At 49.1% G+C, this 70,123-nt stretch overlaps 1 protein-coding gene and 1 long non-coding RNA gene across 2 annotated transcripts; both read left to right on the top strand.

Annotated features, from left to right (window-relative positions):
- Positions 1 to 11,747: 11,747 nt before the first annotated feature.
- Positions 11,748 to 20,444, top strand: LOC132244687 (uncharacterized). Its single transcript, XR_009456418.1, has 3 exons — positions 11,748 to 12,336; positions 14,519 to 14,631; positions 17,494 to 20,444. It is a non-coding gene; the product is annotated as an uncharacterized LOC132244687 (long non-coding RNA).
- Positions 20,445 to 20,500: 56 nt separating this feature from the next.
- Positions 20,501 to 56,383, top strand: MICALL2 (MICAL like 2). The gene is made up of 17 exons (XM_014610799.3): positions 20,501 to 21,075; positions 29,400 to 29,448; positions 34,844 to 34,985; positions 38,936 to 39,126; positions 39,858 to 39,979; positions 40,590 to 41,237; positions 41,493 to 41,719; positions 42,882 to 42,957; positions 43,332 to 43,459; positions 47,913 to 48,062; positions 51,084 to 51,139; positions 51,910 to 52,033; positions 52,648 to 52,738; positions 53,189 to 53,262; positions 53,675 to 53,789; positions 54,634 to 54,680; positions 54,769 to 56,383. Exons 1-17 carry the CDS (start codon positions 20,759 to 20,761, stop codon positions 54,864 to 54,866), a joined length of 2,655 nt encoding a protein of 884 aa, XP_014466285.2. The 5' UTR covers positions 20,501 to 20,758; the 3' UTR covers positions 54,867 to 56,383.
- The last annotated feature ends 13,740 nt before the right edge of the window (positions 56,384 to 70,123 follow it).

The raw sequence follows: 70,123 nt of genomic DNA, 5'->3' as shown, positions 1-70,123 counted from the left end.
GAGCTACTTTTGGGAAGCAGAATACCCTCATTCCCTTGCTGCAGACTCCCAACAGAAAAGTTGAGGGCAGCTTGGGTCACCCGAGGGACAGAGCGATGGCAAAAGGAGAGTCCGTTCTTGGAGGGAAAGCTCAGGGCTCCAGCCGCTGTGAATATGATACGGTGTAAAGTGGTGGGAGCTTCAGAAGTCTCATTAGGCGCTGTTGGAAATCTGGTGGTGGTTCTTCCCATCTATGCAAACTCCTCCTGCAGGTGAGACAGCTTTTCCGGGTCAGCGCCAGAGATGCATTAGTGGGAATATTTACTTGGAAATTCAATCCCAGCTCATGCTTGCCTCTAATTGACTGAAGAGCTTCTTTGAAGTAAAGGAATCGGCTTAGTGTCTGAAAGGGCATGTGACTGCAGGGAAAGGGAGCTCCAGGTAAGGAGTCTCTTTATTTCCCACCTGCTGGAGGTGACTCGGTGATTGCCCACTCTTACTGCAGTTTGCCTCCTAGTCCGGGCAAATCCCGGTTAGCATTCAACTTTACTCCACGCGGCTGGAACAGCAGATGCCCTCTCACTTTCTAGATTGGTGGAAGACGTAGGGCGAGCCTGTCTCCCTTTGTGTCCTGGGCATGCCTGAGAGCACCTTGGATTCTCCACTTGAGCTGATCTCGCCTGTTAGCCAGTTCAGCAGCTCCCTGAATCTCTTGGTCCAGGTAAGATGGGGCAGACCCTGAGAAGGTGAAGGGGCTCTCGAAGAGGAGCGGGTGATCGGGTAGCATTCCCGCTATCCCTCTGCCCATTGCAGCACACCTTTCTCCCTAGCATTTAAGACATGGGATCATCTGGAGCAGAATCCAGTTTCCCTAGCCCCCAAATCCTTTTGTTCCTAGGGGCTGTTGCTGTTTTGGGTTTAATACAACCTGCTAAAAGGAGATGTTCTGTGTACTGCTAATCAGACAGAATCCTGTTAGTTCCAGAGTGGGACTCGATTCTCCTCTGTGATGTAAATATGCAATAGTACAACTGTACTGAGGAAGGAAGGGGTGAAATTAGCTCTGAGGCAGACGAGGGCAGGGAGTCTGTTTCTCCTTAAAGTGCAGATGAATGTGTTTCTCTTCCCCGCCTCCCTTGTCCTAGCTCTGTTAACATCTTCTCCCAGTATTTGTGTCTTCGTGGTTTGCCGGAGGTGGAATTTGGTCTCTCTTGTGGTCACAGTGTAGTGGCTGAGCCGATGCTGCGGGTTGCCTAGCAGACAGAAGATGCTCTATAAATAACAAACTGGTGTTTTCTTTAGGGATAGACAATGTGGTTTGGATTTAAAGGAGGAAAAAACTGTGCCATCCTGTCTTCCCCTCTCTCGTTGCTGGAAATCTTGAATCAGCCCCCAAATTCTGAAGCCCGCAGTATCACTGATGCACTTTCAAGTGTCATATGTGCTGGTTTAGGTCAGGCTCTGAAAGACCTGTGGTCTCCCTCTGGGTCTCTCAGCTGACTCCTAAGACCAGGATTATGCCTCCCCCCACATTCCAGGTCAGCAAAAGTTGAAGCATCTGTGGCTACCTCTAACCAGAGGTCTTTAAACTCTGATTGCTCCAATTAGTGAGAACCAGATGGGCTTCCCCAGCCAAAGCCACCCAGCTCAGCAGTGCTTTGCCATAGTCATGCTGCCATTTGAGTCCCTTGCTCTAGTCTTGAATGCTGTAATCCTCCGCTATCTGGCCTTGCAAATGCTCGCTGGCTTCTTCTGGTCTTTGGCGAGTAGGAGATTGGACGGTAGGTTTTGAAGTCTGCCCTTCCTGGACAAGTGACTTTGAACTCAGTTCTGCAGATGCTGGACCAGACAGTTTGTTGTCTGAGCCCGCACAGCAATTCCTGTAATCCGCGCTCATTCTCCTCCTGCCCTTTGGCTAACTGAGACCTGGACATCTCCCCAAAGTCTTCTGCGAGGTGTCCAGCCAGAAAGACTTATCCTGCTTATGTTTGTTCACCAGGTGACAAACCAGTAGGAATATCACACTGGTCCCAGAGTTTCACTTTCCTTCAAACTTGAGCATGCTCTTGAGTTCTCCATTCCTCCAAGAGGCAAAGCCAGTAGAATGGTACAGAGGTGCTGAAGGCCAGAGAAAAGAAAGCATGTCATAGTCCATCCCAGGCTGATACTGTTGCCATGAATATCTCCCTTGCCTTCCCATGGCAGATTTCATGAGCACCATCCGCCTTGGTGGAATTGGCATTTTCCAGGCCTTCTCTTGCTTTATTTTTCTTCTTGCATCACAAAGATCTGTCGCAGCTGATGGAAGTCAGTATTGTTTCCATTGTTGTTTCCGCCTGCTAAAAGAAAAGGTTTTGGGGAAGGCTGTTTTTGATGCCCCCTGCACACACATGCAATGATACCATGAGCAACAGCCTCAGGTAAACCCTCACCCCAAAGTGTACACAGGTCCCTCATTCCTGGGCCAAGGTATCTCATTACTGCCCAGCAGGGCTGGGCACAGACATGGGCAAACCAGGTGGCCACTCAGGATCTGGACAGAAAGGGGGCCTGAAAATGATTGTTGTTATCATCATCATCATCATCATCATCTCTGGCAAAGGGGGGCCCAATGCTAAAAGTTTGCCTGGGGCACCAGGAGTCTAGGTATGGTGCTGCTGCCCGGCTGCTTGAGATCAGTATGGTGGGACCTGCTGCTCGCTGTGAGCAGAGGTGGCCAGTCTTCAGCACAAGTGGCACAGACAGCCTCTGTGTGTGGCACCCAGCAGATCTGAACTGGGCAGGCAGCACAGCAGCAGATCAGGCAGAGAGCATAAAGCGGAGAGATCAGACAGGGAGTGCAGAGCAGGGAGCAGAAAGCAGAGCAGCAGATTGGCCAGGGGAAGGGGATCAGAGTGGCACTCAGGAAGGGCACGGGCTAATTTGTGGCATGCTTGCCAAAATGGTTGGCTGCCACTGATCTGTGGGAAGGAAGAGCCACATTTTTGGAAGCTGGGTCTAGTTGTTGCCATGAGAGCTCGTCCCCTTCTCTGGGCTGTTGCTGGGAGGCCAGTGCCCTGTTGTTGATGAATTATCCCTGGTTGCTGGAGGTATCTGTGACCCCCTTTTCCAGTGTTTAGGTCCCATTGCTCCAGCAGGGACCCTGGGGTCACAGGTGGATTTTTATACAAGCATGATGGACTCTGGTGTGACTTGAGTGCAGTCTCCCCAGCACTTTCCCTCTGATGGTTGCAGTTACAGTGGGTCAGAAGGGCAGGAATCTGTCTGTTGTCTTTCCTCTCCAGGTGCAGCAGCTCTGCCAGTGTCCCCAGGGCACAATGTTCAGCCCAGGATACGTGGTGCCTCTGCTGCCGGAAGCGGCTTGCTTTTGTGGCCCTACTTTCCCACCTCGGCTCCCATCTGCTCCCATCTGCAGCCTCTTCTTCCCAGCTCCTTTCTTCAGCAACCAGCTCTTCCAGCCTCACAGCCCTCCAGAGCCCCGCAAGCAAGCACTGCTGCCGGCAGGCCAAGACACGGGTTTGGGATTGGCGAGGGGATTCTCAGGTGAGCAAGACTGAGGGGACCCAGTAGAAAGGGGCAATTCCCTAGTTTCCAGAAAGTATCTTCCTCCCTCCCCGCCCCCACCAGAAAAAAAAAAGTCCTGTGATATAAGCACGTACAATATTGAGACATCACTGTGCAGAAAGGGTGACATCAGAGCCTTGTAAAATGTATTGGCTTTTTGTTCGTTCTTCTTTTTTTGGGACCATGCAATTGAATTCCAGCTCCCAAGGAACTGAGCCTGATGCAGGTAAAACAGAAACCTCCCTAACTGGTTTCTAAGACATGTCCCATGCAAAAAGTGTGATAGGGTGAAGTGGTGCAAAGATGCTGAAGTCCCTTGTCCAGGGTGACTTGCTGCACTTTCACATGGTCTTGCCATCTCTGAATTACTTGTCCCGCTCACTACCCACACAGTCAGGTTCAGTTTATATAGCAGATAGTACAAGGCAGTTCTGGTATGGCTGTCATAACATAATCAATAATAACGATAGAGCTTTTTTGCCATCTATCCCATATGAAAACCATGCAAAATCGCTAGGCATTCAGATATTACAGCTATGTGGGACCATACAGCATCATCTCTCTATATAAGCATGTGTTATATTCAGACACCTATGCATGCGCGCACACACGCGCGCGTTATTAATAGTCACCTCATATTTCTATATGAACATTTAACCCAAAGTCCTAGCAATCACTTCTGTCTGGACTGTGAAGTCAAATCCTGTTTGGTTTCACTAAGGAAGTGCTCAGATGGAATTAGCTCCTGACATATAGTTACAGGGGAGAGAAGCTGGCTTATTTTTTGTGTAATTTAAAACAAAATGAACAGAAGCCTCCAAAGGAGCTGGTTCACGTTTGATCTCTGAATAATCAGAGACAGATGGCTTGGAGAGGCAGTGCTTGGGAGGGTGTGTGACTGAGTAACGTATTGTCGGAGGGTGCTGGGAGCAAGGAGAGCAGATGGGGGGTGGCAGTGCGGTGCTAAGGGGAGGGTACCGAATGCCTCTTGTGCAGGGGATGCCTCGGCTGGCCTGGAGTGGCAAGAGCTTCTTTGGGGTTACCATTGCTCTTGTGTTCCTTCAGAGGAAGTTCGCCCGCTGAAGCAGAGACGAGCCCGAGCCAACTATAGCAGCTGGCAGCTGGAGGAGCTGGAATCGGCCTTTGAGACTACACAGTACCCAGACATCTTCATGCGAGAGGCCTTAGCCCTCCGGCTGGACCTGATGGAGGCCAGGGTGCAGGTAGCTCATGAAAGAGGGTGTGGAGCTCTGGACCAACCCTCAGTTATGGCACCAGGCCTGTCTGTAGTCCCTTCGCTCTGTAGTGTGCTGAGCCAGCAAAGAGCTAATCTTCCTTTCCCCTGGCAGTGAGGGGAACTTCTTGTCCTCCTCATCTGCTGTGGCCGTAGGCTAGGACTTGGCTGTATGTGCAGCTGTATCACTTCCCCCTTTGCTCAGATCTCTGTGCATATTGCCGGTCTTGTCCATTCAGCTGGAGCATCTACAGCGGTGACAAGGGACCTCAACTTGGGCTGGGGAAGGAGAAAGGTAGATATGAGGTTTTAGAAGGTGAGATTAGCTCTGCCTGACTCTTGGATCCAGTGATAGAAGAGCCGTATGGGAATATGCCAGCCACAGGTCAGGACAGGGAAATAGCTGGAGCAGCGATTGACTTCCCTCTCAGGACTAGAAAATCATTAAGGAGGAAGAGTTCCCATGGCAGTATCCGCCCAGCACATCCCCAGCTCTCTAGCCTGTGTTTCCCCTCTCTTCCCCCCAGCCTTGATAGGAGCCCTGTTAGCCGGAGAATAGAGGCAGTGAGCACCTCCTGTTTCTGCCAGGATGGGGTAATGACATTTGAGACACAGCTGGCTCTAGCAGAGAAGGAAAACATTTATTTTCCAAAATCGCAAGGTCTGATTTCCTGGGTGAAGGGTCAAAGGGGATTAATGATTTACCCTGTAGAATTGGCAGCGTGTTCAGGAATCTGCTGGAGAAGTTGCAGGTGTGTACACACGAACGCATGATTTCGGCAGTCAGATCTATCCTCCACTTGAATGCTTTTCTTTAGGAAAAAAATATATTTACCAGTTAATTTCCTGGATTCCTACAAGTGTCCCAAAGAAACCTGTCGAGAAAGATGCAGGGTGATGCTTTATACGCCCCAGGACATCTGGTTTGTGAGGAGTGTAGGAAGGCAAAGCCTGGCAAAATGGCTTACCAAGCCTTAGGAAATGATTTGTTTAATGCCCATTTCCCTTTGGGTTTCCCTAGGTTTGGTTTCAGAACCGTAGAGCAAAGATGAGGAGACAACTAAAGCTGCAGGGCCGAGCTCTGGACCAAACCCTTGCTGGGAGCACTTCTTCCTCGGGAGATGCGAAGCCCCAAGACGCTCTTGAAACTGAAGATTTAAGTGATAACTGTGGATTCAGAAAAACTGGGGCAGATCACCAGCCAGATGCTGATCCTGAAGTACAGGCTCCCCCTTGGCCTCCTCTCTGCAGAGCAGCTATGGAGATTGTGGGCCCAGGGTCAGAGGAAGCCATCAGCTTTGGGGCCAAGGTTGGAGAGGACAAACCTGAAATCTGCCCACCTGCAATTCAGAATCAGTCTGATTCAGCATGAGATTCGCCCATGAAAGTCCTCGCCTCTCACGTTTCCTTGACCATCACTGCTACACCATCACTCCATCTAAAGAGAGTTCCTTACTCTTTCCCTTCTCCCCCCAGCCCCAACCACATCCTCTCCACTTGCTAGGCCTGGACCTCTGCTCTTGGACAGAGATTGGAGTCATTTTTTCAGGTCTCTGTAGATGAGATGTGGAGCAAAAGAGACGGTAGTGGGGGTGGCTGCCTATCTCTGCCCATGCTTGGCCCTTTCCCCTCAGGTAGCCGATCCTGAACCCCTTTTCTTTCTCTGCTGGTACTTGCATTACTGGTCCCAGCACAGACCCATCCCTCTCCCGTCAGGTCTCTCTCAGGACAAGCATTAGCAAGGGACATTGCTTCTCCAGTTGGTATCATGGGCATTCCTACAGATTACCCTGTTTTTGACACCGATGATCAAACTAGCCTTGTCAGGTACTGATCTGGGGCCTTCTGGAGGGGGAGGCCTAGTGTGTAAAGAGACAAGGTTCTTTGGGTAAAACTGACATCTTTTATTAGACCAACTCAAATGGTCAAAACAATTCTTCTTTGCAAGCTTTTGGGTATAAATACCCTTTGTCAGGCTGAGGAAGCACCTGCAGTTGGTGTGTGCTCCTCCTGGATGGAATGAATATGTCCTTAGACCAACACAGCTACAACCTATGCTCCTGTAAGTGTGCAGTGAGAGTGTCGGAGTTTGGTGGCCCCATTCCCCACTGAAGCATTGCAACCTCCTGTAGGGGCTCATCATGCGATTGCATCCTTCCTCACACAACAACTCTTGAGGTCCTTTGAATTTCCTCCCTACTGCTCTGAGTCAGGGCCCTAGCATCCTTCAACAAAGGGCTTCTGGCTCCCTTGGTACTCCCCACACTGTATCCCTCAGCCGCTAGAGGGCATCATGGCTTTGCTTTGCAAAGTTCAACAGGCCACTAACTAACTATTAAGTGCCACTAACAGCCAAAAGGCAATCAGGACTCATAGTAGAGATGATATCTTTTCATAGACCAACAAGATTGCAAAAAAAAAAGTCTTTAATTTCATAGATTTCATAGACATTAGGGCTGGAAGGGACCTCAGGAGATCATCAAGTCCAGCCCCCTGCCCCAGGGGCAAGAAGTCAGCTAGGGTCAAAGGATCCCAGCAAGATAGGCATCCAAATGTTTCTTAAAAGAGTCCAGAGCAGGTGCTTGCAAGCTTTTGGGCACAAACACCCTTCATCAGGCACTGGAGAAAAGATGCATTACGAGGAAATCGCTATTCTTGGGTTTACTGATGTTTAGTCTGGCACTGTGTAATATGGTGAGTCCAGAGGTTGGGCTTGGTATGAGCTACTTTGCTTTGCAAAGGGCATCAGGTCTGCCCGGATATTGTCTATGGGGGTAGAGAGTGGATGGCATCTCCTAAAACAGGCGACCTTTCCACCTCAGGAAGTCTTTGTACCTTTGATCACCAGGCTCTGTTATGAATATAACAGGGGCAGTAAAGTGAGAGGAAAAGGGAAGGGCAGTAAACAGTCAGCTAAGCCTGGCACTCTTCCATAACTACAGCCTCTATCGCTTTCTTTCCGTTGGTGAATGCTGGGTGGAAAAAGGTATTGGAAATTCATTTGCATTGAGCATGATTTGCAGGCCCTCCCTGTTGGACAGGTATCAGGTAAGTCCCACTGGCTCCTTTAAATGCTTTATGTTCACAACAGGGATTGTGGAAATCCCCTGGTTCTCCCTAACTAAAAAGAAAGTGAAGACACTAGAGAGCTGGAGCCTGAGTCAGGCAAAGCCTGGGTGTCTTGCAGCCTTTTCTCAAGTTGCTCAATATAGAGCAAAAGGTCCTTTGCATTTCCAAAGGCAGGGCATGTGGGGAGAGAGGAAGGGATAGCTTTGAGCTGAACGTAGCAGAGCCATTAGTAACACCAGTCACAAAGTATGTAGGTTTTTTCAAGTTATGTGGGTGGCATTTAATGCTGAAGAGCCATAAAACAATCAGACGGGGCTGCTGAGTCACAGAATTGTTGCAATGGTGCCTCCTAGTACAGGGAAGAGGAAGGAGAAGTTTCTTTCCCCCTGTTCTCCGTTTCTGCAGGGGTGAACAAGAGATGGACTCCGCAGTCTTTTTGTACCAGGGAAGGATCCCTGCAGTAGCAGCCCACTTGTCGTTTCCCATTCTTCACTGCATCCCAGGTCAGAATCAGGGTATCTTTCCGCATATGCTTGTGCCATGGTAGCACCTATTAGTGAGACAGGAAGGATGTGTGGATGGTCCATTGGGTTATGTTGCCAACTTTCATTAATTTATTGTGAGGTTTATAATATTTTATGCCTTGCTTAAAGTTCCCACTCCCAGAGTTGTGTAATAATATCAGAATGCAGCATTGTCATCTCTTTGCTTGCAAGTCTTGGGATGTTTGATGTTTGGAAATCCTCGGTTCCTGGAATCATGATTCTCCTGAAGCAACTTGCGTTAAAAAAACAAGTTGCTAGCCCTCAGGATTGTGGGGAAAAGCCTGAAAACAAACCCTACAGGTAGATAAAATGCTCTCAAATAGATTTTGCCTCCCAAAGCATGTGATTTTTCTTGTCTGGTAGCAGTGCAAGGAAATACCATAGTATAGTACTTAGGGTTGGAAGGGACCTAAACAGAACATCAGGTCTGACCCCTTGCCCCAGGCAGGAACAGGTGCCAGGGTCATATCACCCCAGCCACATATCTGTCCAGCCTCCTCCTGAAGACCCCCAAGGTAGGAGAGAGCACCACCTCCCTTGGGAGCCCATTCCAGAGCCTGGCAGCCCTAACTGTAAAGTAATGTCTCCAGATGTCCAGCCTTAACCGTCTCTCTAACAATTTGTGGCCGTTATCCCTAGTAACCCCGGGTGGTGCCTGGGGGGAACAGAGCTTCCCCCAATTCCTGCTGGCCCCCCTGGTGAGTTTGTAAACCCCACCAGATCCCCTCTCAGCCTTCTCTTGTGGAGGCTCAATAGGTTCAGGCCCTTCAGCCTCTCTTCATAGGGCCTGCCCTGCAGCCCCTTGACCATGCGAGTGGCCCTCCTCTGGACCCTCTCGATCCTAGTCGCATCCTTCTTGAAGTGCGGCGCCCAGAACTGGACGCTATGCTCCAACTGCGGCCTGACCAGTGTCGCATAGAGGGGGAGGATCACCTCCCTGGACCTGCTTGTGATGCATCTGTAGATGTGCAACAATATCCCATCTACCAAACAGCCCTTTGGGATTGGCAGTTTTGGCATGGTGTACACTGTAGGATAGCTGTACTGCTTGTGTTTCTTGGCTTTGTGCAGTGTGATTTTTTTTTTCTTTTCTTTTTTTTTGGTGCATCTCTGAGCGCTGTGTGAGAGTATGACTCCTGTGTGCACCGGTGTACTGTGTGTGTTCTTCCTTGTGTTTGCACACTGCATATGTAGTAGGTAGATAGATGTTGGAGCAAGTGGCTCTTGCACACATCCCTGTTGTCTCCCTGTAGTGAAGTTTGGCTGTTTCACATGGTTCAGCAGCTCTTGGACTTTGGCCTTGGCCTGACTGCTCAGGGGAATGGCTGCCTGAGGTGCCAAAGCTTTTGCGGCGCCTTGGAGAGGCTTCAGTGTGTGAGCTACAGAGGAAGCAATGGTGTTGAACCCATGGCCAAGGAGTGACTAACTCACCAGCTCTGACTGTGCACTCATGACTCAGTAGCAGCTGCCTCAGGGGCATATGTCAACATGGGGAACAAGAATAGAGGAGACCTTCCCTGTCTCATCAACGTGCTGTCCATGATGCATGCAGCATCCTCTGTGGAAATGTGAGGAGCAAGAAGATCAACACTGCTCTTGAAAAGGGAGTCAGTGTTTGAAGGCAGCAATATTCTCATGCTAACCCTATGGAAGAGAAAATGCTGGTTTCCACGTGCCAAATTAAGGGGTGGGCGAACCCCTTTTTCACTTCCTTCCCCTCCTTCATCTGGCCATGTGCCTATCTACATCGAGAAATCTGTTTCCAGTGTCTCCATGCAACAAGGCTACTGTACTTCAGTACATTACTTCCCTGGACTTCAGCTAATGTAATTTGAGTCCTGTCTGACTGGGTTTAACTCCTATGTAAGGATATCCCAGTTTAACGCAGGGTGGCTAGTGCTTTAGCTGCCATTTCTTTTCTGTTGGCTAGAATTGTACAGCCTCTTGATAGTACTGAGTACATCAAAACCAGCCCAAGACCCCTCCATAGTTCCTGAGCCTTCTGACAGTAACATTTTCCTACGAGCACTGTGTCTGAAAGTGCAAACATGAGGATGGATGGGAAAGAAGAATTAATTTGGCTGTAAAGAGGCTAAATACAAAGGTTTTATTTTTCTTCCCCTTTTACTTTAAAAGATCATTAAAAAAATCATTCTGCTTCTTCTCTCCAGCTGCTTTTGTCTCCCCTTTATTCTCACCCCGCTCCTGTGAATGACTTCTCTAATGGAAAATGAGATTGGGCAAAAGAACCTCAAGACCCCCAGCAACAATTAAAAATTTCATTAAAATACAATAGGCCAGTTATTGCTGGGTAATTATTAAGCCATAGTAATTGCTAATTGTCTTATTAGCATTGAGCAATTATGCAAATAATGGAAAACATACCATAAAAGTAGTAAAATTACCATTTTTTACACCAATAAAGAGATTTAAAATCTAAAGTGATGAAGATTTTGTTCTCCAGGGTTTATTGGAAATGCCTTTGGAGTGGAGAGAGAACCTTGAATGATGCTCTCCACAAAGTGAAACAGGGGAAAGGGAGCAAAATGAATTTGTGCTCTTGGAACCAACCACAGAACCCCGACAGGCATCTGAGCTGCTCCCTCTTCCCATTGCCACGGGACTACCGGGTGAATGGCAAGCTCCTTGTAGTCTTTAGATGCTGTTTTTCATTTTGGAAGATCCAGCAGTTAAACTGCTCGCCTAATATTGGAAAGACCAAGCCTCACATCCCTGCGCTATCATAGATTTCCTGTAACCTCACTATGAAAAAAGACTCATAGTCTTAATCCAGCATTGCTAATTTGAGGCAATGTTCTAGTGAAGATGAGGCAGCCTGTAGTTTTCACAGAAGTTAACAACTAATATTAAAAATCTCATCCTCAATCCTTAATAGGTATCTAGGATTTTATACTTACCCTGGCAGGGGAAGTACCATGACCACCAAGGTGCTCTTCCTAATGGTAGGGGAAAACCACTTTTTTGGCAGGGGGTAGTACCCTGGCCGAGGTAATGCATAGGTAGTCTCCCACTTTCACTTCCAGTGGGAAGATCTCAGCTATATGCTGACTTTATGGAAATGGGAGATTCCTCCCTAGCTTGCTTCTGCATCCATACGGCTGAGTAAGTGAAATTCGGGGGCATCTGAACCCCAAGCCTCCAGGCTAGGGCCTGCACATAGGATGCCTGCCAAAGGAGTAGGAAGCATCTGAAGCCCCAGGTGGGGGTGGAGGATTTTTGCCGGTAGTAGGGCCACATATGGTTCTTGAATGACTCATGGATTTGGAAACAATTTGGTTTGACTTGAGACATGAAAAATTTTCCTTAAAAAAAAAAAAAAAAAAAGGATAAAATCTTAGATTTTTTTTTTGAGTCAGCTAACCTAAGTTAGGAGCATACCAAAAAAGGCCTAGCTTCAAATTATGGCACCACTTCTGCCATGCTATAGCAGTTCAAATGGTCTTTGTTCTCCCAAGGTAGAAAAGGAAGAGAATAGAAAATTCCTTCACCAACATCACCGGGACCGTGCAATTTATTGTGTTACTGCTCCATAAGCTTTGGTGATGCCGAGTCCTGTGCGGCAGCTGAGCATTATTGTTAATCACTAACACGCATTATTAGCAGTTTCTCAGACTTATAAGCTCTTCTCAGTTGATAACAGGCAGGAAAATTCAGAGAAAGGTGAAGCTGTGTCAGGGCAAACATAAAGCAGGGAAGGGCCGGCTCCCATGGAGATGCCACGATAAACAGAGGTCACTTCACCCCGCCTAAGGGAAGCAGAAAGCAGCCTGGGCTGTGGCAAACTCTAGCTTCACTTTCACTTTCAGGGATCAGCAGCAGAGATACCATCTTCTGAGCCTTGAATGCACTCAGCTGGAGTTGGATTAGAGCAGGGGTCGGCAACCTTTTACAGCAGAGTGCCAAAAACACCCGCGACCTCGACTTGTAAGATGTTGGTGTGCCAGGGGCAAGCAGTGGGGGAGGCACGAGCGGCTTAGGTTTGGAGTCTGCAAATGTCTCCAGCTGTGAGGCTCTTGGCTATGCAATTGATGGCAACGGGGGATTGCTCTCAGACTTTCCCTCTAGTTTGCTCGTTCGGCTTTTTGGCTAGGACAAGGGTGGGCAATTATTTTGGGCAGAGGGCCGCTTACTGAGTTTCGGTGCGCCATCGAGGGCTGCATGACAGGCAGCCCAGGGCGATTAATATTAATTTTCTAAATTTTTATGGGCCCCGTGGGCCGGGTAGAATGGCCTGGTGGGCTGCACCTGGCCCCCAAGCCGCATTTTGCCCACCCCTGGGCTAGGGGCAAGTGAGACCAGAGGTCACCTGAACTCCAGGGCCCCCGTGGTTGGGGCTTGCATGTAGGATGCCTGCGATGGATTTGGGAGTATCTGAAGCCCCAGGCTGATGAATTGGGGAGGTAGGATACTTGCTGGTGGTTGTGCCACACAGGCTTGAACAACTGAGTTCTGCTCAGTTGAAATTTGGAATTTAAACTTGGAACTGATTTGGCCTTGGAAACTGAATTTAATCATAGTTTTAAAAAGATCCTGAATGCTAATGCCTAAGATATTATTATTATTATTATTATTTTACAACAGTGCAAAGTTCCCCACCTGTTTATTCCAGTCAGAGAGGTGCCCTTTGCCCTGGGCTCCCACTGGGTCTTGTCACCTTTTAAAATAAATTGTCCTTCTGGCAGGGCATTGCACTGAATCATAATCCGTGACAGCTCTTGGATCCTTTAGTACTTTGCTTTCCTACCTTGCGGGACAGAGGGTATTTGGGGCTCTCCTAGCCTTTGAGAATCAGGATGGTCTTAACCTGTCCTGACCTTGCTACAACAGCTGCAATCTCTTCCACTTCTGAGGAAAGGAGGGATGCACTGAAAGGAATGGGGATAGATCAAGATCATTTCCCCATAGGGAAGATCTAAGGGAGATCTGAGTTGAGAGAGACACCCACCCATTTTGACATCCATTTCCTTCCTCCTGGCAGGGCTAGTCCAACCATTAGGCAAACCAGGCGGTCACCTAGGGCACCAAAATTTGGGGGGTGCCAAAATTACATGCAGAACAAAATAACAGGAACATGGTTCTAAATAACAGCCCTGGCCGGCTGTGGTTCCACCTAGGTCTAAGACCTTTGGTTTGGTAAGGGGAGAAAGACCTCTGAAAAGATCTCGGAGGAAAGATCATGAGAATCGCGACTCCTACCTTTTCCTCTGTATTGGAAGTGGTGGGGGTGCCGAGGTACACAGTTCGCCGGGGGGTGCCAATTACCTTTGGACTGGCCCTGCCTCCTGGTTATGACTTTGTTCGTTAGGTGGACCTTGCATCAGTGATGTTTGATGATCACAAGTCCATGGCTGGGCAGAAATGAATGTGTATTTTCAAACCTCCCTGATGCACCCAGTATGAGTATTGCAAGGCTACTCTGTCTCTGCCACTTTGTATTTCACTTTCAGCTTCTTCAATATCAGTTCATGTTTGAACTTGAATTTTATTTTAACTTTCAATACTTTGCAGGTAAAACTGCCAGCAGGCTTAACATATGTCCGTAGGGACTAACTGGATAGTATATTTGCAAGCATTGACATGGGGTATATATGTCTATAGAACTCTTCTGCCTTTACTGTCTCTGACTCATGCCTTTACCTTTCTGCGGAGTCAGCCTGTGAGGCCGAACTGATGCAGCATGACACAGAGAAGACCTGTATGAACATTTTTTTTCTTTCTCAGTTTGCTTCCTTTAATCTAAATCATGTGATTTAAATGGAAACTAATGTTCTATGTGCAGGAAAACTCTCCCCAAGTTAGCAGATGCAGGCTCACAGTTTGCACGTATTGCCAGCTGTGGGGATGTAAAGTAGAGAAATTTTATTATAGACCAAGTCATTTTGCAGCACAAGTACCAAAAGAGTTCCCTATGATATAACATCTCTTACCTGTTTGTTGCATTATCCACTTCAAAGTTCACTGCTCTTGAGGGGTATCCAGATAATACAACTGCTAACTCCAAGTGTCCAAAAAACAGGGAGTCATCCCCTGCCTCCCCCTGCAAGCCAGATCACTAGATTAACCAAAAAAGTTTTGCTTTATTTGCCTTGCACTTTAAATCTTTCAGAAACTCTCAAGTCACATGTCCAAGCATTCCTCTGACAGTGAGGACTGAAAGTTTCGGCTCTGTCTCAAGTGAAGCAGGAGCAGCGGCTGCAGGGCAATGCAGACACACCCACGGTAACTTTGAATTCGCTTTGCATAGCTAATCCCTGGGCATTGGGTTAGATGTGTAGCCAGAGAGCAGGCTGCCAAACCTATCTGACAAGCAGGGCATACTTGGGCAGCTATTTCAAACTGAGCACTTTGCTGCAGAAGTGTGACTGCTTCTGGTACTTGCCTGGTGCAGCGTCTACACTACAGGCGCGGGATGGCTCAGAGGGACTCTTGCTTTGTCCCCCACCAATGAAAGCCGAGATTTCCATGTAATCAGCAGATCCCAGAGCCAGAGTTTTAAATAAAGCCCCACCAGACACTCCAAGACTTATGAAAAATGCAGGAGACCTGGCAACACTAGAGATACAGCGTATGGAAGTGCAGGATGAGTGTAAGTAGTAACAGAGCTGACCCCTGTAGCAGCGGCATCCAGGCAAGGCTTGCTTGGGACATGCTCACTATGCTCTCACCATCTACAACGCTAATCAAAAAAGATGAGGAATATTTTGGGGAAAATCCAAGCTAGAAATGCTTCCAAGTCCTCCAAGCTGCTTACATGCAGGCATTGGGAGAGGTTGGACATAGGCAGGCTTTTACTGTGCTCATACAATGTCCTTTTCTATGCATGCATGTATGAAAACTCTTGTGTGCGCTTGCCTGACACCACAGACCTTCGTAGCAAGAAGAAACTAAGTTTACAAGGCATGGGGCAAAGTACATCCATACTCCATAAGGAGTGGAAGAGGATTTAGAGTAAGGCAGTCCCAAGGACATAACTGAGATAGCAAACTAATAGTGGCATTACTCTTGGCTCAATAACATCTACCATTTAAAAAGGAAAAGATCAGTATGGGATGTGAACCCAATGCCTGTGATGGACCAGTGGACGTGTTCTGAGGCTAAATTTTGCTCGGTGTGACCAGCAAGGAGACAGTAGTAGAGTCTCCATCTCTTGATGTCCTCAGTATTAGATGCTTTCTGGTAGGTATGGTTTAGTCGAAAACAAGTTAACTGGTCTCAGTGCAGCGAGAGCTGTAATGTAATGGCTTGTCATGAACGGAAAGCCAGGCTATATAATCTGACAGTCCTATCTGATCTCTGAAACTAGTGAATGTATGCCCCTTGCCATACAGCAGTATTCCTGCTCACAAGTCCCGGAGAAAGATAAGGGATGAGGCATGTTGATTCACTTGGGTTTGGGAAGGCAGCTACCTTAAAGGACAAACTATCAGGTTAAAAATAATGTATTTTTTATAAATCAAATGTCCTTCCCAGGGCTACTAATAATGTCCCATTTGAGTCATTACATTTTAAAGGTCACCTAAAGAAAATGTGTAGAATTTAAACGAAGCCGCTCTTTCTCGCCATTTGTACTGCTTACATTTTGCATAAATTCAACCCAGCATCAGGTTTTGTTCACAGTGCGGTAGTATTTAGATTGCAAACACTTCATGGGCATGCTTATCTCCAAACAGAGACTCTTTCCACTGAATTTAAAATACAAATCCTGTGAGTACATTTGTTGCCTGATTATTTTCTCCTCGTTTTTCCAGAACCTAGCATTGTAATCTACCTGCAGATAGAGAATTGAGTGTGCGCCCTTTGGTCCTGAGTAATTAGACTGTGGACTCTAACGAAGTCTGCAAGATATAAAGGTGTCATGAAAGTTTGATCTGAGAATGGATGGGCAAGATCTGATATAGACTCTGCTCTTTGTTTTGGAAGTTTCTAGCACTAGCCCAGAAACTGCATTTTTTGCCATGCACCTTTTCAATGGGGTGAAACCATCCTAACTTCATACAGCATTTCTTTTGATTGACCTCATCACCAGCCAATTCATTACTAGGGTAATCTGAACAGAAACAGATTTTTATCTTCTCCTTTCCTGAGTGCACGCAGCACTAAAAAGCTGTCTGATACAGTGTAATATTTCTTATCTGCACCACCCTTCTATTTATTGTTATAGTTGCACACCAACATATGCTAAGGCCTTATTACAAGGGATTCCTATAAATGGCATAAAGGATTAATAATGTATTTATAACACAACTTTGTTTTAGTATAATATGATCTATAAATGTGTAATAAATGTTTTATGATGTTTTTGTAGCCCGTTATAAATGATAGATGGGAGACTATAGATGCTGCATGAAATATTTATACTGCATTGTGTGCATCATTATGCTGTTACGGTTCATGAAACCATTAATAATAAAGTGAATGGAGATGTAAAAGTTGCCGACATGCCCAGCAAGCCATTTATAATGAAATGTATAATCCTTACCATAAAGTAAATACATTGGCCTGTGATTGTTGATGAAATGAAAATACGTTGTGAATTATTTGTAAGGTATTTATATATTAATGTATATTATCCATATCATGTCACAGCAATGTCATTAATATATTATATTATATGTATTATTAATTCTTTAGACCTAATTTATAGGCAGCTCTTAAAAAAAACAAAAATCCCTGGCATTACCTTGTGTCCTTTGCTGCTTTGTCAGCTCTACAAGTACATTTATGGTGAGTTGTTTGTCTAAATTGATAGTGTAGAACATCATTAATGGTCTCTGTCCCGTCTGTTTACCCTATTGCTGCTCACCGGGGTAGATCCTCAGCTGACAATGTGCTTCACTGCACCTGACCCAGTCAGTAAGTGCTGCCCCCCTGGGGAAAACAGCCTAAAATTTGTATGTAAGTAGCCCATGGTGAAATTCATTTTCTTGCTGGACTTGACACTGGGGAGCTCAGATCTGTGGGCGGGCTTCTTTCAGTAGCTCTTTTGCTCTGATATACTGGCATCTGTACTTTAGTGCAGCAGGGTCTGGGAAGCAGTCTGCCCACTTGAGCTACCATTTTAACCTTCTCATTTCTTTTCAGCTCCCTCACACAGATCCGGACCGTGTATGTGGATTTAACTGGTGCTTATTCCACTGAGTGAAAGTGTGAAAGGAGCAATGCTTTAAATCCAGGGGGTAATTGTTTTGGGCCCTATAGCTGCATGTTGCTATTGCAGTCAATCCACTGAGTCCATATCCCCTAAGTCAGTGGTTCTGCACCTCTTAAGCAGCCTTCGGGAAATGCCAGCTTTTAGTTTTAATTTGTCTTTTGACTACAGAAAAATAATAAAGCATTTTTTCTGTTGCAAAGAACTCACAAAGACCACAGCAGGGCAGAATGTTTTTGACACTGTGGATTCCTCTGATATGTCTGGGTTTAGCTTGTGAATCGTGTTTATGCACCTAATAGTGTTAACATTGTGTGGCACCCTGCATCACCCTTGAAAGGATCTCCAGGCACCCTGTGGATCTGCAACCTCCTGGTTGAGAATCACTGTCCTAAGTCTAATTGTACAGTACACTGGAAGCCAGGAACTTCCCAGCTCTAATCAAAATCACTTTTGTGTCCTGCTGCCTCTTCCAATTTTTCACGGAAATCCTGCATCTGCCAGCACTGCCTACAGCTCTGGCTTTATGGTGCTGAGTATCCAACCTGCAGGTTGGGTCCCTTCCAGCCCCACTTCTCCATGATTCTACGATTTCAAGTTAGGAGCTGATCTGGAGCCGAGCAGTTCCCAAGCTAGGGGCCATCTGCTTGAGGCTCCTCTTTAACACACCACTGGCCATTTCCTGCATCGGGGCTGAGTAGGGTTAAACAAAATGCAAGGCAGGAAAGTCAGGGCTGGAAGTATTAAATCCAGGGTGTCTCTGGGGGCTTTTATTTTATTTGGAGAAGCATGAGAAAAGCCAAAGCAAGTTCTTCCAAAGGATACACTGTTCTGGTGGGAATATTATCAACCAGGCAACAGGACCAGGAGCAGCTACACAAGCAGGGAATACACAGACATGCTCACTACAGGGTGGTCGTGTCTCCTGGTCTGAGGCCAACTCCAGAGTTTGCCTCCACAAAGCCCCATCTGCCCTTGTGCAGGGGCATTTTATATAGTTCAGGCTCAACCCTCTGCTCCTGCCCATTCCTCTGAGACGAGGCTTGCTTGCCCAGATCAGCAGGGAGCCGGGAAGGCGAGTCATGGCCTGGGACCACTGTTCTTTCCTAGGGTGGCTTGAGTAGCAGGGGGGTACGATCCCTGGCCTGCACATCTCTGCTGCCCTGAGCCTGAGCCCTCCCCATCTGCTGCACCTAGAATCACAGACAAGTCAGGCTAGAAGGGACCTCCAGAGGTAATTTAGTCCAGTGTTTCTCAGCCCATGGGTCGTGACCCAAAATCAGGTCTCAAGAATATTTGAAAGTGTCCCTAGCAAGTCCCAGAAGAACATGGGAAAGCATGGGTTTCCCCTGGCAGGCTGGCAGCATTCTAGCCTGCAAGGAGCTGCTTGGCATGACTGGATGCAGCAGGAGCATGTGCATCTGTGTGCACACATGCACACGGCCTGCATGCACCTAGGCAGTGTCATGGGAGCAGCCCCAGCAGCTGGATGTAGGTAAGTATATAGGGAAAGGGGGTTGGGGTCCAGGGCTTGGGGACTGTCTGTGTGTGTTGTGGGGGGCTGCATCAGGGCAGGGGGAAGGCAGGTGAAGAGGGTGAGGGAGGAGCTGTGTGGCTGGTCCAGTAACTCTGGGGCCTGTGTGGCTGGGAGATGCTGCTCGGGGTTGGCAGGAGGGGCCATGACCAGGCTGCCTGGTGTGGTGTGGTATGGCAGCCCCAGGCCAGGGCAGCAGGGGTGCCACAGGCCTCCCTTCCTCCTCCTTCCAGTCCGTGCTGGGGCTGGACTCGCTCCACTGCCGCCTGCATGAGCCAGAATCGCTGCAACCACCGCACTCTGGCCTGAGCGGGACAGGGGCAGCTGGGGACCCCTCCGGCAGGTTGGGAGTGAGGGACACCGGCAGAGCCAGGGGGCTGTGGGTCGGGACTGGCCATTGATCTTTACCAATGGGTCCCAGTACAGGTAGTCCTCGGACTTGTGACACAATTGGTTCCTAAAAACTGCATCTTAAATTGAAACGTTGCAACTCAGAACCGATTTTCTCATAGGAAACAATTGTTATAAATGGGGGATTGGTTCCTGAACCAAGGCCCCATACCCTATTTTCACCAAAAATAACCCAGAATGTTGTACTCAGTCAATTATAGATGAGTAATATAGCTACATTCATATATTTATATTGTAAATAGCAATCATATTGATTTGGAAGGACTTTTTTGAGGTGACTTGTCTGGACTTTTTGAAGGGCTCTTGGCTGAAGTCTTCTCAGGAGTCCTGGCTGCAGGTTTTTCTGGAGTCTTGTCTGCTTTCTTAAAGAAAGTGCCCAAGGAAGTTTGGACAGATGTTTTCCAGGGAGATGGGCGGCACAGCAAACTTATTCGCTGGCGTGTCATAAAGTCGAAACTGATGCCAGAAAGTTGAAACAGGGTGTCAATTTATAAACGTTATAAGCTATGGTGATGCGCAGCGGGGGCACGTGCACCCCCTGAGATTGGCGGTGCACCCCCTGACGCCGCTTGCGGGTGGTCGCCACTTGCTACTCCCCCACCCTTGCTGCCAACACTGCCAGCGGCATCTGCGGGTGGTCACCAATTGCCACTAGCTGCCACCGATGCTGCCAGCGGTCGCCACCCCCCACCCTCTGGGGGCACGCGTTGTTCGTGATCGTAAGTGTGAAACGTTGCAACTCGAAGCATCGAAAGTCGAGGGCTGCCTGCGCAAAAAAAAGGGTGAGAACCGCTCTTTAGTCCAAGCCCCTGCTTGAGGCAAGATCATCCCTCTAAGCACCCCAGACCATAGTTTCTCAACCTGTGGTATGCGTACCCCTGCGGGTATGCAAGACAGGCAGGGGGTATGTGGGTGCCCCAACACTTTCTCTCTCAAAACCCTGGCAAAAAATGTGGTGCGCCGTGCATTGCGCGGCACTGGGTTCAACTCTCCTATCTTTGGCCAACATCACCTCTTGCGCTTGCACCCCTGGTGTAAAAGGTGGCAGCCCTCCCCACACCGGATCAGACAGCTGTCATATCACGGCTGTATGGACACAGCTCTTCTTCCAACACGAGTCTGCAAATATAAAATCCCCTGGGGACTTGAGTGTTGGGATACTTGTTAACATTTTCAGGAGTCAGGGGGCACTTGCTACTTAAAAGGTTATGAAACTGCCGCGGACAACCACAGTAACCTGGGACAGGTGAAGCATGAGCACTGCCCCGTCTCTCCTCTTTCCGCAGCGCTGGGCCGGAGCACGAGCGGGCTGGGTGCGCACAGGGGCCGTGCTCGGAGGCGGGGAGGCGCTGCCCGCCCCGCGGCGGGGCGGAGCCGGAGTCGCGCCGGAGTCGGAGCAGAGCGGAGCGGTGCCCGGGGGCACGAGCATGGCAGCCATCAAGAACCTGCAGCTGTGGTGCAAGCAGCAATGCGAGGGCTACCGGGACGTGAGCATCACCAACATGACCACCTCGTTCCGCGACGGGCTGGCCTTCTGCGCCATCCTGCACCACCACCGGCCCGAGCTGCTGTGAGTACCGCCCGGTCCCGGTCCCGGTCCCGGTCCCGGTCCCGACCCCGGGGGATGCTGTCCTGCAGCCCCTGGAGAGGCTCCCTGGCTTCCCTGCCTGCTTTCTTCCCCTTCCTCCCTCAAACAGAGTTTGTAACCCGAATGCGGCAGCACCTGGCAGCGCGCGGCGTGGCGTGGCACAGGGCAGGGTGGTGCTGAGCTCCCCTGGGCTGGACGACACCCCTTGGTCGAGCGCCGTGCCAGCGCAGAGCTGGAAACCGCCCAGCAAACGGCTTGTCTCTTCCCATTCGCACGCTTATGTATTTATTTTCCCTCTCCTCTTGCTCTGGTTGTGAAAGGCTGCGTGGCTGAGCTGTAAACACTTAAAACCCCGGCCCTTCTGTTGCAAAACAAGTTTAAACACCAGTCCGGGAATATTTCCTTCTTCTGCAGTTAATGTTTGCTTAGGCTCTGTTTTCCGTGCTGAGCCAAGTGGCAAGTCCATCACTTATTAGCCGGGAAGTAGATGCTGTTTCAAAAACAAAACTTAAAACACAGCCCTGGGATTTTCCAGGCAGGATTCTTCTCTGCCGGGGAAGTTTATAGGAGCTGCTTTGGAGAGAGCCTGTGACCTCTCCTCCTCCCCATGGAAACGGGGAGAGTGTCTGCTTTCAGAGGAGCTCTTTGTTAAGGCAGGAGGGGCCCAGACAGCGTTTTAGCAGCGCCTGGACGGCTGCAAATTGCTTGTTTCCACATTTAGAGCCTGGTCCTATGAGACACGGCACTGTCCGCTCTCCGTGCCTTCGTTGTGCACAGAAGCTCGCTTCCTAAAGGCTGGGAGTTGCTTAACACCTTGTTGTCCCAAGAATATTTTAGAGGGACGTGTCCCTCTTCCATGGCAGGACCTATCAGGCGTGGGTGAACTGGGTGGCCGCCCGGGGCCCGGACAGAAAGGGGGGCCAAAAATGAAACAAAGTGCAACAACAACAAATCATTATTTCTGACAAATGCTAGAAGTTTGCCCTGGGGCTGCCAGGAGTCTAGTTATGCCCCTGCTGCCCATGCTGTGATGTTCTGGGTGCTTTTTCACTTTGGGGCTGGTAGGAGAAGAGGGAGAATGAAGTGAGATGGCACAGAGAAGGTTTCCCTGCAATATTAATTCAGGCCTTGAGTAGGGACATATTCACCTGGCTTTGTGTTGTTTGATTATGGCTTCCTGCAGGTCCTTGAGCTCTGCCTCCCTTGCTCTCTGCTGGTTTGGTTTTGCATGTGGAGATCTCTCCTACAGGCATGTTCTTCCTTATGAAAATCCAAAGAAGCAACCACCTGTCCCCCCCCCCAACCTCATATTTCTGTGAACTGTGCTGTGAAGTGGCCACAGCTGTAGCATAAGTAACAACCCACTCACCTGCTCCCTTTCTGAAGTTTACTCTCTACTCCTTTATTTGATCAGGTGCCCTGGCGTAGCCCTATGCATCTCCGGCCGTATCTCCTTGTTTGCTGTCTTAGAGGTTCTCTGCATGACTCCCGAGGTTTCCTTTCTGTTCTGTTATCTGGAGTCAGTAAGATGGAAACATGGGGAGAAGGGTTTATTTGAACAGCAAACGCTCACAAAAAGCCTTGCCAAGTCCTGGCTGGTTTTGCACATCCCAGCATTGCAAACCTGGACGCTCAGGGGTTACAGGCAGGGACTCGGCTCTGTGAAAAGTCCACTGGGGTGGTGTATAAGTCTTAGGCTATATGCCTAGAGCGGTGGGCAGATGCACTTTAAATATTCTTCTTCATTAGAGCTACTTGGAAAATGTTCCTTGGGATTCCTCTGTGTTTTTCCTAAACTGCTGTTCAGCAACTTCTGGAAGATTTTGCCTAGCTGCAACCAACCTTATTTCAGATGTGGACCTCCTCAGACAGATGAGCACAGGGCTGTAAATGGTGCTAAGGCTTTCAGCTCCCATCGTGCTGCTTGTGTGAATTTGAGCAGAGAAACACAATGAAGCAGGGCACAGTGCTGCTGGAAGGAAGTCATAGCCTTTAACACCTGGCGGTTGCGGTTGTAGGTGGTCACAGGTACCTCTGAGCTAGTGGCCCAGGTATTCCTTCACATTCCCAGTAAAACAGAGTTTGTAAAGCCCACCCAAGCACTCGGGAGCATTTCTCGGGTGAATTGCTAGCAGGGAGGTGGGTTGTGCATGCATTTGTGTGTCATTTATCACGGGGGGGCCCTGAAGTAATTTCTCCTGTCGTTTCTGGGAAAGATCCTGGTAGGAGATTTAAGTGGACTGGAAGAATTGGAAGTAAAACTAGAGTGGGATAACTGGTATTTGGAGAGCACTGTATGCTTGCGACAGAGCTTGCTTGTGCATGCAGACCATTTAGATCAACACCGTCGCAGCAGCAGCAGGGAGAATGTTGTAATGCCGGGTTTTTCTCTCCCGACCTAGGCAGATGACATCTCAGGACTGGTGGGAGATGCAGGAAAGGGTGCTGCTTGCTTTAGGACAGTTGGGGAGTAGCAGCTGTGAACATGAACCTTTGTGTTAAGCTGTTTCTATTCTGGGGTTTGGAGTCCACAGGTCAGGCAGGAGGCTGGTATCTTTCTCTCTCCTTTTTTAAACTCTTCCTGTTTCCTGCCAGAGAGCATATGGAGAATAGGATAACTTTCAAAGTAGCTGATGTCGGTTCTGTGTTATCAGTGCACATGGCAGGCTGCCTACGGTCAGAGCTGCGTTTCCCAGTCACTCCAGGACTCTAGGGCAGATTGGACTTTGATAAAGAGGTAACATAGGGCTGAACAAACAAGGAAATTCAGTTCCCTTTCATCCCAATAAAGGAGCACTTCTTATCTTCCCCCAACATGCCCCTTCACAGCATCTCAGAGTTCATTGATGGCTGAGGAACAGAGCCAGAGTATTAAGTGATTGCTTGTCAGAGAAAGGGAACTTTCCTTGTTGGTATGATTTCTAAGATACGAGCTGTGGTGTTCATAACCTTGGCATCGGCCACTGAAGGCAATGCCATTGGCCACATTGGGGGTTTCTGACAGTCTATACCAAAAAGTAAATCAGAAAACCAAGGAACTGAGCTCTCTCTTTAGCTCTATTAGCTCCAGATGTTGTGGAGAAGTTTTGCTGGCAAGGTTTTGATTAAGCTCTTTCTTCCCCTCCATCTCCCTTTCAGCCTGTGGATATTGTTCTTTCCCGGGTTGTGAAATGGCATGACTTCCCCTGCGTGGGAATTTTGAATGGGTCTGACATCCTTTGAACACTAAAGGCTGAGTAGCATTAGGTGACTGGAACTGAGGATCGGTGGAGTGTTGCCTGCACTTCTTCAAGAGAGGTTTGCATGGTTATCAGCGAGTGAGATCAGGCAAACGTGGGCAGCAGGGGTCTGTATGTAGATCCTGCGGATAGGAGTGGAGTGGGTAGCGCTGTAGGACAGACACAGGTGACTGTACCTGGGGACTCCTGACTTTGGTGTGTGGGTGGCTCCGGCGGTAACTACCTCGGAGTTTGAGAGCCGTGGTGCGTTTGCTTAACAGTACACAGAGCCAGACTATTTGCTTTTACTTGGCCAGCCTGTCTGAATGACCTGCTTGCCAGCACTGAAATCAGTAAGCCATAGATAGCACTCCCAGACACCAACTCCCTTTGGGCTGGGTCAGGAAGGGAGCGAGGCACTGCAGATCTGAACATCACAGTGCCTCCTGGGCATCTGGGCCCGAGCAGAGCACAGAGCCTAGAGTTTGGTGACCAGGCTCCTTGCACGTGCGTGGGGTGCAGGGTGCAGCATACACGATTGTGCTGCGTGGAGCTGCCAAGAGCTGGTGGTAGAGAAACTCCGAGGATGGGGTGGGTCTGAAATCCTGCCCTGCTGAGTCTCCAGCACCTTCCTTCACTAGTGATTCCTACCTTAAGCCCTCCCTGGTTGGGGGGGTGCCTGTGGCCTTTCCTTCAACTAGTGAGCAGGGCGCACTCTTTTCTTTTAAAACGGTAAAGAGTCCTTCTGCTTTCATGATAGCCTCGTGGTTAGTGCACTCAGGATGTGGAAGACTTACATGTTTGGTACTCCTCTCTGCCCAAGGGGACTTGCACCGGTATCCCAAGTGCCCGACATCACCGTGTCCAAAGGTGCGGGCAATCAGTCTCGACCCTTTCTATTGAGGCTGGTTCTACCTAGAGGAGTTGAAGATGTGTTGCCCTGAGAAAGGGAGTAAGAGTGACGAGGACTGGAGCCTCTTTGTTACCTCGGGCACCTGCGAGAGGGAAGGCCTGGGTTGCAGTCCTGGCTCCACGGGCTGTTTCTGTATTTTGCATCCTTCTGCATAACTGAGCAGGCTTCAACCGGAGGGGCTGGGGGTGGCACCATCCCATCACATGCAGGTGGAAGAGGCATTGGCAGCCACTGTATTTGTGCAGAGTGAGGAGCGCCTCCCAAGTAGAGCCCACAGGGGAGAGATGGGGACACCCCATTCATGGATCCTGACGGGACTTTGGTGTGAAGTAGGAGTTGAGCTGTGCAGTGAATCAAGACCGAGGGCTTCTGGGTATGTGGAGACCTGAGACTTCAGGTATTTGGGGAACTTTTAAGTTAAAATCTGGAGCTCTCTGGGGACTTTCAGTGCCTCCAGGGTTTGGCAGGAATCGTATGGGGGTTTTCTGGATCACAGTTATGGATTTAGGCAGAACTTGGGTATCTCAGTCCCTTTCTAGATCTGACCTTTTGTCCTCTGCAGGCTGGAGGGTGGGCGTGGACTGCAGTTCAGGGGTGTGCAAATTGTGCTTCACCTGCAGAAGGGGACTCGCCTTGGCTTTTCAGAGCCCTGAGGCAAAGTAAAGCTTTTCAGAAAGCGTGCAGCTCCTTTTTCATCTGCAGTTACATGGTCTTGAGCTGGCCTGTGTGAGACTTTGTGGCTGAGAGGTTGGGAGGGTTGTGGGCTGGTGGGCGTGCACAAGCCGCTTGTCTGCATGGGCTCCTGTGCAGTGGCATAAGGCTAAAGCTGCCGCTGATGGAACGGGCTGCAGGCTGCTATAGGCACGTGGCTGCACAGAGCACAGCCTGCTGCTCCTATGGAGCAAGGTAGAAAGACGCACAAAGCCAAGCCACTTAAGTCATCCTGACCTTCCCCACGGGCAGCTTCCTGCTCTTGGTCGCGGCAAGCAGCTGTGTCGGTAGATCCTGTGGCTGAGTCGAAGGAACAGCTGGGATTCTTCCTAAGGAAACACCTGTGCCGGGGAGGGACTCTGAGATGGGATAAGCTGCAGCCCCATGGAGGCGGCAGGGCTGTGGCAGCAGATTGCTCATGTGGAGCAGGGACACAGGCTGCCTCTCTACTCAGGAAAGAGCTTGTGCCCTCAGGAAAAGCTGTGGCTACAGGCTCCCCATACAAACTCCTTTTTGCTCTCATTCGCCACCCCAGTACTTCCTGAAGGGCCAGACAAATGTTTCTCCACCTTCCCCATTAACAGAATTGCCCGTTTCTTCTCAGTGGAGAAATCTCAGGCTCTGGTTTAGTTTTCCCGTTGTATTAACTTTGCTTCCTGAGGATTATGGGTCTATTGATCCAGAGGACAATTGCTATAACGGACTAAAAAGAGCATTAGCAAGTCGGCTCCCTGAGGAAATATTATATGGCATCTAATTCGTGTGACTAGCTGATGAGGGATCTGTTCTGCAATAGGGAGACGAACAACTGTGGGGGGTCTTAAGGTGGAAACAGCAGCCAGCCCCACTGTATAGGTTCTGTTCAGAGAGAAGTGAAGATTTCTTAAATGCCCCTCATTAGAGAGACCTGAACTTTTACCTCTTGCTCGCATCCCAGTTTGATTCACCCACTCTTAGTGTTGCAGTATCCAAAAATGCAAGGGGATGAAGTGGAGGGGACAGAATGTAGCTGAGACTGAAATTTAATTTATTCAGCACTATTTTAAGCCTCTGGCACTGGTAATTTCTGTGCCTAGACAGGTTGAACGATACAGAGCAAAGCCTGGATTTGTCCCAGCGCTGCAGTGCCTTTCCATTGCCAGTCCAGCCTACCTGGGCTCCCTACAAAAAGACTTTATGCTTAAGCTGCTACTGTTTGCTCTTTTCTCAGTGTCCTTAAAAACCGAATTTGTGTGTCCTTAAAAACAGAGAGACCAGACTTGGAAAACAACTCTTAGGTCATCTTGTCCAAAGCCTGTGAGGCCCAGACTTTTCCCTGCATTGTATTCTTAAATGATTCAAGTGATAAGTCTCCCCTCGGGGCATTAATCTGATCTGACAGATTCTGCTGTAAGGGAAAGTTTCCCTTTAGTGTTTAACCTAAATGTATCCATGTGGCTCTTTGATTGTGAGTAGCGACCAGCCTTCAGGGAAGGGAGAGCTAGCTCTTCGTGCTGGCATCATGCATGGTATGGAACTGCCCATGCATGCAGGGTGTTAAAGTTGTACCCATGGCCCACCCAAGGTCTTTTTCCCAGGGACATGAATGATAGTCCGATAGTGCTGCTGTAGCTGTAATGGTCCAGGGAATATGCAAGAAGCAAGATGTATTTGGTAATATCTTTTATTGGACCAACTCAGTAATAAGGAGAGATGTTGGACAAGCTTTTAGGCAAAAAAATACCCTTCCTTGATAATGGGAAGATGGTTTTGATTGGTTTGTCTGGGATGAACCAGGATGATTTTAATGACTGTCATGATGTGTTGAGACTCCTTATTATTTTCATTATTCCATTGTCTTGAGGCAGGAAGTCCCAAGTCAGGAGTCCATTTGGACAAGGAGAGAGGGGAATGGCTTTGTAAGTCTTGCCTGATTTTATAATTGGGATTTCTTCATCGGTTCTCACTCCATTCAGCTTACCAGTTCCCATGGGTGATTGCTCAGCTGTGCCATGGAAATAGGCATTCTTGATCTAGACGTGTTGAGCAGAGATATGGTGACAGTTTGTGGCACTGATGAAAGGAAATGATTTCAAAGAAAATGTAGTTGGATCATTTTGAAATCTGAAATAAATGATTGGCTGTTTTCAAACCTCTGTTCACTGAAGGATGAATCTTGCTGCCTCTTTGGAACAAGGCCATTGCTTTTCACTTATTAATAAACCTCTCTTATTTGGTGCTTAATGACCCACGTTCTGTATTAAGTAAATAAGGAACACAGCTTATCCCTTATTTTCAGTAAAGTTTGTGCAAAGGATCTTGTGTTGCGGGGCAAACTTGTATATTCGTACCATGAATTGGGAGTAAGCTTTATCCTGGATTTCTCACGTGGTTGTGCTTTGTTTCCTTGAAGTTAGATGGAAAATGGATGGTGTTTTTTTTTAAAAGGAGGCTGCTTAAGAGCTTGAGGAAATCCAAGCAATTGGTTTATAACTGCAAAAAAAGTCACACAAATATTTCTTCTTTTTACCCTCCTGATTAATTCACGTGTCCTCTCTGCTGTAAATATTTTGCTTTAGTTCTGCAACCCCATAATGTCCTAGTGGTAGTGCGTAAGAACTATGGTGGATGCCAGGGAGCATATTGAATAGGGGATAAGTCATCCTAGAGGTATCCGATTCAGTGCTCTGCCTCTACAGCATCCATTTCTGCCAGTGTGAGAGACAGAATAGTGGGCTAGATAGTCCTGGAATCGGATAAGTTAGTGTCTGCGTCTGGGCTGAGTGACTTCATTGGTGGATGTGAATGAGATCTCCAGATTGATTGATGCTTTTTTAGTCTAATCTAAGTGGAGCAACTTGGACCAGCTGCTTCTATGATGTACGTGACTCCTGTGGTCTCAAGAAGTTCATGAGATTTGCAACCGTTCGAGCAAAGCCTTGAAGAAGGGAGCACCACAGTCAAGCCTCCTCTGATGTAGGAAGTCGGTCAGGGACTGGCAAGTCTGAGGGAGGGACAGGGACCTAAGTGCCACTGTTTTGGGAAGTGCTGTTCCTGGCAGATGCTGTGATCTGTCTGGCCTCAGGTGTCTGTGGTGGCATGGGGAAGGAGCCAGGGCTCTATGCAGGGATGAAGGAAGTCTTCACCTCTCTCTCTTGCTGTAAAACCCTTGACTTTATACAGGGGCTTGGCATAGCCCCCTTCTGCATGCCTGAGGGTAAGGAAGCAGGCACTGGATGGCAGGGTGAGCCAGAAATGTTCTCGCAGATGGCTGTGCTGGCAGGTTCCACTGAACACTGTTGTCCTCATGAGAGCTCCCTGTTGCAGGTCCTTGTCCATCTGGAATCGTGGATAAAACCTGCTGGGGTTCATCTCCCAGGCCATCTCCCAGTGAATTGGACTCCAAGGGGCATGGGAAGCTGGCATTGAGGCAGGGCACTCTGGATCACCAAAATTAAAGCCTCTCTCCTTTTTCTGTGTTGCAGAGACTTCAACTCCCTCAGCAAAGAGAACATTTATGAGAACAACAAGTTGGTAAGTGGCGTTGACCCTTTTATGCCTGTTATTACCCCTGGCATGGTCTGTCCCGGACTGTTTTGCCCTGTAGCATGGGGTGCTTTGAATGCTTATCCATGCATAGATCAGAATCCAGTTAACTAGCAAACTTGACACATGAACTACATTGAGCATGACGTGCTTCCAACCCCTTTGGCTCATTCTGTATGCATCTAATTTGCTGTTTGAAAGTGGTTGCTAAAGTGATCCGGCTATTTTAAAGTACCCGGCAGCCATTTAGGTTTCTTTACTAGCTGTGTATTGGTACCTGTGTGTGGGAACTAGGTTTTTTAGGGGAGCCACTGCATTGCTGTATCTGGTTTACATGGAGCAGAGCGCTCTGCCAGCCCTCCATTAACAGTGAAAATGGGGAACAGCTTGTGCAGTGCAACATACTATGGATTGCTCCATCCTCAGTGGCTCCTCTTGCAGGGGGGAAGCTTTCCTATGTTGCTTGCCAAGATCCTTGGATGAAAGTCATTTAAGAAATGCCACGTTTCATTCAGCTCCCTGCATCTGACATGGCCACAGACACAACTGCAACCAGAAGGGGAAGAGCCTTGAATGTGGTGATGAGAACAAGGCCAGCCTGGTGGCTTAGTGGCAGTGTGCATTGATGCTCCATGAGTCCACATCTTTTAGGGCTGTGCTCCTGGGTTTGCCACTGTATAATGGGGTGGGGTTGGGGTAGTGGGGGAGAAGGAGGCAGGACAATAATCCTGTAACCCCAGCCTGGCCCTGGCAGTGAGTTGGCTTCAGGTAGAAAGTAGCTGTGATATGTCAGGGCCTTCAGAGATGGTGGAGATCATCAGGTGAGGGCAAGAGAATGGGAGGTGTCCCAGAAAAATAAAGGGATGATTGAGCTCTTCCCTGTTACTGGCTATTTAATAGAAATACTGCTACAAGGAGTCCTCTTCCTGTCCCCTCTGAGTTGACTTGCTCCCGCTCCACGTCCCAAAGAGGCTTTGTGGGGATGGTGGCCCTCTTGTCCCCAAGGTGTCTGTAGGGCAAATGTTGACTTCCTTGCTGGGGTCAGAACAGGGATTCTGCCTGCCTGGGAGGGGAGGCTCCAGAGACCAAGGCAAAAAGGCTGGAGGTTGAGGGAGAGGCTTTAATATCCTGACCATGTGCTGTTTCCTGGAGACAAGAGTGGGGTTTGAGATAGCAGGAACCATCTCAGACTACCTCTCTGCACCCTGAGCCCTGCACAATTATGAGCCGTTGAGAGGCAGTGAGGTCCTGGGGCCCCTGGCTTTCACAAATGTGCTACTTCAGGATGGCTCTGCAGCTTCCGTTGTCCCTCCAGGGAGGGCTGGATCTCAGGCCACCCACCCACTCCCTGCGCTGGAGTCAGGAGCCAAGCGTGGGATGAGCGATTGAAGAAAGGAATTTTCCCTTCCTTCCCCAGAAAACGAGAGGATGAGGGTTCAGCTGTTGCTGCCTGGCACCAGCCCATGCTGCCTATCGGCCCCTTGGAGCGAGCTGGGATAGGAACAAACCCACAGCTTGTTCTCTTCAGAGTTTAAGGAGCCCGAGTCCTTTTAACCACTTGCTGGCTGACGTGAGCTCTGCATCTGGAAGTGCAGCAGTGCTTTCCTGGTTGCTGTGTAGGGCCAGTGACTCTGTCCCTGTATTGTCACCCACCTTTCTTTTAGATCTCCCCCCCTCTGTGCTATGAACAGGGTGTGAGCACAAGGGGTGTTGTGCATGGGAGGGACGGAGCAAGAGAGTGTGAAAGCCATGGTGTGAAGGGAGGGAGTGTGTGGCTGACTGATAAGGCGTAGCCAAGCCTCTCGCTCGGAGTAAAACTGACAGAGGCTGGGGGATATTTTTGTTTTTAATTCAGATTTTTTCTGTTTTTAATTTGGATTTTAGGCATCGCATTTTGTCCCTCTCCCCCCTCCTCTTGGTGGAGAAAAGAAAGAGGTGGCCTTTTTGTCTGTATTCTGAGGATAGATGGGAAGGGCTGTAACACTAGATCAGGGGCGGGCAATTATTTCAGGTGGAGGGCCACTTACTGAGTTTTGGCAAGCCACAGTAGGCTGCAAGACAGGCAGCCAGGGGCAGATAAATATTAATTTTCTAAATTTTTAGGGGCCCCGCGGGCCGGATAGAATGGCCTGGCGGGCCACATCCAGTCCCCGGGCCACATTTTGCCCAGCCCAGCACTAGATTGTGGAAAGAAGAACAGGAGGAGACCTGTTAAGAGCGGGCTAGTACATCTGGAGAATATCCAGTCTGCAGCAGTTCTCGACAGGGCACCATCAGCACTCGGGGGTTGCATGAGATGGGACATCGCTGTCCTTCCGTTTCACCATCTTAGCCCTCCTCTTCCCGTGACCACCTTGCTCTCCCTTTCTGTTTCTTTTATCCCAATTCACACCTCGCTCATTGGGAGTGCCTGGGTACCAGCCTCTGCTTCACAGAGGCATCTGAAACAGCTGCAGCTCCACAGTTTGCATTCATATCTGGATGCCTGGATGCCAGGGCACTGGGCAGTCGTGGGTGGGTTGTCTGCCCAGAGGACTGTGTCTTGGGAAGGATGCTTTGAAGCACTGGAGAACTAGTAACTTCCTATGTATGGCTGATCTTTCCCATTTTGTGGGGTAGCAGTGCTGTCTATCTGTCTTGTGAAATGAACTGTAGAAACCACCACAGTTGGTTCTGTTAATGGAAATGCTTCTGTGTACTCCATGCCATCTCCCTCTCGCTCCCAGGATGTATCCATCTTTCTCTGTTCCTTAGCGTTGGTCTCCTTAGCATCCTCTCTTTCATCTGTCCTCTTCCTTCCTTCACTGGTTAGCTGTCCCTGTCACTGTGGTTTTGCTGCTGTTGGTTACCTGTGCTAGATAGATGACCTAAGGTAGGCTTAATTGATTCAGGCTCTCCCCTCCAGTGTAGACTGACTGAAACAGAGATGCATAAGCAGTGGCTTACTTCATCAGAAAGTAAGCTGCTGCTTACAAAAGCTTATGCATGTCTGATTTGGATTAGTCCATAAGGTGCAAATCTGTTGTGCCTTCTGCCTGACTTCAGATGAACACAGTTAACTACCTGTGTCTCTCCTCCAATAACATTTTTAACATGCCCCTTGTGATAACAGGGCTCCAAGTTGCCTTTTATCCCTCCCTCTCAACCCTTCCTGCCTGCCTGACTTTTTCTGCCTGTGTTCTTGGATTTTGTGACTATTCATGGGACGGGGAAGGGTCTAATTTTTTGCAGAGTATTTTCATCTGCTATTGTTCAGCTTCTGCTGCTCAAAGGCTTCTTTTTCAGGGGCTTTATTGCTCAACTGGAAAAATCCATTCCAGGCTGAAACTTGCCATATAAGGTTTTGAGCTGAGGAAGGATTTTTTTGTTCATCCAATGCCAAGGGGGGGGGGGGGGGGGGGGGCTGCTTTTGTCCCTGGAACTCAAAAAAAAAAAAAAGAGGAGGAGAAGGGAGACTGAAGACATTTATTTGTTTGCTTTCCTTTGCTCCTTTTGGGAGACGGACAGGGGTAATGCATACAGCACCAGACAGGGACTTGGGAGACCTAGGCTCTATGCCCAGCTCTGTCATTGGCCTGGCAAGTTATATTACCTCCCGCTTTGTGAAATTCGAATATTGGCACTTATTTCCCTAGTAAAAGTCCTTGAACTCTACTGGTAAAAACAGTGCGAGAGAAGTAGGTGTTGGTGGTTGTTTAACCCCCACTTGTCTCCATTAATGTCCACCGCATTGCAGACCTTGGTACTAGGATGGGGAACTTTCATGGGCTGCAGGGAATGATGGCAGTGAGAAAGTCAAAGGCCCAGTTTCTAGGCAGCACAATTGTATTCCTGTAACACTTGGATTTATTTCTCGTAAACCCAGTTGCATCTGCACCTTCTTTCGTACGCCACAAGCATGCACCTACCTGCTGGGAAAGCCTGGGCAGTTCTCCTATACCCAGCAGGACACAGGGCCTCTGCAGCCCATGGCCACAGAGCATTTCTTCAAGCATACAGAGAATACCCTGAATCCAAGGAGAAGATGGGAGTGGTCAAACACAGCCGGGACTAATGCAGGGGCCATCCAAATTGTACATCAACAGCACTTCTACCTGGTTGCAAGAAGAGAGCCATGTGCCAGGCTGGGCTGCGGGCCAGGGTGACACTGCCACAGCTAATTGGCTGGAAGCCTGTTCTACATCCTTATAGTTAAGTGTGTTCTTGGAGAGACCCAGTGGAAAAAATGATAATTCTAATACTGAAGCATAGTGGCTGTTTGTTTCTTCCAAACAGGGGTCATTGGCTTATACATCAGGCCCATTATATTCTTGTGTCCAAGTTCAGACAAGAAGGGCTCCAACAGAATTAGTGTCTTTAACGCTTTCACTCTTGCTCTCTGCTGTCTCTTTCCCACATCTGTGTTCTCTGGAGTGCTGCTATCACGTTGACACACTGGTATTTTGAAGGGGAAACAGTTCCTGGGAAACCAGGGCGGAAGAGGGCTGGAGAAGGACTTTGGCAAAAGCCAAGTGAATCTGAAAGCGTCAGAGTGGCCCTAGGCAGATTACTCTCTTCCTTACTCTAATAAAGTCTCCTCTTCAGTCTTGGAAGAAAGTAGCTCCTTGCTGCTTACCTTGCCTTTGTCCAGTGGCAGCAGTGCCTAGGGTAGCCCTGGGAAGAATTTTTGTCCTAAATGCCTTGTATGTTTGACAGTCCAGAAGTGGCTGGTATCACTGACAACTGCGTGATCTGAATATAGACTGGGGAGCCAGCAAAAACATCATGCTTATCCTGCCTCTAAAACTGGCTCCTCCTGTGGCCTTGGACATGTGGCTTCATTTTACAGCCTGGAGTTTTCCCACTATCAGATAGGGGATCGCATGCCCTTTGCTGGAGGTGCAACGGTTGTAAAATGCTTTGGAAATTAAAGACCTAGTAAGTGCCAAGTGCAGCCACTTGCCACCTTACTGCCACTGGGAGCATCCCAGGTAGGCTGGAAATGGGCAAGCCCTGCTTGGAAACCTGGGCTGCCATGTCTTTTTCTCCTGGGCCTTGATCCCACCTCTTGCCCATGTGCAAACGCAAACGGAGACAGACGGAAGGAAGAGCAGGGGAAACCCAGGTGAGTTCTGATGAAGCAAGTTAAGACCAGCTTGGCAGGCAGGATTTTTGGCTTTCTGCCTGTCTCTGTTTCATGGCTGGAAGCCATGACTCAGCTGGCTCCTGTAATAGCCGCGTGATGTAGGAGTTAAGCTAGTGCAGCTGTTCCTCAGTAGGGCTCTCTTCCAGGAGGGCCCTATTTGCTCTGGTGCTGCTTTGCCTTGAGTTGGTTTCTCCTGCCATAGAGCATCTCCATTGACTGTGCTGGGACAGACCCTTGCTCCCTGTGTTCCCACTGCAGGCATTTCAAGTGGCTGAAGAGCAGCTGGGGATCCCTGCCTTGCTGGACGCTGAGGATATGGTAGCGCTGAAGGTGCCCGACAGGCTGAGCATCCTCACATACGTCTCCCAGTATTATAACTATTTCCATGGACGATCGCCTAGTGAGTACCTGCTCCCCCTACTTTGCTGGGTCTTCTGGACCCCCTTGTGCTCACATCCACACCCAGAAATCTGGAGAGGGAAAGCTGTCAGCCGTCCAGCAGATCAGGTGGACAAACCAAGACAATCTTTTTGCCTTTGTACATGCACCATCCATGCAGAAACAAGAGCTAAGGAGAGCTGAGTCTGTTCTGATGCCCGGACTGAGTGTTCGCTAGTCCTCAGACTGACTCTTCTGTGAAGGGAAGCTAGGGACTCTCAGGGTGCAAAATCTGTCTTTGGGCTAAGGAAGGCATAGGTAAACCAGACCCTGGCAGGTGTCCATCTTCTCTCTACATAGTTCGGGAAGGACTGAGGCAGTAGGGTTTCCATTACACTGAACCAGTGCTGTAAGCACATGGTGGTTTCTGGATTAGGGAACTGGACAGTGGGGAGGGAATGAACCGGCAGCAGCTGGGAAGGATGAGCGTGTATATGAGTAGGTGTGTAGAGTTGTGGGAGAGGGCCAGTGGCAGTGGGAGAGGAGTGAGAGGAAAGGTAGAAAGTAGTGAGCGTACAGGGGAAGGGAGTATGCCTTGTGTTGGCTCAGGGTTGCCAGTAGTTTGACTAAGAGGCTAGATGAGATCTAGTCAGGTGCCTGATAAATCCATCTTGCACATATGCCACGATCCAGAGGATTTACGGTTGCCCACCAGATGATGGAGGAGCATGGGATGGTTTGGATGGGGATGATCCTGCTTCAGGCAAGGGGTTGGGCTAGATGACCCCCAGAGCTCCCTTCCAGCCCTACTTCTTTATGACTCTCTGGGGGAGAGCACCGTCACCGGCTGCATTGCTTCCTCTATCAGCTGCCCCAGGTTAAACCAAGCCAGAACCTTGGTTTGAAACCCACTGAATGTGGGCAGTGCCAGTGGGCAGGTGAGGGAAGAGGCAGGGTCTGAACTCTACACTTCAGTTCAGACTTTGTGGCTTGAGCCTTTCTCTCTAATTCTAAAAGTTCACTATTTTTGACCCTCAATTTTTACATCTTCATTGTTTCCATTGAGCTCTAAAATCCATCTCTCTGGCATGTGGGTTTAAAAAACAAACCCTGCACACCTAGCAGGGGGTGGGAGACTGGAGAGGTGTAGTGCAAGCACCAGGACCTTGGTTGCTGCACAAGTTCTGAGCTTTACTTACAAAGGGGCAACAACTTACTGACTTAAAGGAAGGCCTTATCTACTCCAGGAGTGCTTTGCTGCCTGGGAGTGCTGGCTAAGTGCTTTGTGGATGCAGTTGTGTTAGCACAGTTGTGCTTTGTACCAGTATAAAAAGCCTCATCCTCCCCAAGCCAAGCAAGCTTTACTAGCGAAAGGATAGGCTTGCCAATATACCTATACTAGCAGTTTTTGTTCATCCCTGCCACAGCAGTGCCACACTTAATACTCATGACCTTGAAGCTATGCTGCCAGAAGCCTGTGGTATAGATGTAGCCAAAGTTATACTGCTGGGAACACATTTGTACCAGTATAACTGCATCTACAGTAGGGCTGTTACTGATATGGCTGCACTGGTAAAAAATTTGCTGCCCAAGTTGACATTACCAAGGCAGTTAAACAGAAGTCTGTTTTCTCTTTCTGTAGTGACTGTAAGTTCAGCTGATATGATTGTGTTTCTGTGGGGCTCACAGCCCATCTCGTTAAGTGCCTCCAGAATACAGTTATAGTAAAACCTAAGTGTGAAACCAGGCCTAAGGGCTGCAGAGAACATTATACTCAAGTAACAGAGAGTATATTCGATGGCATTTATCAGGAGCGCTGTTCTCTACCTTGTTTAAAACTAGTAAAAATGAAATAATGCAATAAACCAAATTCCTGTTTTCCTCGAGGGACATGCCTGACTTGGTAGAGGTTGAACACCAGCTGTAGAGGACAGATCAGAATCATAAATACCCAGTAGTTTGGGGTGGGCTGTGGAGGCAAAAGCTTCCCTCCCCTGCCATTGCTTGTTTTTAAAATACTTTTCAAGGAGCAGAACGTTCTCTCGCCCTTCTCTTCACCTCCCACCCCCACTTCAATTTTTTTTTGGCTTGTCTTTGTTTTCATTTTTCATCATGGATTCAAACAAATATGCTGTGGTGCGTTTGAGCGGCGTGGTGGGAATCATGCCAGTTTGGGGGTCCTTGCTCCCATTCTTAGAGGGACTGGCCTTACCACATCATTAAAAGCTCCACATTTTTTTTTTTCCTCCCCAGTGTCCTACAAAATGAGAAAGCTGGGGTGGGTGTATGTATCCAGAACCACAGGCTGGGGAATGTGCCCTCTGACTAGGAGCAGGCGCCACGTTCCACGGACCGTGACCCTTTGCCTTCTGCATCCTGTTTATTACATAGGCGCCAATGAAGTTTTGCAAGCTCAAGACGAGGGACCAGTTGATGTTTATTGAGGTCACGCATTGACATTAGAGCAGGATGCCTCCTTTCCCTGTCCTGGGTTTTGGAAACTCATTAGGCAGAATCAGTGCAAAGTGAGCGTGTAGTTGGAGTCTAGACCTTTTGCTGTGTTGGGTGTCACCTGCAATGCTGTCCCTGTGGTGAAATGGCATTTGCTGTTTGTTAGGATAGCTGCCCGGGTTTCCTTTAAAAGAAGCTGCTTTTGTCTAGCTCTGAGATTTGGGCTTTTTCTCTCCTATCATTCTCTTACCCCTTTCTCTTTCTGAAGGAGAAGGAATCTCTTTTCGGAGGGCTCATCATTCACTTGGCTATTTAAAATGGAAATTGTGGCTAGGGAATAGTTTGTTGCCAAGCCGCACTCCGGTCCTGAAGGAATCTGGTTCTGTATGGGGGCAAGGCGTGAAGAAACATTAACTCGTGGAGAGAGAGGGCTGGAAGGGACCTCTGGAGGTCATTTAGACCAGGCCCTGCTTGAGGAAGGATCATCCCTAGCCAAACCATCCCGTACAAATGCTTGACTAACCTGTTCCTAAGACTCTACAAGCAACCTTCTTGCAGCGGCTTAGAGGGTGAGATACCCTCACCCCCAGCCCTGCCACTCGGGACCGTAGTGCTATCCTACACTGGAAAGCTGACTTTTTAGTGAGTCTCTCCCTGCCCCTCCTGAGGGCAGGCAGTTGTTCTCTAGCCCTATCTAGACTTTTGGCCATGATTCATGATTCCCTTCCCTCTCCTTGCACTTCTCAGGGTTTAGGGGATCTTTTTCACACACTGCACAAAAGAGAGAAAGGAACTTGTTCTCCTGTGTGTAGCGTGGGCCCAGGCCTGTGCCTGAAAGGTGGCCAGCCTGTGGCACATGTGCCACAAGTGGCATGGGCAGCCTTTGTGCGGTCTGTGGCAGATCAGGGAGGGAGCAGAGAGCAAAGCAGCAGGTATGTTGTCTGCAGAGGAGAAGACGGGGGCAGGACGGGGCATAGTTTCTTTCTCCTTAGACTCTACCATGATGTCTCGAAGTCTCATGTTTTCCTTTCTCAAGGATCACTTTGTTTTTTTCTACCTGCTTATGGGGAAGTCTGTTGGCTTTTTGAGGACTTTGTAGGAATGGAGGTATTTACCATGTGTCTTGGAAGGGTTGCTGTGCCATGGACTTCCTGTGGGCAGGTCAGTTAGCCTCTCAGTGCTTTAGTTCCTCATCTGTAAAATGGGGATTAGAGCACCTCCCTCTTGTTCAAATGCCTTCACATGCTGACTACGAGGCATTTGGATACTGTAGTAAGAAGTGCTGGGTATCATTGTCTTGCCCAGGCTATACGGCTAGCAATCTGAAGGGAGGTGGTCTTGTATCTCCCCCTATGGAGTTTGCCCAGGAGTTGGTCCTTCAAAAAAATAGTCTCCATATTTGCTTAGTGCCTGATAGGGCCCTGTTCAGGACATTTGGTCATTACTGTAATATAATTAACTTTCACACCGGTGGTTAGGTCTATGTTCCATTGAATAGTTTTCCTCTCTCCTTCCTGCCAGTCGGTGGCCTGTCTGGAATCAAGCGGCCCTCTTCTGAAGTCAGTGGGGAGCCAGCTGGGAAAAAAGTAATCTCCGAACCTGTTAAGCCAGCCCCCACGAAGCCATCACAAGCCTATCCACCACCTACTCCCAAGACAGGACCAGCAGTGCCAGGACAGGATCTGCCAAAAGAAAATCCTCCTGTGACAGCGGTAAGGAAACATTACTCTTTAACCTTTCTGGAGGAGTCAGAGACTCATCATCATATTCTGAGGGTTTCCATTAGCTGAGGGTGGTATCTTGACTATCTCTGTATAAGCCCCTGGCTCTCCCATCCTGAGATTAAACCTGGGGCTATGCTTATTATAGATGGACTCCACACCCAAGGTGACTGCTTGTTGGCTGCCGTTCACAGGCAGTTCAGTCCTACGGCGATTGGACTGGACATCTCATTGATTGCTGGTGGACTATACCAGCTGGCTTTTTAGCTGAGACTCCTTACACTGATTTAGATTGTAGGTGGTTGGGATTTCTCCAGCAAACATTCAATTCATCCAAACCCAGCCCTTTGCTGTCTTGACCCCTGTACTTCTGCTCAGGAGAGTGAATGTAGCCCTCACCATTTCAGAATAGCCAATAATCCGGTAGTCAGGTGCCCAACTAGGCGGTAGGAAATCAGGCACCAGTCCCTGTCCTGCCAGATTGAAACTGGGACTTGCAACTCAGTCTCCTGTACTGAGCACCCAACCACCAACCTGTTGGTAGTTCTGAGGGCGAGTTCATCTTGGTCTCTCCAGCTGAAGCTGCCCCTCTCCAGAAATTCAGCATGTCCCAGATCAGGAACTTGCTCTCCCACCTCCCAGGCATCTTTCTAACATTGCTCTTGTGTACATTGAATACTGATGGCCACCACTTCACATTTTTTCCCCTTTCCTCTATGCAGAAAAGGGTCCTGGCAGAGAGCAGTAATGTGCGTAGCAGCAGCTGTGCCATCTGTGGGGACCATGTGCACCTGGTGCAGCGACACCTGGTTGATGGGAAGCTCTATCACAGGAACTGCTTCAGGTATGGCCCTGGCAGGGGATGTAGAGGTTCATTCCTGCTGGGGGGTCAGCATCTTTGGGCAGGAAGGGGTGCAGCACTTGCTGTGCAATCCTTTCCCTTATTCAGCACCCTGTTAACCATGGGGTTTTGCTGTGTTTCACCTGCAGTGAACTTTTGGAGACTAGGAAGGCAGTTTCCAGGATGGTAAAAAGGCTCCTCAGATCAGACTTGGTGGGGTAGGCCTGACTTGTAGTGTTAGAAACCATATGCCTCTGTGGAAGCCCCTCTCCTGGTTCACTTGCTACTGGTAGCATCTGGCTCCTCATGGTCTTGTGGTACAAATGTCCATACCTCGGGGAACTCGCAGCACTGGCTCATTGCCATCAGCACCTCTCATTCCACAGGCTGTGATCTGAATGGTTCACTCTTTGGTGTTTACACGGGGAATACTTCATTGTGCATGTAGGAGAGTTGCATGCATTTCCTCACTGAACACATAGTATGGCCCTTACAAGTACCCCGTGTCCCTTTCTTCCCTGGGTTGGCTCTGGAGTTGTCCCTGCAGGCTCTTGCTGAGTTCACCTGACTCTCTGGAGAATGTTTCCTAACACTTTCTTGCAACTGCCCATAGATGCAAACAGTGCTCGAACACGCTCCTCTCCGGGGCCTACAAATCTGGGACAGAGCCTGGGACATACATCTGTACCAGCCACCAACAGCCAGCCAGAAGCACAGGGTACCATCCTGCCATTTCAGCTAGCGCAGCCTCAGGGGCTTTCCAGAAAGCGGTGGACTCCAAGAAGCCAGCACAGGTATCGGCCAAAACAAGCCAGGCAAGCAAAGACACTGCTTTCACCTCCGATTCTGCCGGTTCCACCAAGCCATCTGCTGGGAGCAGCCCTGGCTTTAAAAGTCTAAATGCTCCACAGTCACCTCCTGCTAGGAATAAACCAGATCAGCGTGAAAGTGCCGCATCACCACCTTGGATGACTTTTGCAGCCAAAACGCAGCAAGCCCGAGAGAAGTTCTTCCAGTCTGGTTTGGGTGACTCGGGGCCTTCGATTAGCAAAGCACCAGCTGCCAAAGACCAAGTTGTTAATTCACCTCCCTCTTCAGCAGGTGGCAAAGCTGCCTTCAGCAAAAACTTTTCTGATGTACATGGAGGCAGCAGCGAGAAGGATAAAGCACGTAGTTTTCTCAGGCAGGCTCTCCCTGGATCTGATGCCTCTACGAACAGGCCTGGAGGGGTCACTACTGCTGGCTCCCAGGCCCCCAGCAGGTATGAACTTTCTTTTGCTCCTATCTCCTGGCTGGGATAGCAGGCCAACCCAGGAAATAATGGGGCATTACTAGGACAGGGATGTCTTGCCAACTCCAGTAGGCTAGACTGTGCTTTTGTGGGTGGTGAGGGGAGGGGCATATGGAAGATAAACTCCTATTACCATGCTCTGGAGGGGCTGATTCAGGGGTTTGGGGTGAAAGTTAGTAGAACAGACCTTAACTCTGTAAAGGCTCATTGGACTCCTGTTTGCAGCGCCAAGCATTCTTCCACTGCCTCCCGCTGGCTGAGCCCTGATCCAAAAGTGCAGGGCAACAAAACGGGTCCCACAGGACTGAGACCGGCAGCAATCCCAGAGCCTGCACCCAGGAGTCCAGCCAACAAGATAGGAGGTGAGGCTGCCGCTCAGCCTGGAGGGAAAGGCTGGATGGGTAACAAACCTGCAGACTTCGGTCGTAATCCAGACGGGAAGAGCCCCAAAGGTGAGTGGCTTGTTCCCTTGTTGTTTGAGATAGGTGTTCTGTTGGGATGCTCCACGTGCTTTGAGACTTGTTTCGCAGTAGAGAACTTGCTCCGGGGCTCTGTTCTGAGGCCTAGACGAGCGATTCTCAACCAGGGTACCACAGCATGGCATTTAGCTCTGGGAGTTCATGGCTTGCCCTATTGCAGCGCATGGAGCATTTGACACCCAGCTGCTGGGAAGTTGGACAGCCCTGGCCTAGACTATAAGGGTGTTGCTTGCACTCTTACCCTGCAGCAATCGCCAGCACACAATCGGTCTCCAGAGCTCTGGGATCTTTGGCTCAGAATGGATCCATCTGTCCCTGTAAAGGAGTATCCATGTAATATTCCTTCCAGTCCAGGCCTTAATAGACTTTCTCATTCAGGAGCTGAGATCAGAAATGTGGTAGCTGCCATACTATGTTGTCTTGGGATCTCAGCAGACCTAGCAAGCTATATGGTGATGGGAGACAGCTCGGGGAAATCTTGAGGCGACTTGGGGATCTGGAAGATGGTATATTCTGTTCTCCAAATCAGTAATGAACTAACACTTGGCACGATGCCTTAAGCAAGGTGATGCTGAAGGTGCCATCCTCTGGGCGAGATGTGAAATTGCTGTCCTGACCGCTTATGATTGCGTGTGTCTCCTTAAAGAGGAGCAGTGTTTAAGTCTGATGTCCTTGATAAATGTATGCTACCGGCCTGTGTTTTTTCCCTGCCATTTCATCTGGGATGTTCCCCACATCCTGCTCTAAGCAGCCTGTTTTTCCTTTTGCTGTGTGCTATTTACCAGCTGCCTCATAATCTCCGTTGTGGATGTCTTTCTGTAGTGGATGGGAGAGGTTTAAAAGTGTTTGGGGATCAGTTAGGATGAAAGAACCTTTTTGCTGTACAAGCTAGTTGTTATCTATGGGTCATGGGAAGCTGCCCTGAACAAAGTAGGAACAAAGGAGCACCAAGCTAATCTTAAACTACTTTGAGTAGTATTGGCCTCACTTCTCTAACATCAGAGTAGCTTCTTTGACATCCACAAGAAGCCTGGAGTTGCCTTACCCAGGATCTGCAGAGGGGTACATATGATTTGTATTGGATCAGCTGTTTGGGTCAGTCCTAGACCTATTCACTTCACGTCTCTTCCGACAGGAATTGTGGACAGCACTGGAGATAAATCTGAGAGCCCGGCAGAGTGGAGAACCAAGTTGAAGCCCGTGTCCAACAAGTGAGTGTAGCAGAGCCAGTGGCTTTCAGTGATGAGTTGAGTGAGGGTGTATCTGAGTATGCAGCAGTACACAGCTGTGTTTGTGAATACCCTTGACCAGCTGTGTAGCCCCAGGGCTTGCATGTGTGAGCGAGCAGAGCTCTCACGTCACGCTTTCAGTTCTTAAATACTTGCTGTAAAAGACGAGGAGAAGCCACAAGAAGAGCTCCTTTTGGCTTTTGCTTCTGAGGGTTATGGGGAAGGTGAGCTTCCCTTTCTCAACTCAATGCACCCGAATTGGCTGAATCTTTCTGAGGGAAGATCGCAGGTGGTAAAGTCCAGGCCAGGATCTGGCAGAGGAGCAGTGTCCTAAGTTCTACTGTATTTCCTTGCAGAGCCTCAGACCAGGGTGTCCTTAAGAAGCCTACAGATACCTCCAACGTATTGAACACAGCAGTAAGCCTGGCACAGAAGGAGACTAAGCCAGCTTCATCCATTGTCTCACCAGCAAATCGGAACAATGGTAAGAAGGGTGTAGACACAGTATGGAAGGAACCTTATCCAACACTTCTCCTGTGTCATGCCATTTGCAGGTGTAAATCTGGGATACCAGAAGTATGATGGGAGCATTTCCTCTTTGTATTCACAGCATCCTGGACATCTTTCTCCCCCTGTGCTGTGGTCTAATGGGCTCTGTTCTCTGAAGGGTCCAATTTCCACTAGTGGAGGGGGAGGGGGGCGTAGTCTAGCCTCCTCTTAGCTGGGTTGAGAGGGTGAAAAGCATAATTCCACCTGCTTAATACTAGAGGTGCACCGATACATCAGTCCCATATCAGATTAGCACCAATATAAGGAAAATTGACAGTATTGGCAATCATCGCTGATAAATGCCCCATGCAGGCAGCCAGGAGTGCAGCACAGCAGCATGGACAGCAGGCAGGTCTGGCTGGTAAGTCTGTTGTGAGGGAAGGGGGGGCGCAGATTGAGGTCCCTGTGGTGAAGGAGGGAGTGGGTCTGGGGCAGGTGCTGCACAGCTGGGGTGGGCTGCAGGACAGAGCTGCAAGGGGCTCATCTGGGGGGCTCGGAGGGGGTGGTGGCTCCCATGGCTATACGCACCCTGGGAGGACATGGTGGGAGTGGGGTGTGTGTGCCTGGATCTGTGTGTGGGGCGAGGGCAGGCTGCTGCTGCGGGCTGGGGGTGGTGGTGGGCTCTTCCTGGCAGGGGCGTTGGGCTGGGCTGCACTCGGGGCAGGCAGTGGCGATGCTGGGAGGGGAGCTACAGCGACTTTTGGGGTGGCTGCAGTACCCCACCCCATAGCTCCCTCCCTAGTGCCATTGCCACCTGCCCCAAGTGCTGCCTGGCCCAGCCCCCTGCCAGGAACAGCTCAGCACCGCCCTGCCCCAGCCTGCAGCAGCATCCCATCCTTGCCCCACACGCAGATCTGGGGTCACAACCCCCTTTGCCCTCCCAGGGTGCACATAGCAGTGGGAGTTGCCCCTCCCCCCCGCCCAAATCCCCTGGATGAGCTGCTCGTGGCTCCATTCTGTGCTCTTCCCCAGCTGTGCAGCACCTGTCCCTGCCCCACTCCCTCCCTCACCGTGGGGACCTTGATCTGGCCCTCCCTACTCGCCCATTCTCCCACAACAGACTTACCAGCCGGATGCTGCTCTTCAAGCTGCCTGACTGCATATCAGCAACTGGATTGGTATTGGCTGATTATGGCTCATTAAAAAGCAGCCATCGGTATCAGCCAAAAAAACCTCTATTGGTGCACCTCTAAATACCATAATTGTAGAACTGTCTCTAGTCCTTTATCCGCATCACACAGCTTTCCCCAGGCTTTGGTCCAGTGGCATTTGTGTAGTGTGGGATGTTTTCTCTCCAGGTTTTCACAGGGGTTTCCCCCTTTTCCTGGAATCACTTGCAACTGCTTGTATACTGTCTCTAAAACCTGGGGAGAGTAATGCCCTGATGATCAGTGCTATAAGTGTGAGATGGCACATGGAACTGGGAGGTGAAAGCTTCTTCAGTATGTCCTCTGGGGCCTGAAGGAGAACTGCAGTGGTAGACCTGGAAATTCATTAAGGGTCTTCCCCCTTCCCCCCCATATGTTTTCTCTCTTCCCTCCCCTTTGTCTTATTTGGGCTTGAAAAAAAAACAGAGCATGGCATGGATGAGCATGGGATGTGCAAGACAATCTAGGACTGTTAGATGCGTGTGTACTGGTAAAAATAGACTGGCTGCCACCAAAACGTTAGCCTCCCATCCACAGGGAATGGGGTCACTGGCAATAAATATTGTTACTGCTGTTATCTGAAACCAGAGTTTTGGTCACAGGACAGCAGAACAGGCAAGAGGAGAAGTGTTGCATACTGCTGTGATTCATACCTTCCAACAAAAGCTTGTTCCCTTCACCATGGGACTGACCTTCTCCCCCTGCATTTCCCATGACAGGCTGTTTTCTGTTGCTGACTCTTGTGTGACTTCTTTGATAATATTTTTCCTCCTGTTTCTCATGCAATACAATCATGAGGGTTGGCTTACAGACCTACTCTTCTTCCTCAAGTAAACAGGAGCTGTTGATAAGTCTGTCACATTTTTTTTCAGAGGAAAGTTGGGAGGGAGCAGGAGAAGGAAGCTTTGCTACCAGTTGACACTCTGAGACCTAACACTGTCTCGGGGTTTGCCTCTGCAAATTCCTGGCATGTTCAGTTCTTTTTAATCTTGATTTCTTGTTCATTTCACCATCCTTTTATACTCTCTTCTCTTTGTGTTTCCAATGATTTCTTTTCCTCCTTATTAAAAAATTGTTCTCTGGCTTAGCAGTCTTTGTTTCAAGACCAGAATCCTTTTCTACAGCTCTTGCCATGTTGTGGTGGCATGTCTGTCTGCTTTCAACTGCAGGCAAGTCTTGTCATGTGCACTAAACGCTGTAGAATTGGACTTGGCTTGATATATATACTCAAGGTTGAGGAATAAACAGTTTACAAATAAAGAGTGCCTATACATGTGCTCTGATGCGTCTTAATGGGAACGTGTCGGAGCAGACTCAATTCATCTAATCGGAAAGCTCCAGCATGCTGCAGCTTCTCATGTATTCAGTTTTCCGCATTTCAAAATGGCAGCGGAAGCACTTTAACTAACGATCATTGAACAAGCTTTAGTTAAAGTGTCCTTGATGCCATTTTGAAACGTGGGATGCTGAATGCACGAGACGCTGTGGGTGTTTTAATTAGAGCAGCTCCCGAGAGCCGCTCTAACTAAAACGTGTCTCCCTCTAACCTCCTGTAAAACATGTCTAGGCACTCAAAGTGTAAATTGCCCCAGTAATTGGTGGGGCTTAGAGAATAGGGTTACAAGGAAAAACATCAACGTTTGACATTTTTCAGCAAAAAAGGGAGAGACTTGTGCATATGTTCAGTTCAAACAACCCTTGGTAGTAGGAGGAATTCAGGTTTATGTCCTTCCTCGAGTCTTACTTTACCTGAAGTTTCTCTGTGTGGGTGCAGAAGGGAGTGGAAGAGTTTCCTATTTCCAGAAAGGTCTGGTTGCACTTTTTGCTGTAGGTTTCTGTCTCTGAAGGTTGAGGTGATTATTAGAGGAGTGGCCATTTTAATAGGGAGGAATTGGCTGAAAATGAGAAGGGAATCTGGGTGAAAGCAATCATGAAATGATCACCCGGAAAGGGTGAGACTAGCAAAATAATGGACTCTAAGAGGAGGCTCGACATTTACCTGGCTGGGGTCATTTGAGCCCAGTTTTCTCTCCTGCCCATGGCAGGGGGTCAGACTAGTAGGTTCAGAAGGAACCTTGTAGATCTTCATCTATGAATCTATGACTTCAGCAAACTCAGGGAAAGTAGGATCTCTTTCAAAGAGTCCAAAGAATAAAGGAATGCAGGATTGCAAATGGTGAAAGAAGCTCTCCCAATGCAGACAAAAGAAAGTAAAAGGCCAGCTTGGCTGCTTCAGGAGCCCTTTAGGGACCTGAACATCCAAATAGATTCTTATAAGAAGGGCAAACAAAGACATCAGACTAAGGATGAGTATAGAGGAATAGCACAGACAGACGGGGTTATCCCTACAGGGGGGCTGAGTGCAAAGAGTTTTAATTAGCAAGGGACATAAAAGGCAACAAGAAAAGGTTCTCCTAATACATTAGAAGTAAAGGGAGACTAAGGAAAGTATGTGTCCGTTACTTAAAGAGGAAGAAGAGCAAATAAAGGGTGGCTAGTAGAGGACTGAAACATTTAGTGACTATTTTGCTTCAGTCTTCACTAAAAAGGATTAACTGTGACCAGATAAGACTTAATTAATTTGGAGAATGGAATAACATTGCAGGCCAGAATAAGGTGAGAGAGAAGGGGTTAGGAACATTTTGAGAAGTTAGATATATTCAAACCATCAGGGCCTGATGAAATTCACCCTAGTGTTCATAAGAAGTTTCCTGATATAGCTGCTGAGCCACAGGTGACTTATCTTCTGTGTGCAGGATGGGGGAAATCCCAGAAGACTGGAGAAGGGCAAACCTAGCACCTGCCCTTAAAGGGAATGAGGGGAAAGGAAGGAGGTTATGGGAAACACAGTCTAGGCAGTCTATCTCCATTCCAGGAAGGTACTAGAAAAAAGTTATTAGGGCAATCCACTTTAAGCACCCAATGGATAGATGACATAAATATATAGAAAATAGTTACAAAGCAAATGCTAAGTGTGTGGGGCATGGAGGCGCAGCGATGCCACTGCTTGGGAATAATCCAGCTATTTAACAGAAGTTTGATCACCAAACCCCTTCTATCATGGGAACTAGATTGAGATTTGTGCCAGGTATGTCTAGCTGTTGTGTAGGGTGTACCCAGTTGCTGTGGAGCTGAGAACAGGTGTAGCACTAGTAGCAAAGGTGGCGGTTGAAGGTGTCTGGCTTTGCTGGGTGAGAGGTGCAGGTGCAGTTCTCACCCTTTCCATGCTTTCCAATTTAGCTCCATCTGCGGCACTGCCTCAGAAGAAGAAGTTGTACCCTGGCCGGGAGCTCTCTATCAGCTGGCAAACACCCAAGCAAAAATGGGAAGAGCCTGTCACCCCTGCCAAGGAGGAGGAGTCGGGTCACTCGAAGTGGGTCACGGCTCCAGGTAAGGTTCTGGCTCTAGCAACTGAAAGCCTCCGTCTCCTGCTCTCTCTTTGGGCAGCCTGGCAGCAGTGCTTGCTGGCAAGATACCAGTTTCTGGCACTGTCCAGAGATCTGTTACCAAGCCTGCCTCTGTGGCCTTGTCTTGAAAAAGAGCTGTGTGTTCAGCGCTTGCTAGCTTAACACGGTCTCACTAAAAGCCAGCTAGAAACTGTGCCTGGTTGTTGCAGCTGGAGTAGGGGCTTCTGCCCTGGAGGAAGGGTATAAAATGGGGTTCACCTGGGTTTAGCCTTCACCTGAGAAGGGGAAGGACCCCCAGCTTGGCAGTGACTCAGATGATGCCTCCACTCCCCTGCTGAGTGTGAACCCATCCAAACCCAGACAAAAAGGGCACAGAACTAACACGATGGCGACTGCTGTTGCACCGTTGGCTTTGTTCTGGTGTTCGTCCCGTCCCTGGCTGGCTGTCTCAACGACTAGGGCTGGGAGCACATGTTACTGTGTGTTTTCACAGCACCTAGAACAGCAGGGTCCAATGTCTGGCTGCTTGTTAGGCACTGCTATAGTTGCATGGTTAAAAGCACATGGGAAAATCCGTCAGCACCAGTTAGCTGGACATCTGGCTGCCCCTTGGGATTTTCTGAAACAACGAATATACAATTTCCCTGGATATTGAGATTTTAACATGCTAGTTAGTTCCATGTTAACACTCCTGTTTTCTACGAGTGAAATAGCCACTACCCACAGCAGTTGCTTCCACATACATGAAGTCTTGTCTTGCTTCGTTTTTTAGGAGATGGTCTGATGTGGATACAAAAGCTCTCATTTATAACTGAGTGACCAGTCTGAGAGACTGTATAAAACAGACCAGTCTGCATGTCTGTGCTGCAGCCAGTTTCCTTACTGGCTTTTCAAATTAGGCTGATCGGCTTTTCTCTCAATACTGTGACCCACCATCTTCATCTACCATTGCTGTGGACTGGATTAGGGACAGAGGGCCTGACCCTCTATCATGTCCCTTCTATAGGGCTAAGTAAAAGGCCCTTTTTTTAGTTTCCCAGTAACTCAGGACAGAAAGCGTATTTTTAAACAGCCAGTTAACTATATCATTCCTCTAACCCTCTAGAAAGATTAATAAAGATATAGATTCTGTGGTTGGGTTTCGGTATACTGGTTTGCTTCAATATCCTCAGTGTTTTCTATAATGTTTGAGCAAGCAGCTAGGAGTTGAGATCCCATAGTTCTGTTTGAGTCCTTCCCACTGTCTGTGGACAGTGATTTTACTGCTGTTTCTCCACCTGAGTCTGAGTTTCTCTCTTGTATGGAGAGAGAGCCTTTCACGAGAATCGGATTGTGGCACCGAGTGAAGGTGCATGCAGGTCGTGGGACAGAAAGGGCTCTACATATAAAGCAGTAGTCTCTGTCTAAGCTCACAGATTGCTTTGTCTGTCTCCGACCCCGCATTGCGCTGGCTGCGTCCTCCAAACTTCTTGGTCTGTCCCTAGTCACTGATGGTTTTGATGGGGCTTCCACCTTAAAGGGACTCACCTCAGAGATTGCTGAAGGGCTGGGCCTGTGTTGAGACCTGTCCTTGAGCTCTTCCCTGATGACCTGGGAACTGCATCTTTTAGTAATGAACTATGTGACTGCCAAGGAGTATTAGGTGGCTGCCCTGGGGTTATGCACTGTGCCTCTTATCTCCCATGTTCATGCACAAACTAATCTTGGACCATTCCTTTCCCCTGCTATTTTTTAAACGTGTTTTTTGCCTACTGCATCTGCTGTTTATTGGGGTAACTACATTGTCCCACTCACTGTAATGTCCAAGTGCCTCGCTTTCCATATTATGTCCATCCTTAATATCCTTGAGCAGTAAAGCCATGCCAATTGTCCTCATTTTACAGATGGGAAAACTGAGGCGCAGAGGGTCTAAGGTTGTTGCCTTTTGCCCCATAGGAAACATTTGGCACAGCAGGGACTTGAACCTGGATCTCTGAAGTACCAGCCTTCCCTCATTATTTGTTGTATAAGCATTAGTCTGTGAGCCTTTTTTTTAAAGGCTAATAATATTGTTAAAATTTACTTCGGGTGAAAGAGAGAGAGCAGAGGCCAGCAGTATTTCTGACTTGGGCAGACTGCTGGTGGTAGCTGTTTTCTGGAGGGTTACAAAGGCAGAAGGAGAGCCTGTGGGTATGAGACTTTTTTTTCTTTGAACTCAGACCTTGCACCGTGTTTCCATGCTGCATTTCTGTAAATTCCCAGCAGGTCTGTGTTGCTTTAGATCACTGTCACCAAATGTCCTGGTTTTGATGGTGCGGGACAAGGGGTGATACGATCCCCCTGCTTTCTCTCTTCCACTAGACCTGTCCCCTGCAATCATGGGGGAGCGGGTCTGGATGATCAGGGAGCCTAGAGTTCCCCACTTACGGAGAGGCACCCTGAGGCTCCCCAGGGGCACCTCTTTGAAAGCAGACAGGTGCTCTGGGGGCTTGAGGAGCCCTCAAGGTGGCTGGAGAGTGGGAGCAGCTCAGGCTGCTCATACTCTCCTGCCACAAAGCTAATAGACCCCTACTGCAATAAAGTGACAGAGTCTGTTACTACCTTTTGTCGTGCCACTGGTTTTCATTTGATATAGTGCGAACAGGGTAGCAATGTCTATTGGCTCACAATTTGTGCCATCCTAAAAAAGTTAATTGCGGCAAAAACGAGACATCGGACGACGTCTGTTTGCACCCTGAGTGTCACAAAGCAGGCAGAGACTGTCCCACAGTTTGGGATGATGGGACAAACTGAGGGTAGGGAGCGAAGCGAAGGGGTTGTGGGCACGACTGCAGAGTTATAATGCGCAGTAGGAAGGAGGGTGGAAGGGGTTTCCTGCGTTGTTCTGTACTAATTGAAGTGCGCATGTTGCTGCTGCCCTCTGTTGGAGGGAATTAGAACGGCTCCATTTCTAATCCGGGATTAGCTAGTCACCAGCGAGTTGCCTGCTGAGATACTATAAAGTTGCTCTTTTTTTTCTTTCTAGTTAAACCCTCTGTTCCTCAAAGCTTCCCTGCGAATGAGCCAGTATCTCCAACCAAGGTAGGGAGGTGGAGGCAGCATGGCCTGCATTTTGCCACCAAAAAGAATTGGTATCTTAATCTTATTCTTCTGAAATTGAGCTCCACCGTGAAGTCTATATGCAACTCCCTCTTCATGACTGATATCATCTATGAGAGTTAATTTGCCGGGGTGGAGGGGGAGCAGAAGAGGGCTGTGGGGATTACAGGGTTGGGGTACGGGCAGAGTTATGGTTTGGGGGAGACGCAGTATTCTCTGTATGCTGTGGAAAGGTGGAAGTTGGAGCGTGGATCACAGCCCTGAAATTAGGAGCAGGGCTCACCTACAGACCTTCCCTAAGGAACATATCATGGGAGCTGCCCTAGCCTGTGTTACCCCCTTGCTATGGCCAAGGTCTTCTGCCACACACTGTGTCTCCTAAAGGCTACAGGAGGGGACTGCATAGTTTCATAGTTGGTCGGGTCGGAAGGGACCTGAGCAGATCATCAAGTCTGACCCCCTGCCATGGCAGGAAAGAGTACTGGGGTCAAAAGACCCTGGCAAGATGTTCATCTGGCCTCCTCTTAAAGACCCCCAGGGTAGGAGCCAGGGTAGATGGCTAGCGAGGGCCCTGCCATAGTGTCCAGTACAGCCTATTCAGCGGAGAATCGCCTCGTCTTCTCTAACCTTGGAGGCCCTGAGAGAGAGGACATATTCCAGCCTGTCTCCCTCTAGTTTCTCAGTGCCGCATAGACCCTGTCCCGTGGGAGCGGCTAGCATTTGTTTCTAGCCTCTGTGACTTTGTCCCTCAGCTCCATCCAGACTATATCCCGGAGGAGGAAATCCAGGGGAAGGTGCGAGATATCGAGAAGCAGCTGGATGAGTTGGAGCAGCAAGGAGTCGATCTGGAGAAACAGCTGCGCGGCTGTGAAGGAGGTAAGGGAGGCCTTAGACTGGAGTCAGGACAGGCAAGACTTAATTCCCCCAGTCTGTCTCATCTGCATACGTATTTGTCTTCTGTCCTAGGAGTGTGCGCTGAATGTGGGACTCCAGGTATAGTGTGGGAGCTAGGTAAAATGCTGGGAAGATGGACTTCCAACTGATTCTGCCTGTCTCTGTACACATGGTCCCAGCATATCATTGCTAAATTGCCAGTTGGCTGAGGTTTAGGACTCAAAGGCTGCTTCTAAGATGTCTTTGGGACTTCAAGATTCCCTCTTGTGGGCCTTGCTCAAGACTGGCTTTGATGTGGAAAAGCTCAGGCTGGCATAGAGGGGCAGATTGCACTGAAGGCGAGTTGGACAGCCTAAGATGGAGAAACTCAGCCAGCTTTTCTGCAGCCATCCGTGGTGCGCACTGTCTGTAGCCTGAGTAACAAGGGCTACTTGTGTCGGGCCCAGTCCATGTCCAAGTATGGACAAGTAAGCCTTCTTGTGTCTAGAGTAGGTGAATCTGTGCTGCCCTTCATGCACCATCACTGCAGAGGGTTTGGACTTGCTGTAGCAAATGCAGCAGTGAGAGGACATAGTGGTGTTTCGTTTTGTGTGCAGATGAATCTGAGGATGCCCTCATGGTGGACTGGTTCAAACTGATCCATGAAAAGCAGCTGCTGCTAAGACTGGAGTCAGAGCTGATGTACAAGTGAGTACAACCAGAAATCTATCCATGCATCCATCTGTCCTCTCCTACCTCTGAGCAATAAGCTGAGCCCTGACTGCTCCCCTTACAGGTGGGGATAGAGGGGGAGACACTGGGGCAAGGCAGGCTCGAAGAACTGTGTATCATCAGCACCTTGGAACGTATTAGCTGATGGGGCTTCACCTTTGTAGCCTAGACAAGGGAAGAGCAGTCCAATGCCATGTTGGGTGCCGTGAGGAGGAGGTTGCTTAGCAGTCATCTTGGACAACAGTCCCTGTTGCTAGGATGGGAAGCCTGTTTGTGTAGGTGGCATATGGGCAGCCCAGAAAATCCCTAATATTGGCTGCATTGCCCTGACTCTCTCTAGGAATCCCCGTCTAGAATCTTTTGTCTGCTCCAAAGTGACGCAGGATTCCCCTGGTTTGACCTTGTTGCCTCTCGGGGCTCTTGCAGAATGAAGCAGCAAAGGCTGGAGGAGGAGCAGTGGAATACGGAGAATGAGCTGCGGTGTCTGATGAGCAAACCGGGTTAGTAGCCAGCCCAGCATGTACACTGTCCTTGCGGTGAGGGGTTTTGTCCAGGCTCTGGGCAAGCAGAAACTTCAGGCTCTGCATTCATGATCTGACTGGTGCAGGTCTCTCTATGGGGCTTTTAGCCCATTGTGGACTCCTGTTTTCTGCTGGACTGGAGACCTCTGGGGCTCTGTGTGGATTCTCACCTGCATCCAGTCCCGTCTACAGTTTGATAGGGGAGGAGAGCCATGACTCGGGCAGGATGGGGATGGGTGAGGGAAGGTCGATGTTTGTGAGAAGTATATTGTTCATGGGAAGCAGGCATGTGTGTGTATGGCCTGCAGCTCGGAGGCAGGTATCGGGCATGAGGCAGAGCCAGGTAAGCGTAGAGCTTGCTGGTGTGAACGGGTCCCCTTGTGTTGTGCAGAGAATCTGAAGACGTCCTGGGAGAAGGTACGAGAAAAGGAGCTGCTGGAGTCATACGTGAGGATTGTCAACGACAGAAACGATATCGTGGATTGCCTGGATGAGGACAGGATCAGGTACGGGACCTCGGGTGATGAGGGAATGATGAGATGACCTGCAGGCTGCTGCTGCCCTCCCCTCTGCCAAACAGTTCTGGTATGGGAAGGCTGGCTTGGGTCTCAGTTTAAGCCCCCTCTCCTCCCTCAGTCACCGATGTACTGACGTTTTCCCTTGCCCCCAGTCAGGACAATGGCATGAGGGCAAGGGGCAGGGGGACTCTCTCCACCGGTGCATTTGAGTTGTAGGAGCTTTCTGCACAGCAAACCTACCATCCCCATCCCCAGCTGTGCGGCCCTCATACCAGAAGCCATGTAGCTCTGACGGGGGAGCAACCAGTTGGCATGGTCCCACAGCAGAGCTGCTTAGCTTGCCTGACATGCCTCATGGAGGCAGCTTCACTGCTTCTAGCTGAGGAGACCCACCTGGAGCCTCTCGGGGTCCTGAGGGCACTGTTGCTAGGATGGGAAGCTCTTGGGTCTTTTCTGCAATGTAGTGGCATGCTTGGCACCTCTCTGCTCCCCCTCATTGAGAACCGGAGGACCCTGACCCCATCCTTTTCACAGGCTCCTTTTGGCTGCTTCTTTACTTCTGGGTTTAACATTCCCTTTGAAGCTGAATGTAGGAGGGAAGCCCAAGTGATTTCTGTCTCCATGGCACAGCCTGTGAGGGTGACTGGCCCTGTTGGGCTTGGGCATGGCAGAGGGGCATTGGAGGAGGAGGTGCCTTGGTGGAGTGCTCTTCACAGGTGTCACCCCTACTCCGAGGGGGACAGAGCAGAGGGGCAGGCTTCTGGACTTGCCCTTGGGTTCCCCTGAGGAGCATTGGGTGCTGACTAACACGGGCCTCTTTCTTCCCTCACAGAGAGCAAGAGGAGGATCAGATGTTGGCAGACATGATCCAGAAGCTGGGTAAGCACTCTCGTTTTTGGGAGCCCCCTGGGTCTGGGTCCCATTGAGGACAAGGAACTCATGTCCTGTGCTGTCTTCTCACCCACAGATGGGCCTCGTGAAGGCCAGGAGATGGACAAGAGGAAAAACAAGTTCCGGTGGTCCAAGATTTGGAAGCAGAAAAATAAGAACAAGGCTAAGGAGTGAAATCCCCTGTGCAGCAGTGCTGATGGCTGCTGATGGCATCTGAAGGATGTCCCTCCCTCCCTGCTTTTTCCTGCTGTTGAACAGAACCATACAAAGAGGCTCCTTTGCCTTGTGATGTGTACGAAGGGCATGGGGCCCCCTTGCCTCTCATAAGGGGGACTGATGAGATACTGGTGCTACCCACCAGCTGACAGCTGCAGCATCCTCCTGAGGATTGGCGCTTTATTCTCATGTTCATCAGTATGAATACAACCCCACCCCTCAGGATAGCACAGTGCCTAGTTCTCCCCTTGTCCCCCCAGCCAGACAAAGCTGTGCTTGGGAAATGTCCTTCATCCTTCCCAGCATCCCCTTGCTTTGGGAAGGTTTGGAAGGGCTTGAGAGACTTCAGAGCCATGAGTTGCCTCATTGCTTCAGGTCTGGGGACTTCTCGTTATAACGCTGTTGCCAAGAGGAGCTGCAGGTCCTAGCACAAAGGACAAACGAAGACCTAGGACCATGGCACTGACTCACTTATATGAGGAGAGGGTTAGGGATAGAAAGAACTTAGCTGCATTTGGAGGGAGAAATGCTTTCCTTTTGATATTTAGCTGCATGATGGTCTTCAAACCTCCATTCAGAAGCCGCTGCTGGGTTTGTCTCTAGGCCAGCTCTCCCCACGTTGGGAGACCCTTTTCCCCCACCTCTTTGTAGTGGGATACACCAGCTTCCTCTCTGTTGGGGTTATCAGGCAAAGCTTTCATTGCCTCTGGTACGTCATTTTGAAGGTGTCTGTAGACCCTTTTAAAACCATCAGCCCACGTGCAGCATGGGGATTCGCTGCTCTCCCCAGCCCTACCCCTTGGTGAGGGTAAATACTTCTAATGAACAGCCAAATGCCTCACTGTGTCAGTGAGTCCAGTATGTTCAGGGATGGGATGGGGAAGTCGTATCCTGGGCTGAGGGATCTCAGGGAAAAAACTTCTTTTTTTGTCCTCTCCTTTGCACAGTCTGAAAAGGGTTGTGCCCATGCATATCAGCCTGCAGCCTCTCCTGCCCACCATACTGTGTCTAAAGGGGAGGAAGGTAAAGACTAGGAACAGCAGTTGCAAATCCGCATCCTTCTGGCCCTTGCAAGATGTGAAATCATCCTGCGTTTGTTCTCCCTCCAGCACAGGGGTTGTCTTTAGGATCCTGCGGGCTGCTGGTCTCTAATGGGATAGCGTTTCCTATCGGCAGTTGGGCTCTGCCTTATTCACATCATAGAAAAGAAGCTGCAGCCGGATACCTGCTCCAAACAGGTGGTGCAGGATGGTGTCGTGCCAGCCTTCCCCACCAGGTGGCAGCAGGGTTCTCTGACCAAATTAGTTTGCCCAGGGCAGCCAAGGCTGACAGGCTCAGGAAGTTTATAAAGCACTAAAGCCCTTTCTCTACTACCGTGTGCGCTGCCTGCCCAGTCAGCAGGGACGTGTTGGGTTCACTTTTTTTGTATTTGCAAATGTTTGTATTCAATAAAAAAAATACTTGCAAAAGTAAAACCTGGTGCCTCCTGCAAGATGGCTTTGGTGGCACCGAAGGGCATGCAGCCTCAGCAGCAGCATCCAGGACTGGACAGCCGGTGACGACAGATTTTGGGTCCCCGTCCAGGTCCAGAGTCAGTCTTAGTAGGAACCAAAAGGGAAATGTAAGGCCCTGTCCTGTCCTGAGGATTTCCCTACCCAAGCAGTGACTCTGTTTCTCCTTTCACAGGTTCTAAGATCACTTGTAAATATGCAGGAGCCCAGCAGAGAGCTGTTTGGGGCTGGGGAGTGCCCACAGAATACTGTGTCTATCAGGAATTCACCTTGCTCCGAGTCTGGCTGCGTTCCCCCACGTGTTCAGGGACACACGGACATGCACACCTAAGGAATCTGTGCACTTGCTAGGGTGGAACTGTACTAGCTCCTCCTTTTAGAGCTGAAGGGTGTCTTTTTTTGGCCTGTCCCTGCTCTTTGCCTAGGAGGATGTGAGCGTGTCTTCCTGCTTTCTCGAATTTTATTTGCAAACCAAAGTCAACCCCTCCTATCTCCAAGCTGGAAGCTACTCTGGATTGATTTCATGCTGCTTCACCCTCAAACAGAGGCACTGCGCTATCACCGTTTGGCTGGGAATTTAAGTGTGAGGAAGAGGCAGGCTTGGATCACTCTTGCTCTTGTCACAGGCTTGCAGGGACTGTGGACTGTGTGGGGTCCTGTCATTTGAAACAAATGCATAGGAAGCAGACCTAACAAGTATTACGCTAGTCCCATTTCTAGATGTGTCTGGTTCTGCTGTACCCTGTGATCTCACAGAAGCAAAGATTAAATGGACCTGCAGGGTCCACTGACCATCGGTGCCAACACATTTAGTCAAATGAAAGGCACAGCCTCTTAGAGCAGTAAAGCTGCTTTGTCCAGTCTGAGTATGCATTAATACTCTAAATATTAGGGTAGAAGGATGGTCCTGGGACTAGGAGACTCGGACTAGTTATAGCAGTATGGCAAATCTCAAGATGGCTTACAGCTGTGACTTCTTTTTGGTAGGTGTTAGTCCTGACTATCCCCAATCAAACAGGCAAGGAGAAAATATGGTTGTGCGTGGCCTTGCATCTGCAAAGAATTGGGCACATACTTGCCTTTGCGTGTGAGCTGTGTCACTGTCTGCAGTCCCTGGCAGTTGGTTCACAGTGCCTAATGTTAAGCAGACAAGGTTCCTTGGGTGAATTTGATATCTTTTATTAGACCAACCCAAATGTTAAGCATGTGTTTTCAGGATCGAGGCCTGTGAAAGCAAGTGGAAGGGAAGAGGTTCGTACCTTGCTCTGCTGAAGGACAGAAGCACCTTAGTTGATGGATGGGAATCATTTGCTCAACAACCACTGAGCTATAGTTATCATTCAGCTTTTAAACATGTTAAAGGTAGAAAGCATTAGTCCTGCTACAGTCCTGGAAAAGTTTAACCCTACAGAGGCCTGCCAGTTTCAATATTGCAAGAATGCTACAGCCTTTTCCCCCTTCTGAGAATGTATACCAGATGTCTTGCATATCCCTTGCACTTCTTTGCAGTTAGGACTAACTTACAGTCTTTTGAGTTCCCTGCAACTGGTGTCATCTTATCACTCACGCGCTTTTCTGGACCCTGAGTATTTTAGGCTGGGATTTTCAAGAGTGGCGGGAGTTAGTCACCCAGGTCTTACTGCCTTGCAGTGGGACTTGGATAAAACAGGCCCCTTTGAGAATCTCTGCCTTCACCACCACCAGCTGCTGCACAGTTGATTGGCATCCTTCTTGCTGTTAATCTTCTGCCACAGTAAAAATGGAGCCCAGATCATAAAGAGACCTGAACTAAACCTTCCCAGAGGCAGTGCAGCATCACCTGCTAAATGAAAGCTTTTGAGTTAGTGCTGAAACGTTTTGGTCTTGAGGTCTCTGGTTTGTATGATTAAAGCCAAAATATTCAGCAGAAAGCAGATGCATTGTGCAGCAAAATGTGTAGTTGAAAACCCAGTTTTCCCTCAAAAACAGTTTCAAAAGATAATTTGCCCACCCTTAGTGTTGTAGTACCAATTATCCAGGGGTCACAGGTGACTGCTTCTTGGGCACCAGGGTGGAATTAGCACTAGTGTTGGCCAAGGTGTGAGCAATGGAGCAGGAGCTGAGTGCCAGGTGTAGATAGTGTCATGGGTGCAAGAGCCTGTGCTGAGCACTGGGGGACTATCATCATGGGGATGTTGATTTTAGGGTTGCGATAATGCTGCAAGTGCATGTAATATAACAGATCAGGTGACTCTTCTGGATTGGACACTCCCTAGGAATAAATGGAGAGTCCAGATATGATGGGTCACTCTTCTTGCAAATGCTCAGAGCTGGTTTCAGACTCTGGTTGTAGTAATACTCTATCCATGCTCCTCCATGACCTCAGTATCAATGGATAGATACCTAAGGGCTTGTCTGAGTGGGGCAAGAGAGAATGGACCCTTCTGTTTTCCTCTGCAGCACAATTTAGTGGTAGAGGCTGAGAACAGAGGGACCTCCCCCTTTTACCAAGTGGTAACTACAAATGGCAGTAAAGAATCTGTATAGGCTTCCAGACCGTTTAATAGTTTCAAAGCCTGATTTCTGTAGGCCTGCTGGCACATGTCCATTCCAGTCTATTGGCTTTCCCTGTCACTAGCAACAGGGTTTCAGCAGGAGCATTCGGCTGGCTGAGATACAGCTCTGTGCTAATGTTATCCTAGGCCATTCTTCCCCTTACAAATCCCCCTGATGGACATGAATAATCTCTGGTCGTAGGGATTTAGTTTCAGCTCCTGAGCTTGGAGCCAGTGCAAGCTGTGTGCTATCACCTCTGGAGGACCTGCTTCTCATTGCGTCCTGTGTTGGAGTGGCTGATGCCAATGCTCATTGCAACATTACCTCCTGGGTTCTGGGTATCAGGCTGCATGAGGCAAAGTCCTGTGACTGCAGTGGGTTTGCTGGCCAGAGAGAAGAGGTGGTATGTAGCCATTATGGCTAGGGACAGAAGTTGCATATAAACCAGTTTAAGTGATCAGAAACTAGAAGTTCAGTGCACATAAACCAGTTTCAAAATGGCTGAAACTTGTTTAAGATAAATCTGGTTGAAAGTAGCATCAGACTTAACTGACTTATGTCAAACCAGTTTGTGAAACTTCTGTCCAAGACCCCTTCTTGGTTCAAGTTAAATCAGATGCCCCAGCACCCAGCATGCTTTGCAGCCCTGGGCTTGGCTGTGCTTTTTGCTCCAGAGAGCAGGGCTGGCCCCACTCCTCTGCTCCCTAGTTGGAGCAGTGAGGGCTGGCTCATTGGCATCAGGGGCTGGCTCACTGGCCCCTCCAAGCAACCCCCTGCTGGGGTGTGGGGCCAGGAAAGGGGAGGGTTAAACTTCCTTTCCCTTGAGTACAAAGCTGTCCTGCTTGCTTAGTGCCGGCTGTGACTGTGGACTGCCAATCCCAGAGGCACCTGGAAGCAGGAAGAGGAAGTGATGAGCAACCCTGCAGAGTCTTACTACTGTTAGTCTGGACTGCAAATCCCAGAGACATTGGGGGCATCAGGAAGAGGAAGGGAACACACAGCCTATGCTGGCTACATGCCAGAGAGCTGTGCTTCAGCGCCACCCCAGCTTCTGGCTTGAGCCACTGTAGGCATGTGGCTGCATTTTCTGAAACAAAAGTGAATGTCTCTTCATGTGCTTATTGGCTCAACCTTTGCAGCTTAGACTATCCTGCAAAGTCTGAATCAATTCAGCCTTCAGCTTTTTTGACTGCCTATCAGTCCTGGTTTTGTCACCAAGAAGCAAACTGTCATTCTCAGTTGACCCCTGGTGATTGGCTGAAGGATATAATAGAAAAATTACACACAGGTCTCCAGGTATTCTATATCTTAGAAACCCTTGAGAAAGAGGAGTCCCCACTGTGTGAGGAGCTCTTCTGCTGGGCTTGTTCTTTCCTTCCAGACTGCAGAGGTGGTGGTTGGCCTTTTTATTGATCTCCGCTTCCCCTTCACCCTTGACCTTCAAGTTTCGGTATCCAAGAGGAGGAGACAGTGTCCCTTCTATGGCTGCCCTGGCATTGCCTTGTCTGTGCATCGCATCAGAGCTGCAGTAATGGAAGGCTTATGGGGATGTTGAGAAGACCTGGCTGTCAGCCACTGAGCTGAAGTTTTTGTTTTGCCTTTGTCAAATATTTTGCGTGGGATTCTTTGATCTCCACAGCTCTTCACGGAGGAAAGGGGAAGGACTTAGGGTCCCTGCTCTGGTGAACCATCTTGGAAAGGTTTGCTATGAAGAGTCTTCATGGCCCCAGGGAGAACTGGGATGTAGCTGTGTCTGCAGGAGTACAGCCTACATTTTGTGCGCTGCATTGAACAAGGCTCCCATCTCCTGGTGTGTGTCATATATGCTTCTGCTACTCTCAAAATAGTTTTCCCCTCAACTTTGGAGGATAAAGTTAACAGAACTAGGGAATCAGCTAGGCAGGACCGCTCAGCATTTACCAGACGGGCCCACTTTAATGCTTCTGCTTTCACATGAAAAAACAAGAGGTGAAAACGTTGTGTTATTTGTAATACTGCAGCATGTAGGAGCCCCAGGCAGGAACCAGGACCCTGCTGTGCCAGGCGCTGTACAGGCCTAGAACAAAAAAGGCAGTCCTGGCCCAAAGAGCATCAGTCTAAGATAACAGATGGACATGGACAGATGGGGAACTGATTCCTCCTGCCTCTTCCTTGAACTCGGGACTTGCAGGAATTTGCATTTCCTCTGCTCTGATAAATGAAGGGGTGAGATCCAGCCCATGGAAAACCAAACTGCTGGCTAAGGTGAAAAATGGGAACAGCTTTATTCCAGTTGGCTGCTTAGACTGAGAAAATTGCCGGGGCTGAACCCGGCTTGTCTTTCTGACAGCAGCAGTTTTGCTGTTTGCAATGAAACTGTGCGAGGGAATAAAGCAAAGCAGGATTTGGCTGCAGGATGCCAGGGGAAAGGCCGGAGTGCAGAATTCCTACCATCCCATGACTCCCTACCCACAACTATTACTCCCTGAATAATTAGTAACCCAAAGCCCGCTCCTGCAGGCTGCTGCAAAGGAAGTTACTTATGAAAAACATTAGAAGAGGCATTTCTTATACTCTCCGTCTTAGTCTGTGAAATCATCAGACTGCCTTAAACTCAGGCAGTGGCTTGAAAGGGACAGAGGGATGTGAGTTTGAAATAAGTGAGAGAGAGAGAGAGCATGTGTGTGTGCGTGCGCGTGTGTTGCACATTGCTTGAGCGAGTGTGCAAATAGGGCTGTGCAAAATCCTTTTCTCGTACCTTTTGTTTCGAAGCTGTTTCGATGCGTTTCAAGCTCGAAACAGTGAAATCAAAACAAAACAAAAGTCTTTGAAACAGCTTCAAAATGAAACAAGGGTACTCGAAACATTTTGAAAGTTTTGAAGCCGGGCTTACTTGGCTTCAGTGCCAATCCCAGGTGGCAGCAGATCCTGCACCCCCAAGAGGATTCTGGCACAGCCCCCAGCCCTCCTGGGGGTGTGGGCAGGCCCCCAGATCTGCGCACCAGATGACAGCATGCTGTTGCTGCTGGCTGGGGCCAATGGCAGCACCAGTCTTCCTGGTGCTCAGCACAGGCTGCACCCAGCGCTGGTCCCAGCCGGCAGCAGCAGCCTCCTGTCTTCTGGCACACCGATTGGGGGCCTGCTCGTACGCCCGGGAGGGCTGCGAGGCTCTGCTGGACTCTTTCTGGGGGTGCAGGCCCCTGATCTGCCTGCCGGATGACAGGAGGCTGCTGCTGCCACCTGGGATCGGTGCTGGGCACAGCCTGAACCCAGTGCTGGGAAGATTGGTGCTGCCACTGGCCCCAGGCAGCAGCAGCAGCCTCCTGTGATCCGGCAGGCAGATCAAGGGCTGCACCTGCAGGAGGGGTGCGGCACAGCCCTGCAGCCCTCCCAGGGGTGCGAGCCCCTGGATCTGCCTGCCGGATCACAGGAGGCTGCTGCTGCCGGCAAGTTGCAGGAGTTTTGCTTGTCAACACCTTGAGGTGCAGTTCCCCAGAAACCTCTGCACCAATTCTTTGAAACTTGGCAGGCTTCATGCCCTCAGAAGGGGCTGCCATTCTTGCACGTTTCATCTGCATCAGGCAAGAAATGGCAAAGTTATAGGCAGTTTTGTGCTTCTCCATTATAGCCTATAGGCAAAGTGTTGAAACAGCGCAACAGTTTTGACGAAACGGAACAGCGCTTTCAAAACGAAACAAAACTCAAAACAAAATGCTGTTCTGCTGAAACAGAAGTCGAAGTGGACCGGCACAGCCCTAGTGTGTCTGCGTGTGTGTTGCATGCTGCTCTCTTCAGTAGCTGTGGTGGGGAAGTGTGGCAGTGCTGGTGAGAGCTATGCAATTTTCCATGCGCAGGCTTTCTGGGTTCATTAATATAAAAAACCCCCAGCAGCGCCTAGTGTGGGATACCTGCATCAAATGTTCCTCAGCAAAGAACAACCAAAAAATCCAAATGTATCTTTTTAATTTTTTTTAAACTAAAACAATAACAAATGAACAGCAAGTATAAACCTTACAAAGAAAAGCATAAAAAAATCACAATCTATACATGATATAGTGCATTGGTAGCCAAGAAGCTGCTAGCAAACTTCCCCGGCACTGATGCTCCTCGTATTCTGGGTCTGGTGAGCAGCAGGTCGAATGCACTTTCTCTGGAGCCTCTGGATGGGTCCAACGCGCTTGTGCCACTTCTCCCCCCAGCCGGTGCTCGGAGCAGGACACATGCAGTGGTGTTTTGTAGTGCCCGGTAGCCGTGTCCCTGGCTACCTGTATTTGGTTAGTGATACATGGCAGCAATTCAGGTGGAGAGGAGCAGGGCTCATCTCCCACACCATCCCAACACGGCTCAGAGTTGGAGCTCTCGCTTTGCTACAGTCGGTCTCTCTCCTCTGCAGGTTTCTTTAATTACAATCTCGGAGGTAATTTCTGACGGGTCATTAATGGTTCTGAGTAAACAAGGGGAAGGCTCCAAATTATTCGCTGTAAGCACAAAGGAAAATTGACTTTCATCATCCCCTGCTCTCCCAGTGAAGATGCAGATCAGGACTCGGAGCCACAGGAAGGCAGGGCAGCGGCTGGGTGCTGTCCAGCACCCTGTGCTGGTTCAAGAGGGAGGAACACACTCAGCTCCCCACTTAACCCTCCTGTTCGACCAAGGAGCCAGGGCTTGTAGCACTGGGGTCCTCTCCTCTTATTTTGGTGGCTGGAGCCTGTCACGTGTAGGAGAGAGCCTCATGTCCCTGGCATGTGGGCAGCACTGTCACTGGGATCCCCATGCCCTCCACAGGGCTTCATCTGTAGTGTCTGATTACACACACATGCATGTGCAAAACCATCTGCAAGGGCAGGGACAAACCCACTGGGCTGAGCTATGGCAGGCACCAACTGGCCACGAGCTTTTGGAAGATAAATGTGCGCGTTTAGTGATGGGAAAGTGCAAACCATTGTTGATGGGGGAAGCAGGGCATCAGGACGGGGAGGCTGGCTCACTCCAAATCACAGCTGTCGTTCTTCAGTCGTATCCTCGTGAGCCCCGGAGAGACTATCTGTATCCAGGCGGCTGCTGCAGAAGCTCTGGGGGTCTCTAGCAGGAGCAAAAAAATGCCCAATCCTTTCAATATGGAGGTGGAGTTTTCCTGGGGGAGGGTTGTGGACAGACTGCGGCCCAGCACAGGGCATAGGCAAAGGGGCAAGTTAAGGGGGCCGACTGGGGGCTAAGGACAAGTTGCCACCCCTGAGGCGAGCACCTCCTTTAGCATCCCCTCTCCTCCGGCATGGCACACGGCATGTGCGAAGCTCCCCCCTCTTCCCCCTTGCAGACCCCTGCTGCCTCCGGGCTGGGCTCCAGCGCAGTGGCAGGGGCATACGTGGCAGGCAGCGAGCTAGCGGAGGTTATTTATATTCACGTTGCAGCTCCTTCTAGCCGTGACTCTGTTATCTGCCATGCATGAATATTATTTGAATACAAAGTTTGTCGTGACTATTCTTCCAAGCGAGACGAAGGATTTGCCGTTGGATTGGGAGCCCTCCCTCCGGCTGTCAGTCAGGCAGAGTTTCCTTTTCCTGTCTCTTTGGAAACAGCAGCCCTAGCAAGGTGAGACAGTGGACACTTTTTCTCTTGTTAATATCCATGCCTAATCTCCTCTCAGAGGGGCCCTTTGTCCTATACTGTAGCCAAGATGAGTAATTCAGGGAGAGATGAGACGCTATAATTGGTTTGTGACAAATTAAAACATTTTTCCTTCAGAGCTGAGAGCAGGACTGTGGTCTGGACCTGTCAAGCATCATGGGGGAGGGCGATTTTTGGAGTAAGCGCATTGCAAATTGGCTCCAGATATGCTTTGGAGTCTGAAATTAAACTCTGGAGTGGTGACTGTCTCCTCAGTTGGCGTTTTTCTGTGGAGGGAAGAGAAGCCGGGGAGGGGGGCGGATGCTGCATCAATAAAGGGCAAAGGGAGGATGTTGCTTTGCCTTGTTCAGTGTGGTCGGAGATCAAAGGCAGCTGCAGCTTGTGGTGCGGGGATGAGCGTTTGCAGGCTGGACATTGAGGTCCTTTGCATCCCAGCATGGAAGAAGCATGCTGAAAAGCTGGGAATGTGCCTCCATCTTTCCCCCCCCCCCCAATCATCTACGCTCCAAATGCTTGTTCCTCCTGCATTTTGTGTGGGTTTCGTTAGGCTACACCATGCTGTACAGTAGGGAAGGAAAGGTCCCTGCCCCATGGACCCTACACCTCAGCCCTATGGAGATCTCCTTAACTCAATGCAAAGCACAGGTCAGCAGCTACCATGCCAAGAAGTGGAGAGGGTAGAGAGCAAGACAGGCATCTTTCATGTGATCCTTGCCTCAAGGAGCTTACATTGCTGGTTGGATTGATGGATAGCAAGGTGAGGTAAGGAGCACAGGCCTGACGTTTTGTGAGGAAGCTTAGTGAGAGAGGTTTCACTGTCCGAAGCTGATCTGGAGAGGAGCTGGGATGCAGCTGGGAGAAGAGAACCATGTTGAGCAGTGTTTGCATGAAGGAGAAGGGAGAGGAAGCGATGTATGGAGGTGCTCGTGCCCCGCAGTGCTACAATACCACAAGATAGTCCTTCCAGTTCTCCAGCCCAGTTTTGAACCCCAGGAGGACTGGATAGTTTGAGCAGCACCTCCACTTCCTGGCGGTTACCTGAACTCGATGCTCAATGCTTTTGGGGGTCACCACCAGCTATGTGAAATTTCCATGCAAGGGAGCAATAGTGAGCTGGGCATCCCCAGAGCGCTCCTTTGTTGCTGGGCATTTCTCATCTGGTGCGGCATGGTTGTTGGATCTGAAACACTTCCCCCCTTGAAACAAAGCTCAGTTCTGGCTTCACTCTTCTTTTGTGTTTTGTCTGGAGAACGATGGAGCAAAGAGGCAAACGGATTAAGCACAGAGTGACTCCAGCTTGCCGTGTTTGGGATGTTGGCTGTGTGGAGCATTGGGGCAAGGGTCAGTCTGTAACTAACTTTTAAAAATGTTCTTTCCCAGCCATTACACCCCCTGTGGGATCCTCCCTTGCCCCTCCTAGCTTCCTGACAGCATTAAAAACATCTTATTCCAGACAACACAGATGCCAGCGACCCTCCTCTTACAAACCAGGGATCTGCATTGAAACAGAAGGATGTGCCTAGCCAGGAATATTTAAAGAATCAGGAGGAGCTGAAGGAATTTCACAAGGGGGGGAAAAAATCTGAATTTTTGAATGAGATGGTGAATGGGGTGGTGATTCTCAACAAGGAAGTCTTGAGATCCTTTCCAGGGAGCCCCAGGGTGCTGCACCATATGAGCACTGTTAGGCCAGCAAATATGATTCACAAGATAAACCCAGAGATGTCAAATAGGAATACATAGCATTAAAAATAGTCTGACCTGTGGCGATCCTTCTGAGTTCTTTGCACCAGAAAAAAATTGCTGTTTTCTGTAGTTGACAAAAATGAATGAAAAGTAAGAGCTGCCATTTTCCAAAGGATGCCGTGGGTCTAGAAAGGTTGAGAGCCACTGCTCCAGCATGTGCTTGATTCAATTTCCATTTTAGGATTCACCTTTAATGTCACCCTCCTGTGGAGAGCACACTTCCAACAGTTAGAAAAACCCTTGCTGGTCTTTGAGCAACAGTGCTGTTGGCATTCAGATACCGAGGTGATGGAAGCAGAATAAATATTTGATTTTTTTCCCCCATTGTTTTGATAAAATCAGGAGTGGAGCTGGTTACTTGTTAATTTTTTTAACCATAAGGCTTAGCTGATGATAAGCTTTGGTGGAAGAAGTTACTAGGCCACTTTCATGTGTCTCCCTTTACTTCAATAAAGCCACTCGAGGAACAGTTAGTTCACAGAACGGTTCTTTAATGTCTCCACTTCTGCCAGGTGAAACTGGTTAGGTGCGTCACGACACTACAGAACTCGGGGACTGCGGTGTAGGGGGCCTGCAAGACAGGTATCAAAGCTAACATGTGAAATGTGTGGGTGTGATGTTGGTCTGGAGCTAAAATGATAAGAGTCCTATCAAGGGAATAACTTAATTAACTGGTCTTGATCAAAGAACCATGTGAATTTAATAGCCCAGTTTCCAAAGTGAAATTATGAAGAAGAAAACAATACTTGATGGAATTATCAAGTTTCTTGTCCAAGGAGCTTTGAAGCTGTGCTAAGAAGGGACGGCCTTTTGTTCCACTTCGGACAATTGCTTCCCTCCCCCAAACGAACGGAGAGAGGAGGAGCTAGAGCTCTTTTTCAAACACTCAGGTAGCCAGGGGCATGACTTGGAGGGATGTCAAGGCTAACTGTCTCAACTCTCCCAAGTGAACCCTCTCAGGGTTGTAACTGGGAGCAACCAGCTCGCTCCCATTTTTGTGGTGGTCAGCAAGATGTCTCAGTTGTCTCTTAGCTTCTGTTTTATTCATTGCGGAATCTGAGATCAGAAGTAGTCAAAGCGGCAAAGTGTGTAGGTCCCTGGAAAGCTCAGGTTTTGGGATCAACAGCACTGCCTACCTACCTTTGTGCTGAAGAGCATTGTTGCCTTCACACGGGAAAAGCTGGGGTTGCTGCGGGGGAAGAACAACACCATGTGAACAAGAGGTTTTGGAGACTTTAAAGTAGGAATGTCTAGCCTGTGTGTTTTTTATTTGACTATGTCTTTATCCATTACACCATTTGGTCTCTGCCTACAGCATGAGGCCTCATGGCTGAAGCTGAGTGTACAGCATGAGCCTCATGGATCAAGATGAAAAAGAAGCGTTTCGGCTGCCCAAACTCAGCCATTTTTTTCCAGTGTCTCCAAAATTTCTTCTTGACGGTGATCATCAACCATGGACTCAGGGTTTATTTCAGTTTACCTGTAACCACTGGTTACAGATAAATGGGACCCTTTCCAGCATGGTAGAAGCAAAGGCCATGTCCCCCGGTAACAAATGGCTCGGGATATAGAAGCCAAACAGAATTCTTCCTCCTGCGTGACTGACGGACTGGCTGTTTTCTTGATTGGAAAGTAGTACCTATGGCACGAGGAAGGAGGAAGGTTATGGATTTCATTCTGCCTAACGGACCATCACATTGCCACTTAAATATCTCGATGCCATTTGTACTCATTGCCACCAAGGATGTCACCTGTGAAATGTCACTGAGTTAGGGGAGAGAAATGTCCTTTGTTCAGAGCCAACCTTTTCCCACAGGCCAAGGGGTAAAGCACTTGATCCATAGACTGTCAGAAACAATATTATGCCCTAGATATTTTATTTAGTGTATAATTGTTTTTAGAGAAAATTACTAGAACAAGAAGAGAACAAACAGTCATAAATTGGAGCTCTGGTCGTTAACCTGCACTGTCTATGAACTATACTGGATTTTCAGCGTTGGACCCAAACTTCATATCTGTCTAATGGGCCACACCAAAACTCTCGCTCAAGCCCAGCCTTTGCAGCACTGAACTCTTCTGAGTGTGGAGTTTATAAATACAAGTTTAAACTTCTCTACCCATCTGGGAACTAAAAGATTTCACTTCCAGATTCTTTGGCTCAGGATTTTTAGTTAGGCCCATCTGAGAGCTAGTTTTAAGTACAAAGGCATTTCTGGTTTAGCTAACTCAGCAAAACCACTAAGGGGTGAGACAGCATGTGAGCTGGCAGAAGGAACCTTTCCAAACACTGTAATGCAGGGGTGGGCAAAATGCGGCCCAGGGGCCGGTCGTGGCCTGCCAGGCCATTCTCTCCGGCTCGCAAAGCCCCTAAAAAATGTAGAAAATTAATATTTATCTGCCCTGGGCTGCCTGTCATGCAGCCCTTGATGGCTTGCCAAAGCTCAGTAAGCATCCCTCTGCCCAAAATAATTGCCTGCCCCTGCTAATGCATGCCAGAAAAAACTACCATTGCTGGTATAAGTTGTGTTCATGCGGGACTGTGTCAGCATAAGTTTGTCAGTCAGTTGGTCAGTCAAGGATGATATTGCCCCCCATCCCCTAACTGGCAAGCTTTTGATGCCCAGACTTTGTAGTATAGTTGTGGTCAAGATGGGTATATGTGTTCTCAGCCAAAGAACTCACTAACTGAGAGTTATGGTATTTCCAGCTGCTAACTGAAGCAGGAATTTAACCTGTTTATATAACTAACCTACCCCCTTGTCAGGAAACAACTGGTATACATCGAGGTAAGCCCAGACCTAAGATTCAAGCTTGTCCATTGATGGATATGTCATTAATCAAGATGGCTGGCTAACTTTGTCCCCAACTTCTCAGCTGAGAGCTTATGAAATGTTCCTGAATGGTGGCTGGGAGACTCAACTCCCTGCTTAGCCAAACACCCTTTTAATGGGCAATAACAGTGCAAATTTTCCGCGCTCTTCCCCTAACGTGTCTCCAAAACAGACCTCCAGGGGCAGTTCAGTTGATGTTCATGGCTTGGCCATGGTTGGACTCATGCATGAGATTTGCTCAAGAGAATACCTGAACCTGGTTGCACAGACTTTGCCAGATGCAAGGGCCCACCATTCACAGAGGCTGCGGTGTAGAGCTGATATTCCTCTTTCTGCCTGGAGCTGTACCGCTCCCTCCCCACCGGTAAGCATGCCCCAGCAAAGTCCTATCCTTTCCTCTTCCCCTCTATTAGCAAGATGGAATTGTGAACACGCTGTGTCCGACAGGGCCTGTGCGAGGTGACTGTGGAGCAGCGGGGAGCCCAGCAACATCAAAAAACCCTTGGGGAAAGTAGAATTAATCCCTTCAGCAGCTGACCCCAGGGCTTCTGCTGCCAGTGACTATGGATGAACATCAATTTTGCTCAAACAAAATTAGGTAGCTCCTCCTCCTAGGTGGAGTCTCTGAAGCCAGCAAACTCTTGGTCTAGCAGCTGGCAAGTCATGTGTTTTCTTTGCCACAGTATGAGGCAGTATTAAGAGACAGACATGGTTGGTTTCTGAGCAGCCCCTGGGATTTTCTTCCAGGGGATGTGGGTGCTACCAGCTCAGAGGCAAAGCTGCATTTGGGCCACATGTTCGCTGAACAGTGAGGGCAATTAGGGATCAAAAGAACTGGGGTGGCTTCCCACAGTCACATTTCCCCGCTGCCATTCTGGAGGTGATAATATAATTCATATCAGAAGAGTTAGTGGGCTGAAAATGAATTGGAGAAATCAATCCAGAGGGTATAAATGAATTAGCATGTAAATGAGGACACTTGCTC

Source organism: Alligator mississippiensis, chromosome 13 (genome assembly GCF_030867095.1).
Source record: "Alligator mississippiensis isolate rAllMis1 chromosome 13, rAllMis1, whole genome shotgun sequence".
Taxonomy (NCBI): Eukaryota; Metazoa; Chordata; order Crocodylia; family Alligatoridae; genus Alligator; species Alligator mississippiensis.
The sequence above is the reverse complement of the archived record's forward strand: the minus strand, read 5'-3'. Positions and strand labels throughout refer to the sequence as shown.

What these genes read in the sequence shown, in the direction of transcription:
- MICALL2 (XM_014610799.3), top strand. Translation starts at nt 20,759, where the DNA reads ATGAGCACTGCCCCGTCTCTCCTCTTTCCGCAGCGCTGGGCCGGAGCA. An exon ending in TTTATGAGAACAACAAGTTG is followed by an intron (nt 29,449 to 34,843) that starts GTAAGTGGCGTT and finishes TTCCCACTGCAG; the next exon opens with GCATTTCAAGTGGCTGAAGA. An exon ending in TTGAAGCCCGTGTCCAACAA is followed by an intron (nt 42,958 to 43,331) that starts GTGAGTGTAGCA and finishes ATTTCCTTGCAG; the next exon opens with AGCCTCAGACCAGGGTGTCC.